At 41.5% G+C, this 72,089-nt stretch overlaps 1 protein-coding gene across 1 annotated transcript; it reads right to left on the reverse strand.

The window, feature by feature from the left end:
- Positions 1–277: 277 nt before the first annotated feature.
- On the reverse strand, positions 278–29,146 carry LTA4H (leukotriene A4 hydrolase). Its single transcript, XM_082850698.1, has 19 exons — positions 28,945–29,146; positions 24,445–24,575; positions 22,887–23,007; positions 20,515–20,583; positions 18,117–18,221; positions 16,411–16,463; positions 13,428–13,500; positions 13,017–13,157; positions 11,909–11,932; positions 11,343–11,413; positions 10,777–10,888; positions 10,078–10,222; positions 9,014–9,117; positions 8,518–8,588; positions 6,465–6,519; positions 4,334–4,429; positions 2,201–2,283; positions 1,443–1,547; positions 278–766 (listed from the first exon to the last, which is right to left on the reverse strand). The coding sequence occupies exons 1-19, from the start codon at positions 29,101–29,103 to the stop codon at positions 649–651; spliced, it is 1,836 nt and encodes a 611-aa protein (XP_082706824.1). The 5' UTR covers positions 29,104–29,146; the 3' UTR covers positions 278–648.
- Positions 29,147–72,089: the final 42,943 nt, after the last annotated feature.

Consider the following 72,089-nt stretch of genomic DNA (forward strand, 5'->3'; position numbering starts at 1 on the left):
TGCTGTTTATGGATGGAGAAAGTTTGCTGACCACTAAGGAGATGAGGCTGGTTGAATAGACTGTCAGGTAGAACTGAGGGGAGAAGCAGTGGTATTCAGGTTGGCCATCTGACCCTAACGGTCAGGAAAACAGGACAGCAGGTGGATCCGGGTATGAGAAGCAGAGCGCTCCCTCTAGTTTATACATTTTGGTAAGGGAATTCATCCTATGTCCACCAGCTGGGTGATGAGCAAATCTAACCAAGTATTTATCTTTAAGGTTATTTAAAAAGCAAAATCCTAATTATGTTGAATTTTTGGTGTGCGACGGATGCAAATTAAAGAGCTTAAAATAAGAGGTAAATAATATGTTGACATATCTTGTGACCACAGTGGGAGAAAATGAATATGAAATTAATGAAAAAATCAACATTTATAAATCAAAAGGTTAAACTTTGCTAAAATTCTCTTTACAAAGAACATGCCACCAGGGGTGGGAGGGGAGATAGATCAGCTTTATTTATGAAAAAAAAAAAAAATCACTGACCAAACAATAAAAAGCCAAAACTAAAAAGACATTTTTAGTTACAATGTGAGCTGAAATTTTGTATTTCTTTATGAATTCAATTTTAAAAAGAGAAATGTCTGAAATCAGCAATGGATAGGTCCTTAATCCACTTTTAAATCTTTCCCCACAAGCATGGCAGTCACGGGGTGCATACACGCCTTGTGCTCTTGGTAGGTACGGATGGCTTGATCGTGGGATTTGTCAAAGGCAGCAAGGTCCCTGCATTAAAAAAAAAAAAAAAAAAAGAAAGATGGATAATGACTTGACTTATTTCGGCAAATTTTATTATACTTGCAAACAGATTAATAATAGATATTTATGTCTTGGTTATATTTTTTTCAGAATTCCTGCCAAATTCATAGTCAAAACAACTTCACTGAGATATTCTTAAATTGTATCTTGTTGCCAAGATACAACTTTTTTCACTTTTATCAAGCATTCCTTTAATATATGTCAAGCAACCTAGTCTACCTTATTGCAACATTTGAATCAAAAAGGTTTGGCTTTACCTGTTTGATCCTTCTTGCATTTAACTTCAGACACTTTTTTCTTGTCCTTCCCTACTCATCTTCTACTTGCTTTTAAAGATCTTTTTGTGTATATAAGATTATCTTCGATTTATTTCCTTTTCACCAGGGTCTAACCCTATTTGGCCCATAATAGGTAATCCATATATAATCCTTCTAAAAAACTAATGAAGTCATCTCAAACTTTAAATATTTAGAAGTGTTAATTCCTATTCCAAAATTGTATCTATAATCCTTAACGAATTTAAAAATATTATTTTTAGTTTGCATTTTTTCAAAGTATTTTAGCAACATCAAAAACATCTGTTTAAGATTTTTCTTCCCCATTCCTTATATAAAGTCAAAGCATAGTGTGACTTGGTTCTTACTTGAATAAGGGTCGTGTAAACTTCATTCTTCCTTGTTCAGTCGCCATTTTTAGAGCCAAAGGAATTGCTTCCTCCCATTTCGATTGAATGCAGAGTCGTAACCATCTAAAAGGAGGGTTTTTAGGGGGTATGGGGTAGGAAATGAGGAGAAAGAAGCAGGATATGACAGGTATATCTGAAAATTACTTTTGTAATGATGAATAATCCCATTATACTTACACTGTACACCACTTTATGTTATGTCTTTATTCTGAGAATCTCAAATCCTTATACATACCATTCAATAATTGGAGAAGAGAAAGAAGAATAGTTGGTTCTTGAAAAAGATCATACGTTTTAAAGGGTTTGGATTATGTAGGTGCCTGTAGACCTTACATATGCAATTTCGGAAGGAATAAAACTGTGATTTAAGCTCACGCTACAAATTTGAATTAAAAAAGATGAACAGAATCAAAGATTTCTAACTATTCCCATTTCAGAGCCCAAGAGGAAGAATGCCTATTTACCAATGAATCTTTAATTCTAATTTTTTTAAAGGCAAGAGAAGCTTAGAATAAATTCTAACAAAAAAATTAGTACTATCATCTTACAGATATTGCAACTACTCCTTAAAGACCATTATAATTATGTATATAGATGCAGTAAATTTGAAAAGGATTTTTCAAGACTCATGTATGTCTCATACGCTGCTTTCCCTTTCTCCACTTTTTAAACTAGTTTTCCACTTTCTTCCACAGAGACAAGTTAAAATGATGTACCTGAATCGTATTTCAGAATTGTTAATGGCATTGAAGTTGTACACCTCTTGCATTCGCTTTATGTGCCCCAATGGAAGAGGTGCCTAGAGCAAAATAAAGAAGTATAACGTATCATTTCAACAGGATTCCTTGGAAGAAAGGAGCTGGAGAGAAATTCTTAGCCAGATTAAAATCCTCAATATTTTATAAAATAGAAATAAGTTAGATAAAAATAAAAGAAACAAATGCACACTAAAATAAATTTTGTGCAAATTTATTCTGAATAAGGATATTCTACTAGGAGCCAAGGGATAATTTAATTTGCGAGGTACATGGAGAGGTAAATGAGAAGTACTCTCTTCAGACTTTCTGGTATATGTAAGCACTAACTTTCCGAACCTCTCCAGAGGCTTTCAAGTTCTTCCTTATACCTGAAATATCTTAAATTTATTCTGTTCTCCAGATTCAATCACAGTTAATTTTTTCCCTCACTGATTCCCCCCAGCTTTATCTTTGTATGTTTCCTCCGAAATCCCTTTTGAATGATCTATACCCCTACAAAATAGCAGTTTTTAAACTTTTATATTACAGACCCTTTTCAGAATCTGATGACTAATACGGACCCTTTCCTGAGGCGGGTGGGATACATTTACCGTATAAACACCAAGTTGTATGTACAGTTTCAGGGGGTTCATAAACTCCCGTGCCCAGGTTGACCCGCGCTAAAGGGAGCACAAGCTTGGGTGAAGGAGAGAAAGCAGCGCTCAGTTTGGGCAGGCGGAGCGTCGGCGGTGCCCGTGGGATGCAGGTGGAGGAATCGGAGGTAGATGGAAACCTCCCGCTCCAGCCGCTTCCGCGTCTTACAGGACGCTCACCCACACTCGGCTCTCACTGACTGCTTGGACCCTTCCCAGATTGTTTCGTTTCAACCAATCTCCAAGTCCAGCCGGGTAGGCCGGCTGGTTAAGGTCACCTCCTAGGTCACCTCGTCACTTTCCCCTGTTTGCTGTGCCTGCTCGCCAGTCGGCGCATCATGCTTTCTCTCTTCGTGGCTCCAGGCCACACGGCAGGCGGGGCTACAGAAATGTGTGAAACCGTGGTGATGGCTTCATGCACTAATGGGTTCTCTAAGACTCCCGTTGCTTTAAATTCCTGTTCCTCATTTTGCATCAGTTCCATAGGAAATTCTGTTCAAAGTCTTCTTCCATCCCTCTCAAGGTCTTTAGACCTAAGAGCTCCCTGTCATGTACTAGTAAAGACCCCATCACTATCTCCCTCTCAACATACAGCATCTCCTCTCAGCTTCGCATATTCTTTTAGTCACCTGGCTTTGAAACCTTCAAATCTGCTTGGACTCCTTCCTGTTAACCCCCAACCCAGTCAGTCCCCAAACCCCATGCTCCATCCTATGTGTTCTCCCTCTCACTGTCCTGCTCTTTCCCTTCCCGCCAGCTCCCTCCAGCCTGTCCTGTACTCCTCTGAGTCTCCCAACTAACTTCACCCCCAGCGTTCCTCGTGTCAATCCAGCCTCCCCAACACCAGAGGAATGGTCTTCATAATCCACCATTTCATCAGATGACTCTCTTGTTAAAAATGTTAAATCCTCTGCGACTGCCTGGAATCACATCTAACATTCTTAGCTTGGCATTCAAGACACAGCACATCAGATCCCAGCAGTGTTTCTAGAGTTCTCTTCATTAACCTCTTTCCCAGGGCCACGATTTCCTCCTCCTGCCACGCTCTGTCACTTGCTGCTCCTTCTATCTCCCTGCTGACTCTGCTCTTCTCAAATCAAGCCCCACTCCTCCGAAATTCTTCCTGATTACCCCAGTTGGAAGGGAGTCCTTCTTCGCTTTTTTCTCAAATGACACCTAAAATTCCTCCTTTTAGTGCTAAATTTTGCACTTGAGACCTTTCCTACTAGATTATAAACTTTTTGAGGACCCGGCATATTTCTTTCTTACGTATTTTTATATTCAGCACAATGCTAAACATAGCAGGCATTCAACAAATGTTTTTAAGTAAACGAATGGATTTTACCAAACCATTTTTTCTGTTAGTTTCCACATGGATATTTTTTCCAAGTGGGGTTCAACCATAAATGCTGTGCCTTTATGCCCATTTTAATTTCTAATATTTTGAGCTAGTACTTACTTTCTGGAGCATCTGTGCTAAAAATTCATTCACCTGATGAGAAGAGAAGTCTTTTAGGTCTGCTGAGCTGAATGAATTTAAATCATCTTCTTTGCCCTGAAATAAATGTTGCCTGATTACTGCCATTCGTGTACGATTCAATAATATGTATTGGTTTATCTGACATAAAAGTAAAAGTTAAGAAATAGAAATACAAGGATGTATAAGATTATAAAAAATAAATTTGAACGTTAGCTATTTTAATCATTCTGAGATGGCGTAACTATAACTTAAAGAGCTGATATGACTCCTAAATCTATATTACTTAAGACAAATTAGACTATTAATAGTAACAGTGGAGGAAACTTTTGACGTCTGTACAATTCACGATATATAGATTTCCAAAGCAAAGAAATGCTACAAAAAAGCATGTCAACTGTTTATAGGCCAATTTGAAAATGTGGGTAAATAATCAAATTGCATATTCTTTTAAATATCACACTAATGAACTCGTAAGGCCACAAACAGATCTTTCCCTTCATCTTCACACATTCTATTTTCCCCACTTAATCTTGGAAATCATTTAAGGAAAAAAAAAGTGGGTCTGTACTTTTCAATTTAGGATTCACTGCGAATTATCTTTGAGGAAATGATTGAGGAGCATTAAAAAAAGCTTATCAAAATAAGTATTTTAAAAATCTTTTAGAATAGTTTTAAACTAGGGTTTCTTTTAACTTTAAAAGAAATACATGCAAAGGTTAAAAAAAAATCAAATAGGACCAAATGAAAAATTCCTTTGCTTTTGCTCCCTGTCTCCAAGTCCCACTTCTCAGGAACCTGTATTAATATGTATATCCTTCCAGAAAATTTAATGTATGCCTATACATCCTTGTAAAGAATCATTATTTTACATCTTCCTCCCCCTTCAAAACACCCTTAATATCAGAACTTCCTCCCTCTTTAGAACCTCACCTAAATATTAGAACTTACAGATCTCATTCTCTGCTCAAAAACATGCAAATTTAAACTACCTATTGAGGATATATTTATTAGTGGTAAAAACAAAGAGCAGGGGAATGATAAACCAAAATTCATGGTCATGGTTACATGGCAGGGCAAGGTGGGTAGAGAGAAGGATGAGATGGGGAGGGCAAAGTATTGACAGAGGAGGTACATATGTGTACAACCAGCCTACTGCTCTGATAAGAAGTTGTTAGAATTTTTTTTTTTTAGATGTTGGGGGTAGGAGTTTATTAATTTATTAATTTATTTTTGCTGTGTTGGGTCTTTGTTTCTGTGCGAGGGCTTTCTCTAGTTGTGGCAAGCGGGGGCCACTCTTCATCGCGGTACGCGGGCCTCTCACTATCGCGGACTCTCTTGTTGCGGAGCACAGGCTCCAGACGCGCAGGCTCAGTAGTTGTGGCTCACGGGCCTAGTTGCTCCGCGGCATGTGGGATCTTCCCAGACCAGGGCTCGAACCCGTGTCCCCTGCATTGGCAGGCAGATTCTCAACTGCTGCTCCACCAGGGAAGCCCAGAAGTTGTTAGATTTTATATTTGCTTACAAAAAAATCTTGAACTTAGATCTAAAAAGTCAGTAATGCTCTAACTTTGTTATGATATGAGAATCTCCAAAAAGATGTTTATATTTTATTTAAAATTAGGGTATTTTTTGCCATGGTTCCTTGTTCCATTTTCCCGATTTGCCTTACTCCTGAGTTGGTTTCTCTTCCTTCCTCTGACCCTTAATGTGTCTCCCAATACCTGGAGCTTTCTACTCCTCTCTCTTATTCTCCACACCCAGACAAACTTTGGTGCAAACTATCATACCTCCCTATCTATTCTTCTAAGAGCCCATTCATCTTTCCTAAAAATCACTTACTCTCCTCTAAGAGGCCTATATTCCCCCACCCCTTTCCCTTTTAAGAGCAAGAAAAATCAGAACTAATACCATCAACATCCATTTGTTTTCCCTCTCAAACTTAACTTTGCACGTTGAGGGCTGGTATAATATCATCTTGGATAAACTTGACTTAGGAATAGTAACTCCAAATACATGAGTTCACAAGTAAAGCACCACTCCCCCACTTCATTGAGTAGAGACACATTTGTACAATTCAAAAAGGAGTCAAAAATCATACATTACTACTCACAGTAATCCATCTTTGACTTAAGGCAATACAAGCATTTGTCAGAGTCATATCATAACTGCAAAGATTCAGAATATTAGAGGTTACATTTTATAAAAGCACATGCTTTTGCATCAATGCCATTTTGAACTTACAGAACATACTTAAATTTCAAAGTTCTTTGAAAATAAAGATAAACAACTCCAGAGTGATGGAAATAGGAAATCTTCTACCTGACTTAAAGATTACTGGTCTCCTCTAAGAACACAGAAATCCAACTGGATATCAAATTAATGAAACCCTGGATTACTCTTTGGAGAGAATGCCAAAACATCTCAGCAGAGACCGTCACATGCTTCTGCAGTGTATGCTGAAGGGGCTGGGGCTGAGTTGAGCGTATTGTTTCCCGGATGGTAGGAACAGTTCCAGGCACTCAGGACAACGTGGTAAACACCGCAAAGTCCTTGCTCTCGTGCCTTTTCCTTTCTGTCGTTCCAACCATCTAAACATCCAACAGATCTGCGAGCAACTGCTGTGTGACAAGGCACTGTTCTAGACAATGCGGAAATAAGGGTGACACCCTTGGGAGACTCCGAAATCATGTGATTTTGATCCTCTCTTTTCAGAAGAAAGCAGAATTCACGAACTCTGACCATTAAGCAAAGCAAGCTGTGCTAAGGTTTACGTGTTCTCAACTTGGAAAACAAGTCATACATTTTGCAGCGATGGAAGAGACCATGTAATGTGTGCAAAATTCTTGTAAAACATCCTTCTTTGTCCATAAGTCATGCTTACTTGCTGTGAAACGTTACTGTTAGAGAACAGAGGGGTACCTGCCCTGCAGGGCCTAAATGAGGTAAGTTTTGATTAGAAGTGACCACTGAACTTGCCTTCAGAGAGTTTGTGCCCTGGGGGAGATAATAAAGGGGTCAAAGCAGTGACCTTCTTTGAATCAGCTTCCAGTTTATCTTCATGAAGTGGGCTGTGGACAGTAGGCAAGCCCTTTTGTTTGCCCTCAAGACCAAGTGGGACCAGAGGCCCTTGACTGTGCAGGCAGTTCCTCACCTTCAATTAGAACATGACAGCACTGATCTCATAAGGAACACCAGGAGAGTAAAAAGAAGACCTTTGGCTGGTCTGTTTCTTCGTGCCTGAAACTTCCTTCTCATTGTAATGAAAACAGTTAAATAAGGATTAGCCCAGGGAAGGGGAAGCAACCCTTACTTAGGGCAGGGTCCTAAGAAAAGTTATGAGTGAATCAGGTATGAGCCCTGTTTCTCATAGTGCTTCAATGTAGTGAAGGAGAAAGACTTAATACTCACTCACACAAATCTCAGATTACGACTGTGGAGCTGTGAAGAGGCGACACACAGCACCGAGAAACCCGAAACGGGAGACTTGGCCTAGTTAGAGAGGTCAAGGAATGCTTTCGTGAGGAAGTGGTTCTTGAGTTGTGATTGGAATTAAGTGGGTAAAGAGTACTCAGGGTGGAGGGAACAGCAAGTCCCTGGCTGCAACATGGAGTAGTTAGCATCTCCTAATATGATTCTTGGAAGACCAGGGTTCAGGTCCCTGATTTGAGGAAGGTGTTTCGTTTAAAAGACAGTGTAATGGAGCGTTTACGATGACGAGGATTTGAATCTCAACTCTCATGACTTGCCGCGCAGCGTTCAGCAAGACACGTTACCCTAGCTAAGCCTCGTGTGCCTCCTCTGGAAGTGAGGGTGGTAACTTATGACACTGTTGTAATGAGGGACATGATGCTTCTATGTTATTTTTCTTACTGCAAACGTTTTCAAGGAAAGGGCAATATCTTTTTCTTTTCTGTATCTCTCACCATCCTTGTGCAGAAAGGAGGCACTCAATAATTACCTGCAATGAACTGAACTAATTTATATTTATAATATCATGGAAATGACTTTTTGGACCTCAGCGTTAAGGTTCTAACTCCTATGAACTCAACTCTCATCACAAACTAGTAATAGCTTAAGGAAGGCATAAAACCCTTTCAGATATTTTGAGGAGCTCTAGGATTTAGGAGAATGAGAAGGAAAAGCATTAGTAGGTAAGTACTGACTTGGGCTTCACAGGGGGCAGTCCAGGAGAGTACAGCCAGGCGTTCCAATCAACTTGATTTAGAATATCAACCTGGGAACAGAAGGAACACCCAGTTTGCTACAGAACAATCTTTTCTCTTGAAAAAAAAAAAAATCTAAAACTGACTTTTAGGACCTCAAATCTATAATTTTGTCTACACTGACATGTCAAGATAATTTCTAAGTCTCTTTTCTAAAATAAATTTATGTTAATCAGTAATGTTCTTTTAAATAGGAAAATTAAGTACACACACAAATTTCTGAAACATACCACTGTAGATTGCTCTGAAATAGGAAAATTCTACACATTAGTTCATACTGTTGAGATCACATTTTAAACAGGAAAACACTGAATGAAAGATTGAATCTTAAATTCTAAACTAATACTACTATTAAGTAATTCAAATCAACCTAACAAATAGCCATTAAATAAAGATATATTGAACATGCACAATAAGAAAGGTTTTAGAATCCAACCTTATCCTTAAAGTGGGAATACAGGAAATCCTTCCAGTCATCAGTGGTTATGCTCTTGTAGGAAAATTTCTCAACATAAGCCTTTAAGAATCCTAGGAAAACCTCTAAGAGTTTTTCAAAAAGAAGAAAAGAAAAAAGAAGTCAATTAATAGAAAGGTAATTAACACATTTTTTGGTGCCTTGCATTGTACCAAACCACGGAGAACAGAGAACATTCAGAAAATAGGGAAACCAATGAGGACTTTAAGAGTAAAAGAATGTTCAAAAACAGAGGTAGGACTTAAGTTGTACCTTGAAGAACATACGTAATTTGTTGGAAGGCAGAAGAGAAATCCTAATTAGAGGTACGGGGATGACACAAGACACAAAAAAGGAATACACAACACAAGTTCCAAGACCAACGATCTTTGTATAACTTGAAAAGAGGAAAATAAGATTGGACAGACAGAATGGATCCAGACGAGGGAGGGCATTCAAAGTCCATTGACTAAGGAGAGTACTTTTAAATGCCCATCAATGGGGACGGTTACGTAAACTCAGCACACATATATAATGAAATACTATGATGGCATTAAAAAGCACAAGATAGATTTGTAAGTTCTGACATGGAAGGATGTATGTAAAATATTGTTGAATTAAAAAATAAATGTAGAAGAAATATATAGTATGATCCATTTTCTGTAATTAAAGTAACTATATGTATATATATCTATATATGTCTGTCCACTTCCACTTTGAAAAAGATCTGGAGCCATACACACCAAACTGAAGGACTCTCACTTATGACTCTTACAAATTTCTGTACCACACAAAATTTTTTTCAATGAGCACATACTAGTTTCCTAATTTTTAAAATACTGACGAGCTTTTTATAAGTCAAGCAGCATAATTTAGAATGCAGAGGTTAGTCAAGGTTTTAAGTAGAGAGGTGACATTAGAAAACGATACAGATTTCTCTAGCAGCTACATAAAAAATGAACGGGAAGAATAAAATGGAGCAAAAGCAACAGTTAAATTCTTTGTTACCCTCAAAACAAAAAAATCAGAAAATGCCAACTGCTTGCCTGGTCCTCCAAGAAGCTGTTCAAGGTAAAAGAGTAAAGCAAAGCCCTTCTCATAGGGAACCGAAGAATAAGCCACATCAGGGTCTACGTTCGTCAGATCAACCACAAGTTTGGTGAAAGGATGTGTCTCTCCAAAAGTCTTTATCTGTGAGACGCAAAGTTAGAGGAATGTTCAAATATGAAGTCTGGTTACCACCATGTACACAAGCTACTAAGAAGTGTTACTACACTCCATGGCATAACTTTAGGGGAATTGAGAACTTAAACTAGAGACTGGAAACTGTAGGATATGTTAGTATACATTTCTGGAAGTCTATTAATGGAATGCCTACTAGCGCAAGGTTCCGTGATATTTCTTGCTCAATAAAAGACTAGAAAAATGTTTTAATGCCTGGTTAGCAAATTCAGCTCTCAGGAGAGAGCATTTAAAAATGACGTAAATACACCAAATAAAATTCAAACAGAGTCACCAACTATATTATTGCAAAGCCCCAGTGAGGTCCTACTGGTCATGAACATGACCCTACACAGGATAATGACTAACAGGTAACAACAGAACATCATACCAGTATCTGCTTGATTTCCCACACTGGTAAAAATGACTTTCTTACTGCTACTTAGTAAAGCTGCTTTACAAACTGAATTTTTGAACACCTACACAACTTGGGATGAATGCTTTTAAAAGTATGACTCATTTACCGAATTCTGGAGTTCTCCCCATCCTCCCAGAGCATGAAAATGTCTGAACTTTTCACCAAACAACCGTCCACAAATGTGGCGTTCCAAGTATACAGTATGTCCTTCATTTAACCTGAAAATAATTGAAAAATAAAAACACTGACACAGCTGAGAGAAAAAGGCACTGCAATCAACAAGATATTTTCTTTTTGGTGTTTCTACAGAGCAAAGCAATTGTAAAGTATGAATACTCAAGTCTAAGCAGACTGCTCTGCGTGGCTTCCTTGCATTCAGTTCAGAACAATGGGAAGCCCAGCCCAGAAGATGGAAGCAGGGGAAATGAAGCCAGGGCTCTGGTTTTATGTGTCCATGTATTAAAATGTGACCATACCCAGAACTAAACAGCATTAACTGAAAACCTCTATTCTACCTGACATTGTGATAAGTATTACAGAAGTTTTTAAAAATCCCTGTCTACCAAAGAGATGATAACAAAGGTATACAAACAAAACAATTCAAGGTGGTGGAAGGCAGGGAAAGAAATAAATAACAAGAACCAATAAAGAAATAATAATAATAAATCTTACCAAAAGTGATCCCAAGTTTTGTTGGTCACTAGATTTCCTGTCCAACTATGAGATATTTCATGTGCAATAACCTAAAGGAAATAGAAGTGATTAATGGTGAAATTGATTATCTTAACCTAAAATAACTCATTATGTAAGCATTCTAGTCCTTCCAATTCCATGTTCAATTTATTTTTTTCCACATTGTTCAAGTTTTTTTAACATTAGCTGAGATAGTCAAGGAATTATTCAGTTCAGCCAAAAAAAAAAAAAAAATCACAATTTAGCCAAAGATTAAAAAAAAGTATAGTATAGTTTACAAAATTAGAAACAAAATATTATTTAGAAAATAATAAATGGATACATCACTCCATTAAAAAATATTTCATAAACATATGAAGAGATCAAACCATAAAATGTTCTTCAATCTGTTAAATCCTACTGATTATGTAGTAATGTCTTGCAACTAGAATCCCCAAGTTATCTTTTTTAATCATGTCTTCAATATAATGACACAATGGATATTTTAAAATCACTTGACTTAATACTTCTTGAGGATAAGACCATGATAATAAATTTTAACTTACGTTGGAGAGTGACTTGTCACCTGCCTAAAAAAGAAGAAGATTACCTTAATATTTCAGAAATCAGATTACAGACTATATCTAAAAGACTGCCTATGTCAAGACATAGTATTCCAGCATTTATGGTCCACTGTACTTCTGCTGTGGCACTCCAAAGAGTTCAAAAGCAACATGTACTGAAGAAATTTTTTAAAATGCAGGATTAAAACATAGCATTATTCTTTCTCTCCTTAATCTTGGGAATTTTTCCGGTACCACAGGAGCCAGTATACCTGTCTCTAATTAACTTGCAGGAAACATTTCTTCTCTTCTATTTTTTTTTTTTTTTTTTTTTTTTTGCGGTACGCGGGCCTCTCAGTGTTGTGGCCTCTCCCGTTGCGGAGCACAGGCTCCGGACGCGCAGGCTCAGCAGCCATGGCTCACGGGCCCAGCCGCTCCGCGGCATGTGGGATCTTCCCGGACCGGGGCATGAACCCGTGTCACCTGCATCAGCAGGCGGACTCTCAACCACTGCGCCACCAGGGAAGCCTTCCTCTTCTACTTTTTTATATCCGCTCTTATTCACTCTTAGGTACCTTCATTCACTCCTTATTACCTGCAGTATATTTAAGAAAAGTCTGTAGTGTCCTATAGTGTGTTTTACTTATTTAGTTGCTAATCCATTACTCACTTGGTTCTAGGAAGGGTTTAAAGTAGCGAACAAAGGCATATAAAATATAGCTATATACTGTGGGCTAATTCTTTCCTAGTTATGGTAAACTGAGTTTTGCTTTGTTTTTTAACCAGTACCTATATGCCAAGTGTAAATGGTAGAGTTTCTTTGGACACACAATTCATCAATAGACTGTTGTTACATAGCCCTCCTCCCCCAGCATCCTAAAGCACCTTGAACACTATGTTCTTTTCTCCCAAATGGCCAAATTATTTTCTTTAGAAAGTTGAGGTGATGATAATAACCACAATAAGCGTCAAATAAGAAACAAGGGTTACATAAATAAAAGACTTTTATTATTTAAAAAAGTCTTTTTATTATTAGGAGTCTAAGGCTCTTCATATCTAGGTTTATGTTTGAGGAAAAGTCAACTTCAAATGAAGAAAACTTTACACTTACCAGCAGAGTAGGAGTTACAAAAGTGAGGCAAGGATGTTCCATGCCGCCGTAAGGGAAGGATGGCGGCAGGACCAATAGGTCATACTGCCCCCAAATATATGGGCCTCCCAGATCTTCTGCAATTTTAAGCATAGATTCAGTCTGGAAAATTAATGTATATATATTTGTATGTCTTACAAATTGCCATAATAAATTTCTTTAAAGTGTACATTGCTTTCTGTGAAGGCTATGAATTAATGATGCTTATTTTAAATGAAAATGATACCCAAAAATGCATCAACTGCAAACACCTAAAATAAGATATACTATTTGATTCTTTCAGCACATTACTTAAAAGCATCGCATTTCATACTCAAAATCTTAAATCTACCATCTACCACAGTTATTAAAAAGGGTAACTTTATGACGAACCTCAGAAAATTCGTAAGCAGACTTTTCCACCTGCTCTTTCTCAGACCACACCAATGTCCTTGGGCCAATCTGCCTGCAAAATGGAAAAGCTTAATAAAAATGAAATTCAAAGCAAATTACTCACCTGGTTCTAGGAACGATCTAAACTGTTGTACACAAATCCTTACAGAAGCAGTGTGATGTACTACGTGCTTATGGGGAGGAGGTGAGGCTAAGCGGCTTCTCTGAGGTGCAAACCTCCTGTTGTAAATGCGGTAATAAGTCTGCATGTCTATAAGGGGGTGCAGTCTGGGCCACATGAAAACTTGACGTGAAGTGCCCCCAAAGGTTAGCTTACTGGCTCTGGTAAGACCTGTAGGGATCTAGTGTCTTCCCTCAATCTTACAACTATAGAAACCCAGTCACGGCTCAGTAAGAGATTATTCCAGAAGGGGGTGGATGTAAACTCTGTTATGCACTTAAAGGTTGAACACTTTTAAATAAGAAGAAAGAAACAGAGAGAGACGGAAATCCTGTCACATGCTGTAACATGGAAGAAACTCAAGGACATTATGCTAAGTGAAATAAGGCAGTTACAGAAGAACAAGTACTCTACGATTCCACTTACGAGGTATATAAAGTAGTCAAACCCAGAGAGACAGAAAATAGAACAATGGTTACCAGGGACTGGAGGGAGGTGGAAATGGGAGTTGTTGTTTAAAGGGTACAGAGTTTCAGTTTTCCAGGATGAAAAAGTTCTGGAGATCTGTTTCACAACAACATGAATATACTTAACACTAGTGACTACTGAACTATACATTTAAAACTGGTTGAGACAGTAAATTTTGTGGGGTTTTTTAAACCACAATAAAAAAAGAAGAGGGCTTCCCTGGTGGAGCAGTGGTTGAGAGTCCGCCTGCCGATGCAGGGGACACGGGTTCGTGCCCCGGTCCGGGAGGATCCCACATGCCGTGAAGCGGCTGGGCCTGTGAGCCATGGCCACTGAGCCTGCGCGTCCGGAGCCCGTGCTCCGCAACGGGAGAGGCCACAACAGTGAGAGGCCCGTGTATCGTAAAAAAAAAAAAAACAAAAACAACAAAAAAAGAAGAAACAAATAGAACTATATATCACTTGTATAGGACTAGAACTCAAAAATATTTTTTTCATGTAAATTTCATCTTAAAACTGTTATGCAGTGCCAAACTCCAAACAATAAGTCTTTGCCTTGATATCCTGGCCCAGAGAGGCAGTGGCTTCTAGGGCAGGGCCTCTCAGACTTCAGTGTGCATACAAACTACCTGGGGAGGTTGTTCAGATACAAATTTTGATTCAGTAGGTCTGGGGTAGGACCCAAGGACTTTCATTTCTAACCAGCTCCCAAGTGATGCCAAAGCTATTGGTTTGTAGACCACAGTGAGTAGCAGTGGTAGCCAGTGCTAGCCAATATAAATGACTGAGAGCCACAAATGTGAGCCACGTGTGTAATTATAAATTGTCCAGTAGCCACATTTTTTAAAAAAGGCAAAGTGCAGCAGATGAAATTAATTTTAATAATATATTTTGTTTAAACCAATATATCCAAAATAGTATCATTTTGACATGTAATCAGCATGAAAGATTATTAATGCAATATTTTGCATTTTTTTTTTCATATGAAGTCTTTAGAAATCCGGTGTGTATTTTACACTTCCAGCACATCTCAAGCCTCATGTGGTTAGTGGCTGCCACTCCAGACAGCAGAGTTCTATGCTGCATGGGCTCTAAAGTCAGATGGTCTAGGACGGGTCCCGGCTCTGACATTTCCTAGCTCTGTGACTCTGAGCCAATTATTTAAACTCACCGAACATCAGTTTCTTTATTGGTAAAATGAGAAAGAGTAATTGTATCCATTCCACAGAGTTGTGAGAATTCAAGGGCATAATGCCTTGGAGTTGGTACCTAATGAGACCTGATAACTGTCAGCTGCTGTGACAATGATTATAATTATCATTTTTGAGTGCCTCCTATAGGCCAGGACCTTTACATATGTTAGGTCTGTTAATCCTCACAAAAATCCCTTGAAGTAAACATGATTATTTCCAGTTTTTAGGCGAAGAAGGTTAAACTCAGAGAGGTGAGTTGCCCAAGGATGTAGATAGTTAACTGCTACAGCTGGAACTGGAATCTCTATCTATCTCTATCTATCTATCTATCTACATATATATATATATATATATATATATATTTTTTTTTTTTTTTGCGGTACACAGGCCTCTCACTGTTGTGCCTCTCCCGTTGCGGAGCACAGGCTCCGGACGCGCAGGCTCAGCGGCCATGGCTCACGGGCCCAGCCGCTCCGCGGCATGTGGGATCTTCCTGGACCGGGGCACGAACCCGTGTCCCCTGCAACGGCAGGCGGACTCTCAACCATTGTGCCACCAGGGAAGCCCTGGAATCTATATTTGCCTGATTTGTCCACTGTGTCCACATCCCTGGCAATTTAAAGAATGTGATTACTATAGCCATTCTTAATTTTCAGTTGTTTAGAAATAAGAACAAACAAGAAATTAAGAAAGAAGGGCACTCTAGCTGCTGGTAAAATTTTAACAAAATATCTTATATTTCTGTAATATTTATAGGTTTCCAAGTGCTTTAAAATAATTTATCTCATTTATTGCACATAACCACCCAATGAAGTAGGAAAGGGGATATTATTATTTTAAGGATGAGGAAATGGAGGTTATGAGAAGTGACTTGTTCAAACTTAGATTCCAGATCTATAAAGGTAGGTAAGACCATGCTCATTCTATAATACTTGGAAAGTCTAAGGGGTGAGTGGTAAAGATTTTTTTGATTTAAAATTAATTTGTTGCTTACATTTCATGATTAGATTTGAATGTTTCTAGAGCTGTTGGCTTGATATCTTGAGAAATACAAAAATGATCTACCAATTAATCCTGACAGAGGTTCAAGACACCTAAGGTTTAATCTTTTCATAAACTTCAAAATGTGTTCAAAGGCTCACCTGCTTTCTAAAGCTCCAACAACCAAAGCAATCAAGTAGCAGGGGATCGGAACCTAAAGGTGGAAAAAAAACACACCAAATGCTCGAGTTAGTGTTTAAAAATATTACAGAATAAGACAGTTCGTATTCAGAAGTCAGTAAATTTCCTTTCAAATCTCCAAACATTAGTGTGGATTACTTTCCTTTTGTACTTCTCAAATGGTTCTCATTTTTGAGGGGGTCAAATAGTTCAAAACTGCGATATAAAGACATTTCAAAACGTCTATTTCCCTTTTATCCCATTAGCAAGGGAAGACTCTGAAATGTGAAAAACATGGTTGCACATAGTATTACAAGGTACATTTTAAGCATTTCACAAAAATTAACATATAAAAAGGCAACTATGCTTTTAAGTTTCTTGTCATTTTCTCTTGAATTAAAAAACTTTGTTTTAAATTCCTTCTTAAAACCACTCCTGGTATATTTGAGAGACATACAAAGCAATCCAGCAACGAGAGGGTGCTGAAGGTTTTGGAATCCCAGAAGCTGGGCTAGGGGCAAAATTGTCCACTGTGGCTTAGTTACCTGTTCTGCTAAGGAGGACAAAAGAAAACCATAATTCAAGAAGAGTCATGCACCCCAATGTTCACCGCAGCTCTATTTACAATAGCCAGGACATGGAAGCAACCTAGATGTCCATCAACAGATGAATGGATAAAGAAGATGTGGCACATATATACAATGGAATATTACTCAGCCATAAAAAGGAACGAAATTAAGTTATTTGTAGTGAGGTGGATGGACCTAGAGTCTGTCATACAGAGTAAAGTAAGTCAGAAAGAGAAAAACAAATACGGTATGCTAACACATATATATGGAATCTAAAAAAAAAAAAAAAAAAGGTCCTGAAGAACCTAGGGGCAAGATTGGAATAAAGATGCAGACCTACTAGAGAATGGACTTGAGGACACGGGGAGGGGGAAGGGTAAGCTGGGACGAAGTGAGAGAGTAGCATGGACATATATACACTACCAAATGTCAAATAGATAGTGGGAAGCAGCTGCATAGCACAGGGAGATCAGCTCGGTGCTTTGTGACGACCTAGAGGGGTGGGATAGGGAGGGTGTGAGGAACGCTCAAGAGGGAGGTGATATGGGGATATATGTATTCATATAGCTGATTCACTTTGTTGTACAGTAGAAACTAATACAACATTGTAAAGCAATTACACTCCAATACAAATATATAAAAAAATAAAAAGCATCAGTAAACACACACACACACACAATTCATTAAAGGTCAAAGATACAAGTCAAACTACCAGCTACTTAGGAATTTTAACTTAAAAGTACTGTAACAGAGTGCTTTCTGGTCTAAGACAGCTCTTCCATCTGTAAACAATACACCACCACACGCCCGAGCTCTGGTACCAGGGCAGGTCAAAGTGTAACTTAGAAACAGGAAACCTGCTACTGACTGGGATGTAGGGAAATGGGATCAGGCACGCCCCCTGCCGTGCCTATCCAGCACCCTCCGACTTCAGTACAACGCTGCGAGCAGAACCAAATATTTTAAAAGCACAAAAGAAAAAGAAATGAAGAAAACAAAAAGCAGGAGCCGCTTTCTAAATTCTGAAATATTTCAAAAGCCATTTTGCTCCCTGGATGGGTAAAAGCTATTTGTAGTTCACCACCAACTAAAACAAAATCTAGACCCTAAGATCTTACTTTTTGGCTGAATCTGTATATCTTCCTGCTCGCGTCTTCTGGGTCAGGTGCTTCTCCATCACGAATGGCACTCATAAGTGCAACCAGTTCTTTAGGGACAGACACCTAATTGAGAAGGAAAAGATATAAATAAAGATATACATGAAAAGTTCTATGTAAAATAACCTTTCCCCCCGCTTTTTGACTATCGATACAATAGACTATGAACCCAATACCTTCCTCTGTATCACTTTCATAAATAAAATTGGCAATATGTAAAACTGGCTTCTTTAAAAATGTTGGTGACATATCTACCTATCCATTCATCCATCCATATTAAGAGCATTTGGTAGAAACTAGGTTAAAATCCCAGCTCTGCACTTACTAACTTCATGCACTTGGGCAAATAACTTCCCCGAGCCTCAGTTTCCCCCATCAAATGAGAGTAATACTTCATAGGACTGTTGAAAGGAATAAATAATATAAATGAAGAGCTCAGTACCATGCCTGGCAATGGTAGCCACCGGCCCTGCTCCCCTCCACACCCTCAGAAGAGATTCAAAAGGATGCTATACTCACTTTAGATCAGAGAATACAATTCTGAAAAATTTAATATTTAAAACATAAACTTGGAGTTACAAATTCTACTTTTTAAGGGTCATGAGTGTGAGAAGCTTTTAAACTTATTGCTGAGAAATGTGAAATAATTTTCTCTGGAAGTTTGTGTGGAAAAGGTCCTTACGGGGCAAACTGTATGGTCACTTAAGTATGTACCGTGTCTCCATGATTCTCCAAGTCTTACTTCTAATGAATGCCAGAATAAAGGACCATCACCTGAGTATTAATGATCTAGCAAACATCCATTCCAACAAGGCTAGGCTTTCATGTTCTTCCTGCATGGCCCAGTCCTCAAGGCTATTACTGAGGCAGGCACAGAATCAGGACCTCCAGAATCAGTGCTGCAACAACCATAGATCCTAGAGCTAAAAACTATTCAGGAAGTACCTTGCTTCTGCTTCCTCCCTTCATTTAGGCAGTGATAGGTTATACAGATGAGACAACTGAGGTTGTGAGGTTATAAGACTTGCCCAAGGTCATGCAGTTATTAAGTGGTGGAGAAGAGTCCAGGGATTCTTTTTAAAAAAAAATTTTTTTAACTTCTTTATTGGTGTATAATTGCTTTACAATGGTGTGTTAGTTTCTGCTCTATAACAAAGTGAATCAGCTATACATATACATATATCCCCATATCCCCTCCCTCTTGCATCTCCCTCCCACCCTCCCTATCCCACCCCTCTAGGTGGTCACAAAGCACCAGAGTCCAGGGATTCTTGGCCTCCAAGTAAAGTTTTCTGCAGCACTATGCTAGGGGTGGTTTGGTTGTGGAACGATTATGGGAATCAAGAAGGCCCCATAAATACAGGTTGGTCCTCAATTCTATTTGCCTGGTCTAAGTAAGTCTAGCCTCTGGGATAGTATTTATTTATTAATTATAGTCTACCTTTTCCTAAAAGGATTTAGCAGTACCTACAACAAGAATAAGTTGGAAATGTATACAGATAAGTCTGCAATATATGCCCATTAGGATACCCAGATAGATATTTACAAGGCTGTAAAGTACATTTATAGAAACTTTAATCCTACAAATGTCAATTTTTTTAAGTTAAAAAGAGTTGCTCCCAAATTCTTGTTCTTAGGTCCGGAATTCTGAATTCCTTTTAAAATCAGAATGATTTATTTTACTTCATTTCATTTTTTGGCTGCGCCATACACCATGTGGGATCTCAGTTCCCCGACCAGGGATCAAACCTGCACCCCCGGCTGTGGAGTCCTAACCATTGGACCGCCAGGGAAGTCCCTGACACCCCTTTTTTTTATACTTATGTTTGCAACTGCCTTTAAAACAGAGATTCAAAATGGGATCCATAGCCTTTTTCCAAAATATTTCAGGTAGAATTTAATTAAGTAAAGTATTTCTAGCTATAAAAATTCAATTCTGGGCTTCCCTGGTGGCGCAGTGGTTGAGAGTCCGCCTGCCGATGCAGGGCACGCGGGTTTGTGCCCCGGTCCGGGAAGATCCCACATGCCGCGGAGCGGCTGGGCCCGTGAGCCATGGCTGCTGAGCCTGCGCGTCCGAAGCCTGTGTTCCGCATGGGAGAGGCCACAACAGTGAGAGGCCCGCGTACCGCAAAAAAAAAAAAAAAAAAAAAAAAAAATTCAATTCTTATCTCTGCTTATCATTTATACCACATTTACTTATATGGATCATTTTGGAAAGATATCCCGTGTTCATGGATTGGAAGAATTAATATTGTTAAAATGTCCATACTACCCAAAGAAATCCACAGATTTAATGTAATCCCTATTAAAATAATTGTATGGATCATTGAATTCAGTGAATAATTTCAGTGATGTTTACCTCTGAGCTGTAGGTTAATTTCACAGAAGGAGTGTCCTGGCAGGGAAGAACTGCTCTACAATGGATTGCCTGGGAGAGGGAGGAAAGAAAAGAAACAGCTATTTCTCTGTCTCATAAATCAAGTCATTAAGAAATCATTACAATTGCAGCATTGTTCTTAGACACATTCTTTTTAAAGATCAAAATGTCTCACATTTCCTCAGCTCTTTTAAAGTAGCAAAAGTAGATCTGTGGATTAAAAAAATCTGGTTTTCCCTTTTAATGTAACGGTCAACCTTCACATTTCAGCTGACGCATGAAGCAATGTTAGGCAGTGATTCCTGAGTAATGGTAGTGCCCAGTGAGAAGCTGTTAGGAACCCTGACGAAAAAGGGCTCTTCGGTGAAGTAAATTTGAGAACCATGGCATATTGCATGCCTGGGAGAGTCACTAGGAACATTAGCCTCCTGAAGGTTCTGAAAAGACCGATAATAAGGAAACCTGTTCGAATTCTCATACTTATTTCAACACAAAACCCATTTTCCTCTGGTTAATTATTAACGTCTAATGGGGCGCCAGTGTTCTAAGGAACTCTGCTTGGGAAATGTGGTTAGAGTCTTGACATTTTGATCTTGCAGCAAACTTTGAAAGTAAACACTAGGAAGACAAGGAAGGAGAAAGAAAAGTCTCTTTCAATACCATCTAGACATATTCATTCACATAATATGTAGAGTGTTTCTTTGCTTCCGTCTCAATCTGTCATAAAGATCAGTTCCATTAAGAATGACCAGAGTACCTATGATTTTATACCCTGGCCTGTTTACAGATAAGTCCGCATCTATTGCTGGTGAGCAAAGGAATCCCAGCCTCACTGAGATGGTCTACTGAGCTTAAAGGAACACTGGTACTAACATCTCTCTCTGAAGTTGTTATAAATCCCAGACCTACTTCACGCCTTTGCAAACTTCCTTCTATCCTCAAACTCCAGCCCGTTTCACTTCAAATCTAATAGATTCTTCATAGATAGGAAATCCCAAATGACCTCTAGATGGATTAAGTAGAACTAGAAGAACCACCTGGTTCTCTCTCCCAAAATAAGTTTCGAAGACCATATGCCTTTAGGGTTCCTTAAAGGTCCCTGGTTATGTGGCTCAGCAATGCCAGGGGTGGGGTTTATATGTATTTCACTCGATAAGACCAAGCCCAGAAAAATATGCATAGAGAACGGCTGTAAGCAAACTCATCACACAAAATCATGTCTACCTGCTTCCTGTCAACTATAGTAATTTCTTCATTTAACTGAAATCTCTTTTCTCTGTTTCAAAAACTGTGTCCAACAAGAAATGGAATAGTATGTTCAAAATTCACATTCTTCTGACTCACAAATCTTGCATTTCTTGCCAACGGACATTCCATACGAATTGCTGATGAAAATCAGATAAGAGACAGAGACTACATAATTGGTACATTCTTGCCTAGAACATGATATCTCTTCCAGATTAGTGAACTATGAGTTTCTTAGAAAAAAAAAAAAATTTCAATTGGCAATAGAAAGTAAACACGTCTATACAGGTGTCAACATTGCTTCCTTTTTGATAGACTTGTTTTCAAATGTGAGCCTACCATAGTATCTATCACAGAGGAATAGTAAAAGGATTAAATATGTGAAGTACCTTACACAGTGCTTGGAAATACAGTCAACGTTTAATGAAGCGAGTTCCTTTAATTGTAAACTATTTGATTACTAAAAGAATTAGTCTTTTTTTTCAGAAGAAAGTTTGATACTTATTATCCTTGTGACAGATTGTCTCTATGTGGTTCTTTATTCTTAGTTGTTAAACAGAAAACAGATGTAGTCTAAATCATATCATATTTTAAAGGTACATTCAATATATTTACATAATATGTACACTTGTAAATGTATAAGAAAAATCTGGAAAGGCTACACACCAACTCAGTGGTTACCTCTGGGCAATGGTGTCTGGAGAGGAATGGGAAATCTGATCTTTCCCTTTCCCCTTTATTGTTAGCAATTTTCATAACCGGTACCTACTTTGTTTAACAGTGTTTTCCTTTCATTTTATGACCATTTATCGAGTTCTCACTCTATGCCAAGTTCTATGCTAGGTGCTGAGGATGTGAATATAAATATGACCTAGATGGTCCAATCTAGGTAGACATGTTTTCAAATGTGAAGGAAGTTTCTTTTTAAAAGTAATATATGAATGTGTCAATAATGACAGGTATAAATGAAAATATATGTAGTTTTAATAATATAAGATAAAATAAAGTACTATCTTAGGTAAGACCCATGTATCCATAAGACCACTGTCTACTTTGCTTCATTCAACTGCATGAACTGGGGATAATGAATCATTCCAAGTCCATTTTACCTGGCACTGACTAAAGAGATAGGGGTGCTCCTTCCCAGAAGTTTGTTCAGGAGTGAGCCACTGAAGAGCAGAAGATTTTGGAGATGTCTCAAAAGAAATTTCTATAACAATTTCTTGATTTCTGTATGAAAGGAACAAATACATTAGTAGAATACAATTCAATCTAACTAAAATTTGAATTCATGGTACATAAATAACACGAATAATATAAATAATATTTTATGAGGTCTCATCACTGATTGAGAGTAAGTTTTAGGAATGTTTGTCTCACATATTCCTGCCTGAATGCCAGCCTGTGGGTTCTTTTCTTTACATGGTAACTGCTTATGAAGATGTAACAGGAACTAATATTAGTTGAATACCCCAACTTTTTTTCTGTGATATCATGTAATCTTTTATAGTGGTGGGAAGGTAGAAGAAATAATTTTGGAACTTCAGCTACCACCGTGGTGGGTGCCAGAGCATAACATAGGGCAGTGCTAGTCTGAAAACTGTTACTGGACAAGTTAAGTCAAGAACTTGAGAATAAATTCTTATGTCTGTTGAAACTATAATAAGATGTATGTGTTTGTATTTAATCTCTTCTTCCTAGGAATTCATTCTTATTGCATTTCACAAAAGTATCAGCCTGTGTCGGACTGGAACTAACAAAAACTGGTCCTTCACCCCAGATAGATTGGGCAGCACCGTTAACGAGGAAACAGCAAGAGCCCTGGAGACCAGTGGCTGTGCCTGTGCTTGAATCTACCACTAACTGGTGCTGTGAATTTAGACAAATTATTTGACCTCCCTATGCGGTAGTTGCTTCATCTGTACAATATGGTTAATGATAGATCTCACAAATTATGTGTGAGAGTTTCCTTTCGTTTTCTTAAATGGGAAGAGAATGCATGAAAACACTGACCGCTGAAAGATGGGGTAGATTGACCTTGTTCTAGGCCAATGGTTTCCCACCCTTTTTTCCCTCCCCAGTATATCTTGGAGTGGGATATACTCCCAATATGACAGCTCTGGCTACCACTTTCTTAAATAAGTTACCTTCTCTCTCTGAGGTTCCCTTTCCCCGTCTATAAAATGCAGATCATACCACAAAGGGTTACTATAAGGATTAGATGAAAGAATACATTTCCAGCACTTTTTAAGTACATAGAAATGGTTCTATGTTTGCCACTGTTGTTATTCCACTAATAAAAGTGGCTGGCCTCTGGGAGAAGGTGAAAAGTGTGCAGCTTGTAAAGCTTCCCAGGTGATCCTGAAATGCCTCCTTAAGTGGCATGCTCCCACCATCACTCTAGGTATTACTAAAATGATGAGTAAAGAAGTTAACAGTTATCAAAAGTCCTATTCTGGAGTATCTTATACAATGAATTTCTTTAATATCTTAAGAACATATAATTTTCACTATAAGCTTCAATCGGAACAGCAGATTGGTAGGAGTGGTGTATCAGTTACTACATACACACAAACTGAAAATAGGAAATGAAAAAAAATCTAAATTAAATAAAAATATGTATCCCCCGTATTTAGCTATAAAAGAGAAAGATGAGAACATTCGTACTTGCACAGAGCAATAGGAAGAGAGATTTCCATTGGTGATCCTTTGTAACTTTGTCTTTCTCCAAGAGCATATTTGACTTCTTGTCCATTGATGACCACTTTTTCTATTGTAAGGTCCTTTGTATCCAGAGTCTAGAATTAAATTAATATTTTTATATGATAAGAATATAGTTTTAGGCACCAGAGAAAACTAATATAGCATATAGGCTAATACAAAGACTACAGAGTAGAACTAGTTGCTTAGGGAGGGTAAGATAGTGAAAGACAGGAATTAAAGGAGTTGAAAGTTAGCATAGGTCCCAATTCATGGGACTTTAAACTTCCTTAAATTTTTTGGAGGCTCTAAGATTTGCATATATATCGTTAGGTCATTCTGGGACAGTCACACATTTCCAGCTTTAAGTAAAAGTCAGATCTAAATTAAAACGCCTTTGCTTCTGTCTCCTAAAACTTAACTTCTCTACTAGGAAAAAATCCATCTATAACTTGTTTCTTTCATCATGACTCCTCAATATATCTTACCGTATATTTCTACCTGGAATTCATATAGTCCTACTGCTCTGTACTACTTTCATATATCCCCAAATTAAAACAAACGTTGGAACCTGTTAGGCAAATAAGTAGACTGTACCTCACTGCTGTTGTGTATCTAGAAAAAGCCCAACTTGGTATGGCAACTCTAACCAAATGACCCTATAGAGGAGTGGGAGAGCATATCTACTTGCTATGGCCAATTAAAGACAACTGCTCTGGGCAGGAAGGGGGGGTCAGCAAGTGTCTGAGGATTTTCCATCCCAATAATCCTCTATCTGTGCCCTAGAAACCATACCCTTTCATTATCTCTCAACTGCTTTTCTAGAATCTTCAATCTTCCTACACCACAAGACTGTTTCCAATCAACCTAAACCAGCCTTCCATATTATTTTTAAAACTTCACTCGATCCTTCTGTCACTCTAATTATTCTATTTTTCTCCTTCCTTTCTTAATCTTCAAGGGCAATCTATGGCTGCTTTTTCCAATTCCTCATCAATCTCTCCTCCCTCCCCCCTCTTCAATCTGTCTTCTGGCTCCTCTGCCACAGAAAGGGAAGTCCTCCTGAACAACAGGTCTTTTCTGTTCAGTAACCTTGACCTCTGCCGCTCATAGCCCTAATGGACCGCAGCATCTGTTTGAAGCACTCTCCTTGGCTGCTTTGACTTTACACATCAATGGTTCTCCTCCTTGTCTAATGCTTTTTTCCTCCCCCTCCTTTCTAACTCCTAAATATGGATATGTCCCTATGCGCTAGCCTTGGCCTTTTGGTTTTCTTACCGTATTCTTCATTCCCTAGTTCTCACTCATGCCCACATCTTCACCTAGAACCTCTGTGCAGATGACTACCCTTCTATTTCATAGCTTCATCCCCTGCCCAGGACTTCAGCAGATATCTCTAACTGCCTGCTTGACATTTCCATGGGAAATGTCATCTCATATTCAATAGGCTTCTAGAAATTCTAAAAACAAAGCCACCACTGTGTCCCCTAAGTTTGCTCTCTCTGCTGATTTCTCTGTTTTGTTGATGGAACTCCTCAACTTACCTGAGGTTTGAAACATTCAACTAATCCACAACTGATCCCACTTCCCAATCTTGCATAGCCAGTTAACAAGTTTTTTACACTGTCCTCATGCTTTTTCTTTTCTTATATCACCACCCTAGGTCAGGCCCCGGACTATTAGAACTGCTCACTAACCTTCCTACCTCTGGCATCTTTCCCTTGAAATCTGGCCTGGAATAGCATGAGGAGTTAGACTGCCAAGAAACAGCCACTTTCCAGTCACCTTTCTTTTGTATCAGTTAACTGTGGCGATAAGCTCAGGAAATTTTAACAATTTTATTATCTCTCTAGAGTCAACAATTTTTGGTTGGGAAGAAATTTCCATCCTGCTTGTATTATTCTTTCCCTTTCTTTCTTTTAAGAGCAGCCAAATTTGTTATGAGTATCATCTGTTTCCCTCCCGATGGGCAATTATTTCTTTTGGGGTACTCTCTTTTTTGGGGGTCCCTCAACTGTTGCCCTTACTCTACATTAGACTGATATATCTTCCTGCATTTGCATATTCAGAAATATTAGATTTTATCGCTTAAGAATAAGTTACTCCTTTGTTATATTTTGGCACCTATTTCTGAATATCTGATTTGTTGTAAAAACTTGGAGTATCTTATGTATATAAACTACTTACGTTTATACTACTCATAACCATAAGGGTGAATTATTTGGGTCATTTCCCAGTGGAACACATTCTATTTTCTGTATTTCCTAAACTTTTTAAATCTGTTCTGAATCAGAAGACTACTATACCTGTTTTTTGTGAAACCATTTTCATATTCTCTGTGTTTGTTATAGCAGTTGGCCCGACCCTCTCCAGTAGCACTTACTGTACCACATTATAATGATTTATTTCTCCATTAGACTGAGGGTTCTTAAAAAGAAAAAGTTACTTAGGCTTGCATTCCCAGGGTTTAACACGGTGCCAGAGAAACAGCACGTGCCAAGTAATGCATGAAGCAAGTCCTGGACCCAGAGAAAATAGAAAATGCAATGTTTAAGCTGTATATCTCAAGTCCTGACCTCAGCTATCACTCCCAAATTACTTAAGAAATTTCCCTTCAAATTTCACTGATAAATGTTATTAAGCAATTGATCAATAATAGTAATAAGAAAGAAAAACAAAGGAAACTGGATAGTTGACAAGTTGGAATTAGTAATTTAAAAATCTTCTCTTGAGATTTGGGGAATGCAAAAACAGGCAGGTTTTTAGACTGGGACACTGAAGGGACATTCTTTTCAAAATTTAAGCGCCCTGACTCTTGCTTACTCATGGAACAGAGGTAAAGGTTTTACTTTTATAAATAAGTGAGAGTGCAAGGTCATATTAAGCAGTGATAAACTATCAAAATTCACTTTCTTGTAATAAAAAGAAATATTGCATTGAAACAGGACTTCAGTTCAGCTGATCCTGCCTGGGCAAAGCTGTCTGCAATAAACGATAGCCTGGCACTTGAAGCAGACCAAAGTACAGCCTATAGGGAAATAGTTATCATCTTGCTTATAATGCTTTAATTATTTATTTTCCTTATAGTACTTGTGGTGACTGCAAATCAGTACACAGAGGAGTCAACCTATTTTTCAAGTCATAATTAGTCTAGCAAATTGCTAAATCACAAAGTAAGAAAGTTACATGCTATATTAGTTCATATTAATGAACTCAAAATACAGGCCTATTACTCAAGCAGGAATAAATCATGAAAACCACCAACTCTTATCTAAACTTATTACGCCCAATTAACTGACTCTATTCATTTCCCTCCATCAAGTCTACAACATACCTTATCTGATTGCTTATTGCTGGGCTTTGGTAGCTATCGCCATACTACTCTATGCAAAATACACTGTGACTGGCCTTTTCTTGTTCCTCTTATTTCTAAAATACTTATCTATGAAATTCTTCAGGTGATAGGTACAATCCAAATACTATCAGACAATTTGAGTAAGAACACTGAAAACAGGTTATGTTGTACAGATAAAATAATTTAATAACATTCCACAAATCTAAACAAGTCTTTCGTCATTCAAGTGGCTACAGAGCTTGTAGAAGTCATTTTCTAAGAAGCGCAATATTATTTGCTTCTGGGAACCAACTATTAATAAATTGTATTGAGACATCCTTAGGAAGCTTGAAGAGCTTAAATTATTAGAAGAGAAGAGTGATAAGAATCAAAGGTAGGAAGGACCATGAACCCGGAGAGAGGTGCATCTGGAGTTAGAAAGTAGAGACTGCAAGTATCAAAGCAGGGCTGGGAATTCTCTAGGGCGGTTGAGAACTGGCAGGGAGACGGTGATCGGTCGTATCGGCAGACCTGAGGGTTGAAATAAAGGGGCCTGGGAGGGAAAGGTGGGACTGAGAATCGGCAGGATATAGGGCCCGAGACTTAGCTGAGACTGTGGACTGAGGAAGGTGCACTGGGGACTGGAAGAATTCTGGGGCCTGAGGAGGGAGTTCTGGGCTGCAGGCCGAGGATATGGGGAGACCACAGGGGGTTAGCGCTGGGAACTAGGATTAGCGGGGGAAGAGGGATTCATGCTAAAATGAAACTTGAGCACTGGGTGAGAAGCGGGGCGTGGAATGGGCCCTGGGATGTGTCCAGGGACTGGGAAGGAGGCTTTGGGGGAAGGGGTGGAGGAGAAGGCAGGTATACGTAGTGGGTGAGGAAGGACTGCAGAGACTCAAGTTGGGTTGGGAGGGATCGATATGGGGTGCGTGGGGGCTGAAGAAGGGGACGCTGAGAAATGAGTGTGGGCTGAAGAGGAGGTGCAGAACACGGGTTGCGGGCTGCGGAGGAGCACCGAGTGATGCGCAAAGCAGGCGGGGGTGTGGGACCAGGAAGGGGCCGAAGCGGGGTGAGAGACGAGAGGCAGGTGGCCGGGGAGAGGCGGGCACTGGGAGCCTGTCCCACCGTACCAGGCTGCGCAGATTGTCCTCCTGGGACTGGACGGTGAGTGCGGCGGTCCCGGTCAGTACCCGGCGAGTAAAATCGACGCTGCAGCGCAGGTGCAGGTGCTTGGTCCGGCAGACGGACGCCGGGGAGGCCAAGGAGCACGTATCCACTACCTCGGGCATGGCTGTGCGGAGTCCCGCTGCACGCGATCAGCACCCCAACACTCAGCTGCCAGACTGACTACTCGACTGAGAGCGAGAGAAGGCGGGAGGGAGGTAAAGCAGAGGAGGAGGGGTTCGCGGCGCCCGCCGGGAAAGGAAGTTCCTTAAAGTCGGAGGAGAGTGCGGTACGGCATGGATGGAACTACAAGTCCCGTGGTGCAGCGCGACAAGGCGTGCGCTTTGCTCTCTGGGAGTGTGTGTGTTGAGGGGTCCAGAGGTGGGTTGATATTGCTCCCGAAGGGGGAGGAAGAGGAGCGGGAGGAAAAGGAAGGGAGTAGAAGTTAGAGGAAGGGTAAGCCGATGGAATTAAGTGCGGCGGGGAGATCAAACTGAACGCTTCCATTTTAGTTCCATTCAACTTCTCTGGAAATTGTAATAGCAGTAGAAGGATATCAGGCCTACTGGTAGTTGCAAATGGCAAGGAAGGGGCGGGGTAAAAAGAGATAAGAGGCCTCCCAGAAAACTAGCGTTCGTGCAGTTCCTCGTTAGTATAGTGGTGAGTATCCCCGCCTGTCACGCGGGAGACCGGGGTTCGATTCCCCGACGGGGAGGCACGGCGGTGTTTTTTTTCCCCCCTCGCTAATAAAACGAAAATGTTCATACAAACATTTCAAAAGCAATTGTGAAAGAAAGAGTCAACGTCAAGCTTTAGATTTTAAAGCTGTTTTGTTACTGCTTCCATGTTGGCAATCCAGTACAAGTGAGCTCAGTTCTGTCATTCAACAAGTATTTATTTAGTGCTCATTATGTACCTTTCCAGGCCCTGGAGATCTAAAATGGAAATCAGCCACATTCCCGCCTTAGAAACTTAGAAGGATTACCTCAGTATACTGTAATGAGAGAATTCTATGATATGAGTGTGCAGTGGCCGCAAGGGGAGTGCAGAGCTGGGACATCCTGGAAGTGAGGAAGGGTTGAAGGACGACTTGCCTAAAAAATGGGGCCTCAGAGTTGAAACTGGCAAAATTGGAAAAGCACGCGTGTCAAAGAACCTTAAACCGCTGGACCTTTAATCTTGAATGCATGAATGGGGGACTCATTGAAGAATTTTAAGCAGGGGAGTGACATGGTCAGATTCATGTTATCAAAGGAACGGTGGTAGTGTTCAGAGAATGGGTATGAGGTATCAAAACCAGAGTCAGGAGAGTTGGGAAACCACTGTTAAAATAGTCCAGGAAGAAGATGCTGGGGTCCTGACATAGGTAATATGTAGTATGTAATAAGTACAGATAGAGAGGAAGGAATGGAGGGAATACTTAAGAGATAAGTGATTTCACATTAAGAAGGAGCCTAAGATGATTTCTCAGATTCTTGGCTTCAGTGGCTGGATAATCGTTAAACAAAGGAAGAGACTACGTGAAGAGGACAGATTTAGGTGGGAAAGCTCTAAGTTTAATTTGGGACAAATGGAGTTTGAGAATGTATGGGAGTCAGAGTGGAGATGTCCTTGAGACACTTGGGTATTTAAGTCAGTAGCTCTGGGGAAGTTTCAGGTAGATATGAGAGTATCACATAATGTGGTGGGTGAAACTATGACAGTGGGTAAACTCAGCCCAAGGACAGTGTGTAAAAAGAGCAGTGAAAACAGGTGGGAAGCTGGGAGAACACCAGAATTTAAGAAAAAAAGGCTAGAGGATGGGAAAAATCCTTTCACAATGTACACGTATAACAAGTCACCACGACGCGCACTTTAAATATCTTAACATTTTATTTGTCATTTATACCGCAATAAAGCTGAAATTTTATTTAAAAGGGGGGTGGGTGGTGCTAGAGTAAGAGGAACTCATGAAATAAACTAGAAAGAACCAAGCAGCAATGTCAAATACAGCCTAGAGGGCTATTACAATAAGAAGTAAAAAGTCTTCCTTGGATTTGGCAGTGGGATGGAGGTGGGAAGATGGTGGTTTTGTTGACTTTTGCGGTTTAGTTGAAGGTGGGCGCCACAGAACAGTGACTGAGCAATAAAAGAGCAGAGAGGAAATAGGGCAGAGGCTGTTGTCTCAAGACGTGTGGCCAGTGTGAGAAGGGAAGAAAAAAAGAGGAATAGGGAGGAGTATGGTGCTGAGAAAGCATTTTTTATGTTTTTAGGGAGAGGGAAACTTGAACATATTTAGAGGTGAAAGATTTCTAGAGAAGATGAATTGAGCAGATGGAAAGTGCTGCGTCACTCCATTCCGTATCAAAGTGATCTAACAATTAAATTTGACCTCAGCAACAGAAAGAGAGGCTATACATTTGGGTATCCTTGTGGTAGCCCCTGTAAGCCAGAGGAAAACAAAATAAAAACATCCTAAATTATGACATGGAATACCTTACACGTGTATAAATCCTAATTCCATAGGACCTAAGAATCCGTGGCATCGTTGATGTTAGCAAACACTTTTTGAGGCCTAAAAGTGTTCCTGGTGTCACCAAATCTAGGGTGACAAATATGATGCAGTAGAATTGATTTAGTAGAAGAATACACAATCAAATTGTCTTCCTACTGGAGAAAGTATAGTTTGTTTGTTTTAATAAAAGAATGTCAATATCATCATCTTCCATTATTGATTACCAGTAACCCACGGAGTTTACGCCTCTGTGTTCCAGAAGAGATATCCACAGACAACCACAAATGAATTCCTCAAATTGATTAATAGATGAATCAAAAGATAGATATGCAATAGGAATTGTTTTCTAAGATGCCACTGACTCCCAAATATAGAGTGTACAAAATTGACAATTCACACACAATAGGAGGGTTATTCATATCCAATGGTGGGTTGAGTTTTTAAAATGAAGCTTTCCATGCTTCTATAAAATAAAGATAATATCAGGGTGTATATACAAAAGGAGATTTTAACTTTATAGAAGTATAGTTGATTTACAATGTTGTGTTAATTTCTTCTGTACAGCAAAGTGACTTAGTTTTATATATATATTCTTTTTCATATTCTTTTCCATTACGGTTTGTCACAGGGTACTGAATATAGTTCCCTGTGCTATACAGTAGGACTTTGTTGTTTATCCATCCTGTATATAATAGTTTGCCTCTGCTAATCCCAAACTCCCATCAAAAGGAGATTTTATTAAGGATGAAAAAGATGAGTTACATAAAGTTTTATGACAAGAAATGCACATGTATTTACAGAGCCATATGAGCAGGAGGTATTTCAGCTCTATTGCCCTGCGACTCTACCTTGAAAAGTTACTTAATCCCTCTAGGCCTCAGTCCCCTCAGGACAATTGAGATACCTCTGCCTTATGGGGTTGTTGAAAGGATGAAATGAGATCATGTCTGTGAAATGCTCAGCACTGTGCTTGGCCTAGAATAATCCTTTGTTATGTGTTAGCTAGTACCATTATTTCGGCTGGCTTTTATTTTGTCTATTTTGATAATTTTAATACGTATTTTCCCCTTGTTTTGTTAGCATGAGTTTTTAGGAAGACCTGGGAAATGAGAAGCAAATCAAACTAAATTAGGCCTCTAAAAAGAGTCTGCAACATTAGCAATGATCATATGTTTTGAAATGCGTTTACATTCAGGAAATTCAGGGAATTGCAATTGGTGCATTAACACTTTCCTTAAAAGGGTATAAAGACTTCTCATTTCTTTTCCCCCTTACTTCACATAGACCTTTCCCTTCTTTAAATAGTACAGTTTGCAGATATTAAGTGTGTTCTACTACACTGTGTTACCTAGAATAGAGTGAGGGGAGTTTCTGTCCTACCTGCTGGATAATTTACACTCTGTTATAAGCTATGCCAATGACCTGAGATAGCATGATGTTGAGATGAAGGCCAAGGCCCAAGGAGAACTATAAATGAAGTTCTAGAGGGACAGGTTCTTTCCCTTTAGGGAAGGTCAAGAATAACAACATGGATGGTGTAGCATTTGAGATGAGGCTTGAAGGACAAGTAGGATTTTAATAGGAAAAGTGGTAAGGGCTGTAGGATTGAGCATGGGGAATGGGAGGTGGGCAGCTTTCCAGGTAGAAATAGTAGCAAGAATCAAGGCATGGCCCTCGCACCTCAACTACCGAAGCCCACACTCTTAGAGCCCGTGCTCCGCAACAAGAGGAGACATGGCAATGAGAAGCCTGCGCACCGCAACGAAGAATAGCCCCCTCTCGCCGCAACTAGAGAAAGCCCGCACGCAACAACGAAGACCCAACGCAGCCAAAAATTAATTAATTAATTAAAGAAAAGAATCAAGTCATGGGGCAAAAAGCAGAGATGTGTTTGGGAAAGAACAATTCTGGGGGAAGAGAATCTAAAATCCAGGTAATACATCTGACATGGTAGAGACCATTAGCTGTTCCCCAATGGATATATTCCTTTCCATTTTTAGTAGTAAAACCTTCAATGTTTAGCTGGATACGTGGCCTCCCAGAAGACTACGTTTCCCAGACTTCTTTGAAGTTATGGCCATATAACTAAGTTCTGGCCAATGGAAGGTAAGCAGAATTGTCAGTTATGACTTTTAGGGAGTGTCCTTAACAGGGATTTCTTTAATAAACGCTTTGCCTATTCTGCTATCTGGAATGCAGACTTGATGGCTAAAGCTCTAACTATCCCGTTGTATCATGAGGTTGGAACCATTGCGAGGATGGTGAAGTAGCAGCATAGAAGGAGCTATGGGCTGGAGGTAGCCAGGTCTCTGGTGATCGTGGAAGGCCCCTGTGGACTGGATTTCCTCTCCTTAAGAGAGAAATAACTTCCACTCGGTTTAAGACAGTTATTTTGGGTTTTCTATCATCTCCTGGGAACTCAGTCTTTACCAGGACACCTGGTCTCTCTGTTGGATGGGTTTATCAGTTTTGCCCCAGATACTTACTTTTGTCCATCCATTTGTCACCACTTTATTGTGGACTATTGCATAAGTTTGAAAAAAGTTATCAGATCGGCTTTCTTCCCCCTGTCTTGTGTTTTCTGCTAGAGCATTCTTTCTAATCTAATCTGCACTAGATATTCTCTACCTTTTGGGTAGACGTGGCTGCCTAGGGGTGGTTTAGTGAAGCGTGGCAAGGTGCAGACACCAGAGGTGTGAGAGACCATGAAGAGGTAGAGGCAGCGGATTAGAGTTCCTGGCGGGCCAGAGGACGGTTGGAATCAGGGTCCATAACTGGAAAGATAAGGCTTGTGTGTGGTCAGGGAGTCCGACAGAATAAGATTATGGATGACTGCCTATTTTTATATAAAGGGAGAAGGAGAATATATGTAAAGTTTGCTTATACCTATGTAAAATATTCCGGAAGGAAACTCAAAAAACTCTGGGCTTCCCTGGTGGCGCAGTGGTTGAGAGTCCGCCTGCCGATGCAGGGGACGCAGGTTCGTGCCCCGGTCCGGGAAGATCCCACATGCCACAGAGCGGCTGGGCCCGTGGGCCATAGCAGCTGAGCCTGCGCGTCCGGAGCCTGTGGTCCGCAACGGGAGAGGCCACAACAGTGAGAGGTCCGCGTACCGAAAAAAAAAAAAAAAAAAAAACCTCAAAAAACTCATGGTATGGTTTGCCTGTGGGGAGGGGAAGTGATGTGGCTAAGAAGCAGAGGTGAGTGGGAGATATTTCAACCAAGTAACCTGTTAAGCCTTTTGAATTTTGATGTATGTGAACATATTACCTATTCAAAAAAAGTGATTTGTGGATATTTAAAAAAAATAATGTCACCAGACCCCAAACCTGCAAGCAGAACCCAAAACAGCCATCTGTGACTTCTTATTTACGTGAAGCTCCCTGGCTCTGGAGCCCTGCAGTCAGCTCCACCTGCCGCGCTTCAGCCGTGCTGAACACAACTTGCCGGAGATCTCCGCTCTCCCTTGCTCTCCCTTGATCTGGAAGCCTCTTCACGCTGCCCGGCACCCCGCTGCTCCACGGCAGGGCCCTCCCCTGCCTTCTCAGGACGATTCCTCCCTTCCCTCCAGCCTGGGTCTGGGTGGGAGTCTAGTAGGATCTCTTTCCCTAATGGAACGAGGTATATGTGATGCCCTTCACAACCTCCTTCCAGTGGGTGAGAAAACAGAAGGTTTCAGCCACCTCTTTTTATATTTAGCTCCCCAAAGGGTTGAGGCAGCCCTGACTCGTTTCTGCATTTTTCTGTCAAATCTGGTTTTGCTTGCGCAGCCTTCTGTAAGAATTTTAGATTTACATTCACATCTCCAGTCTGTTCTTCCTGTCAAGAAAAGGTTTGGGCAGCTGGGGAGGCAGAAATGAAAGGAACACGAGGCAAAGTCCTTCCAGTTTCGTAAAACACCTGCCCCTGCACCTGCCCCTTCTCCTTGCACTGCCTCTCTCTCTCCCTCCCTCACACGGTTGGAAGCAGGCAGGGTCCGGAGAGCCTCACCGGTTACCTGGTCTCCCACCACGGCCTGTCTTGTTTCTCTGCCTGTGCCCTCGGGAGAGACCAGCCTGAACAAGAGAGATTGTCAAGCTGTCCTGGGTTCGAGCCCAAGAATCACTCTGGTCACGTGACAGTCTCTGGTAACCCACACAGAGTGGTTCCAGCACCAGCAGCTGTCAGCCCCGCCCCCATCCCGGACCTAGGGGATCACAGTCTGCATTCTAACAAGATCCCCAGGTGATTCATGGGCACATTAAATTAAACCACTGCCTTATAGGCTCAAAAGATACTTTGGAAGTTGGAGGAAATTCAGTTCCAGAGTTAATCAGACTTGGCAGGACTCCTTCTCTTGGAGTTCACAGCCCTGGACCCTCAAATCAGTACTCCCATAACACCTTAATGGCATCCCCAGCACAGCACTCGACCGCACTGTGCATAACTGTCAGTAAATATAAGTCCCAGACATGTATTTTCTCTCTCACAGCATGTTTGTAGTATGAATGAACAAATGTGTAAATGAATGAATGAGATTTCATATCAGGTTCCAGGCTTCCTTGTACTCGGTGCGTTGCTCTGTGTTGACTATGGGGCAGAGAGAAAACTGCCCTCTGAGCACTTCCTTGTCCTCTGATGTCACCAGGCGATACGTTTGCTTGCAACAGGGAATGCGCTTACCACCCTCTTGCTAATGGTATACACTTTAAAAACATTTTTCTTGAAGCAAACTATCCATTCATAAAATTGCACCTAACATAAGTGTATAACTCTCTGAACTTTATGAATTGAACACACCGGTGCAAGCAGTAGCCAGAGGAGACACAGAACATGACCACCACCCCAGTAGATGCCCCGTCCAATTCCCTTCCAGTCTCTATAAATCTCTCCCTAGGGGTAACTGCTGCCTGACTTGCAGTAACTTATTACTACTACCTGTCCTGCTCTTTATATTTCCTTTATATAAATGGAAACGTGCAGGAGGTCCACTCGTGCCTGACTTCTTTAGCTCGTGACGTTTGTGGACCCTCCATACTGTTGTGTGCAGTTCCAGGTTGTGCATTCTCATTGCTGTGTAGTATGACACGTGTGGACAGACCACAATTTATTTATCCATTCTACTGTGGATGGACATCAGAGTGATTTTCAGTTCTGGGAATAACCCTGCTATGGACATTCCAGAACATGTCTTTGGTGAACATATTGTAGCCAGGTTTTGATGTGCTGCTTTGAAGTTTGGACAGCGTTTTTCCAGGAAATTTCCCGTGGGACCCCTGCACCAAGCGAAAAATCAGTCACTGGGGCAACACAGGATCTCTAGTCATGGACGCAAACCCAACAACCCTCCAACTTGTGAAGGTGGATCAGGCAGGGAGGGAAGTTGTTTTCAAGTTATAAGAATAAAATTCTTCGCAAGTACTGGTTTAGATCATACTTTATTTCCCCCTCAGTCACTTGTTTCTTTTCTAGGTGCGACTGATTTCAAGGTTTAGCTCTACCGGGTTTTTTCCTGACTCAGAGATTCCAGCTCTACTTACATTTTTCCTACAAAGAGGCCAGTGGTACTTCATCAGAACAGGTACTTCCACCTTTTGTTCTAAAGCATGAGTTGGATTTGACAAGTGTCTACAAGGTTGCGTTTTCAAAAGCAAAATTTCTGTCTGACATTGGATGGCTTTGAGCCCAATTTCTCTTGTTTTGCCAACAGAGCCTGTTATTACTACTTGCTGGTGAAATATGTTTTCAGCAAACCCCCCCCCCCCCCCGCCCCAATGGCTTTCCTCCTAAACAGTCTTCTCATCTACAAATCCGTGTTTGAGGAACTAACTATTATTCTGTCATTTCTTATCAAAGGCCCCTCTTACTTAGTATTTGGAGTTGAGCAAATCGTGTAAGAAGCTCACAATTTTGACAGTCTTCACCTTCTCCCGCAGACGTGTCTCGGTATTTCTCAAGCTGAGGCACATTCTTCCTCTTCCACCTGGTTCCCACCACCCTTCCAAGCTGCTTCCTCTTGGCTCCCAAGCGCAGCCAACTTCTCCAGTCAAACCCCACTTCCTTTCCCACAGACACACCTCACCATGCTCAGCTGTACTCGTCCAGGTCCCTGCTAGAAGACCCCCTTCTCTCACCTCTGTTCACCGCCCCCTTTCTCCATGAATATTTTCCTAATGTATTTTCCTTTCCCTTTGGGTCCTTAAATTTTCTCAGTGCAAATGTTACACATACATACACACACCCACACACGTCAACCCTCATTGGTCGCAGACTTCGTATTTGTGAGTTTGCCTACTTGCTAAAATTTCTTTTCTGCCCCCAAATCAATACTTGCGGTCATCTGTGCACACAAACAGAGCTGTAAAAATTTCGACTTGCACAGCTGAGGTTGAGCTCAGCTTTCTTGTTTCTGCTTCTTATACTGTGAATACTTGTCATTTTTGTGGTTTATTTAGTCTCACGTTTTTCACATTTTCGTGCTTATTGTTGGTGATTTCGCTTTTTAAAATATCCTCCAAGCCAATGCTGGAGTGCTGTCTCGTGTTCCTAAGCGCCAGAAGGCTGTGATGTGCCCCATGGGGAACGCACGTGTGTTATAGATGAACTTTGTTCAGGTGTGAGTTCAAGTGCTGTTGGCCGTGAGTTCAATGTTAATGAATCAACTGTATAGTAGTGACTTTAGACAGAAACACACATGAAACAAGGTTATATATTCACTGGCTGATGAAAATGTTATGATCAGAGGCTCTCAGAAACCTGCTGTATTTCCCCAGGGAGCCATGGTTCAGAATTCACTAATCCAGTGTTCAAGGAGACTTTATGAGACGTAATTGCTGCAGATAAGGAGAATCAATCAACTGTATATACTTCTCGTAGTTCGGTTAGTTTGTATTTGTTTTGTTTTGTTTTGTTTTTGCGGTGCGCGGGCCTCTCACTGCTGTGGCCTCTCTCGTTGCGAAGCACGGGCTCCAGACGCGCAGGCTCAGCGGCCATGACTCACGGGCCCAGCCGCTCCGCGGCATGTGGGATCTTCCCGGACCGGGGCACGAACCTGTGTCCCTCTCATCGACAGGCTGACTCTCAGCCACTGCGCCACCAGGGAAGCCCTAGTTTGCCTTTGTTTGTTTCAACTTCTCTTCCTCTGTTCCCAGAGCGGTTAGCTGGTAGGCTTCTTCCAAGTCTACCTTAACTGTCTCACAGCACCCAGCTCAGTACAAACAACGTGGTGGGTCCTCAGTGGATGTGGAAGGAGAAACAGAAGGGAGGGGAGGGGGGGAGGAACAAAGGAAGGAGAAGGATGGAAAGAAAAGCCCTAATCAAGGAAGCTGAAGTTATTGCTTTGTCTAAGACGCTTTGGGTCCCCAGAATTTCTCAGTCTCTCAGTCCTCAAATGCTTCCTCTTTATTTCTGAGCAGAGTCATTAAACTAGAATAATATAAAATTGGAAATTAAGTGATATTTTGTGATAGATTTGACTTTTATTTCTGTTCTTGAAGGAATCAAACAGAGCAAATCTTCCAGATTCTTTTGAGTTTTTCTATTTTCCTTCTCCTCACCTCCCTGCCCCCCCGCGCTGCCCCCCAACCTTGGTCTTCACTTGGAGAGAGAGAACCACAGAACTTCCAAACTTAGGTACTCACGGCAGGCATAACCACAACTTGGCAGCAACATAAGACACCTTTCGTGGGCACCAGGCAGCATGGATGCCTGCTTGTCCCTGGGAAGTTCATAAACCTATTGGGAAAATGGAGACCATAAAGTGAAACCGCTAAAGACCAGTGTGGGAGACTGAATAATTAACGGGCATGCGGGTGGACCAGTCTGCAAATGCTGTAGGAATTCAACAGAGAGATCAGTGGGCATCTTCCTGGAAGCAGTGAGGCTTGCATGGAACCATAACGCAGGGGTCTCTAAATTTTTTAATTGCTAACTAATATCAGTAAAAATTTGGGGCACACCCTCAATACATGTTTGCTCATTTATAACTTCTCTACATGTGTTAATATAATTAATGACTAAGGCACAAAATACACTGAGGGCAAAGTTCATTGTCAGAGATCATGAATATCAACATTTATTTTAAATAACCATCTTGATTTGGCATGGGGGGTTGGATACCTTCTTGTCAGATCTGATTTTGATCATCATTGTTTTGTTTTGTTCCTTAAGTCAATGTGCCTACTTCATCTTGGAGTAGGAGAATCTTTAGTTCTGTCATTTTCTTTTGGCTCATTTATGCTACATTCTACCTTCTGCTTTGAGTCTGCAATTTGTGAAACGTGACCTTAGAACTTGGAGTGACCTGAGTGTCCAGAAGAGTCAGGAGTCTGCAGGAGGTTTTAACCAGGGGCAGGGGAGACATTACCCACTGAGAGAAGTTAAAGAAACAGTAGAAGAACAGAATGTTGTTGCATATGATTACATCTCAGAAGTCATGCTTATGAAACAGAGCAGAGACATAAATAATATTAGAGATTTAATATTTTCTGCCCACACCCAAATGATTGCCGTGTGTATGTGTTCAGCCCACTCTGGAAACCCTTTCTGGATGAATGTGTAAAGTTTGGATGGGTAATTGAAAGGGAAAGTACTCCCAGTGAGGTTGATGATTAAGAGGAAAGTCAGATACCAAAGGCAAATTCAGAAAAATAACACACTTCTTGAACCTCCAGATGTATTTCCAAAGGATAGCTCCACTGCATTTTACACGAGATGACTATGTGCCCTGGGACTGTCCACTCCACCCTGTCTTGGTGATCAGGGCAGGGATTCATTGAGGTTTCCTGTGTCCTAGAAGAGGAGAAGTTAGCGGCCACTGGAAAGCTATCTTTCCCGCTTTAAGCTAGCGTCGTTGAGCCTTGAAAGTGACATACCACCACTTTGCAATGTTCTGTTGGTCACATAGAAAACCCCTGATACAATAGGAAGGAACTACAGAAAGCCACAAATACTAGGAGGTGGGGATTGTTGCGGGCCTTTTTGGGGGCTGGCTACTACCATGAGGTTGGCATTATTATCACCCTCAGTTTATGGAGGAGGAAACTGAGGCTCTGATAAATAATTTGCTCGAGTCACTCAGTTTGCAACAGGCAGAGCTGGGGTTCAAACCCAGGCAGTGTGACCCCAGAGCACATCCTTTTTTGAGCACAACCCAATACTCTGGCCTCACCACAAGCCTTTTTCTAACTTCCTTTCTTTCCCCCACTGCATCAAACCTTGGGAATAAGGTATATTTCCTTTTGCTTAGACCATTTTGAAAGTCATTGTTTCTTCAGGGTGGAGGTTGGAGGGTTTCCAAAGAATGAAATATAATGAAAACATCTGGCCAAAGTCACTAATGTGTACACATTTATTAATTAATTAAGAAGATGTAACACACAGACGACAAATAAAAAGATCATTGGCCCAATTTCAGAGACTATCATTTACAAAACGTATACAGGCAGAAAGTCGGTTGTGTGTACATTCTGTTAAACTCCTTTTCTTCATGGTTGTTTGGGTTAGATTGTTGTCTCATGTGGCTGGGTGGGCTCAAGTGAGCAACATTTTGCTAAAAAAAGTCTGCAAGATTAGACCTTAGGAAACAAAAGCCGGAAAGAGAAACTACATTTCCTATAAAATGCGGAACCGTGGGATAACAGCTTTGACAAACAGTATGACTGGATAGAGGCCAATTCTTATATGAGAAGGAATGGGATTATATACAATATATAATGTCACCTGCATAAAGGATCACGTGAAAGATAACGTTTTGTCGTTCTTTTGTTGTGATCTTTTTTAAACCAAATTTGTGCTGCATTACACATTCCCACCGTAAGCCTGAGGCTGCTGGCCGCCTTCTTGTCCTCATGCTGTGCTTGAGAATGACACCAAAATAAAGACAGTGAGAAAGAAATGAGAGAGTGGGAGGCTACTGAGCCAGTGAATTCCCCTTTTCAGCTTATGCCAGTTGGAGTTTTCTGTCATTTGCAACCAAAGGAATACTAACCAACAGATATATTCCACTATATATCTATATGTCCATATCTATTTCATTATATCAATATGTCTCCCTACTTGACCATAATTCTTTGAGGACAGTAGATGCTCAATGAGTATTTGTTGAATGAATTTAGTTGAAGAGTGTTTTGAAGGGGACTGAGCCTAGAGCAGGGACATCTTTTTTTCTCTTAAGTGAAGTGTAGTTGATTTACAATGTTTCAGGTGTACAGCAAAGTGATTCAATTATATACATATAACTGAATATATATATTCTTTTTCAGATTCCTTTCCGTTATAGGCTCTTACAAGATACTGAATATAGTTCTAGAGCAGGGACATCGTTTTTTAAAAAATTAATTAATCGATTTTTGGCTATATTGGGTCTTTGTTGCTGCGTGCAGGCTTTCTCTAGTTGCGGCGAGCGGGGGCTACTCTTCACTGCAGTGTGTGGGCTTCTCGTTGCGTTGGCTTCTCTTGTTGTGGAGCGCGGGCTTAGTTGCTCCACGGCACGTGGGATCTTCCCGGCTCAGGGCTCTAACCCGTGTCCCCTGCATTGGCAGGCGTATTCTTAACCACTACGCCACCAGGGAAGCCCAAGAGCATGGACGTCTTTAGGGAGGATAAGGAACTTGGTGCAAGATGTGCTCAAGGGACTCAGTCAGGTTGGAGTGGGATTGTAAGGGAAGGGACAGATACTAGACAAGGAATTCTCAAGGCAATGATACAGAGTGGGGTGGAACAATAGTTAGCTTAGGTGCTACCCCATTTGGTGTGTTTGTGTCTGTGTTGTTTTAGTAAGCTTTTTCCTGGCCTAAATTAACATTGAGTTTTACTAGCCTGTCTAAAGCACGCATCTCTGCCAGTTTATCGCAAGTGGAAAAATAAATGTTGGAGAATCAGAGGCTCGCTTATGAGCAAATAAGCCTGATGGTCACAAAAAAAGAGCTTTTACTAAACAGACACCTTCAGGTCTTCATAAAGGCAGGGCCAGGAGCTCAGAGGCCTGCAGAACTCAGTTTGCAGTGACAGGCAGCTCCTGGACAATTTAATGGAGCATCAACTACAAGCAAAGGCCCTGAGTGAAATGGAGATTGGGAGGTGAGGTTGCCCTTGCTTTCTCTATCCACCAGCCAAGAAGGAGACCCATGAAAGGTATGAATAACAACACCCTCCAACCACCTCCAGGATCCAGTGGAAAGGAGGAACAAGGCCCCTCTTTCTTCTATCCCATCACCTTAAAAAGGAGCTGAATATACCCTGAGAAAACCATAATTCAAAAAGATACATGTACTGCAATGTTCATTGCAGCACTATTTACAATAGCCAGGACATGGAAGCAACCTAAATGTCCATCAACAGATGAATGGATAAAGAAGATGTGGCACATATATACAATGGAATATTACTCAGCCATAAAAAGGAATGAAACTGAGTTACTTGTAATGAGGTGGATGGACCTAGAGTCTGTCATACAGAGTGAAGTAAGTCAGAAAGAGAAAAACATACCGTATGCTAATGTACATATATGGAATCTAAAAAAACAGTACTGATAAATGTAGCGGCAGGGCAGGAATAAAGACGCAGACATAGAGAACGGACTTGAGGACACAGGGGTGGGGGGAGAGGAAGCTGGGACGAAGGGAGAGAGTAGCATGGACATATATACACTACCAAATGTAAAATGGATGGCTAGTGGGAAGCCGCTGCATAGCACCGGGAGATCAGCTCGGTGTTTTGTGACCACCTAGAGGGGTGGGATAGGGAAGGTGAGAGGGAGGCTCAAGAGGGAGTGGATAGGGGGATATATGTGTACATATAGCTGATTCACTTTGTTATACAGCAGAAACTAATACACCATAGTAAAGCAATTATACTCCAATAAAGATATTGGGGGAAAAAAAAAAGGGATCCGAATCCTGTTGAGACTCAACATCTTCACTTTCAGCCCAACCCTGGGACAGGTCAGCAGGATGCAGAGGCACTGTCTATTTTGCTTTGGGATTATTGCACTTCTGCTCTCCGACTTTGTCACTGATCTGCAGACTCCCAGCTGTGAGGTCTTTTTGTGACCCATGCATGGATCGGCCATGGGGACGACCCCACTCTCCAGGACGAGGGAGCTACAGCAGAATTGTCCAATGGGAACTTTCTGTGATGATGGAAATGCTCTATATTTATGCAGTTCATTATGGCAGCGTCAGCCCCATGTGTCTACTGGGCACCTGAGACGTGATTAGCGCAGGTGAAGAACTGAATTTTTAATTCAGTCTAATTAGTTAAAATTTAAGCAGTGACTAGTGGCTGCCCTATTGGATAATTCAGCTCTCTAGTTTCTTTCTCTCTATCTCTCCCTTCTACTTATATTCCGGCCCATCCGTCTCCCTCTTGCTAAAATAGCTCCTGTGGAATGTGGACTTTCTATTTTTTAAAACCCTTCCAGTCTGGGCCAGTGCCCTAAACCAGTGGATGTACAATGCGTCAGTTAAATGTCACCTCTTTTAGTGAAGAGGATTCTTATTTTCTTATTTTTTTTAGTGAAGAGGATTCTTGATGGTGAATCAAAACCAGAATCTGTAATAAAACAATATGCTGACATTTAAAATTATTAGTATATTACACAACTCCTTTAAACTGGTTGTTTATCTCTTACTAAGAAGAAACTGTACGGGCAGAGAACATGTCTGTAAAGAGGTCTGGAGCCAGACTCCCTTGTTCAAGATGACTGTCTCACTTATTAGCTGTAGGTTCTTGGGCAAGTTACCGAATTTCTCAGTACTTCAGTTTCCTCCTCTGTGAAACAGAGATAACAATACCCTGAGGGTTGTAATGAAGTTTAAATCATTTTTCTGTGTAAAGCAATGAGACAGAGCTTGGCACATAATAGGTGTTAATCAGTATTTACTAATATTCCCTTTGCTTATCACTCTTCCTTGCACGGAGCAGGTGTTCAATAGATATTTGCTGAGTGAATGAATGACTGGATTAAGTATGTTGCCACCAGGTGGCAGTAGTACCTCACTAATAGGGATTGAACCAAAACCCAGGAACTGTGCTTGGAGAGATTTCATTGAAACTCCCTCCGGAAGTCCCAGATGCACAGTATGAAGAAAAGAACTGAACTTCTTCTTTCTCCTGCCCCTCCTTTTTCTCTAATCTCTGCTCTCTCTCTACTGTGATGAACCTTTTCTCTTTTTCCTACTGTATTACTCCGCTCGGGCTACCATAACAAAAGACTAGGTAGCTTAAGTGACAGACGTCTATTTTCTCATGGTTCTAGAGGATACAAGTTCAATATCAAGGTGTCTACAGGGTTGGTTTCCAGTGGGGCCTCCTTCTTGGCTTGTAGATGGTCTCTTCTCTGTGCATGCACACAGGGAGAGATCCTTGGTATCTTTCCTCTTCTTATAAAGTCAACAGTCATATTAGATTTGGCCCCTACCTTTATGACCTGATTTAACTTTAATTACCTCTCTAAAGGCCATATCTCCTTATGTCCCCAAATACAGTCAACATGTGAATTTTGGGGGGACACAGTTCAGTCCATAACATCATGTTTATTTCTAATCTCTATTTTTGTACTTCTTACCAATGTGACTTTTCTTTCTTATTTCCTATCCTCATCCCCATCCCTCAACCTTTGTATGGCTTTTCTAGGACTGGTTGTACATGTTGTAAACTGAAAAACTCTGGGGGGCACCATTCATATCATACTCAGCATATATTCGTATATTATGACCGTGCTGAGACAAATGGCAGTAACATGTCTTGACGAAGGGAAGTCTTTTTCTTTTTTCTTTTTTTTTTTTTTTTTTGCGGTACGCGGGCCTCTTCACTGTTGTGGCCTCTCCCGTTGTGGAACACAGGCTCCAGACGCGCAGGCTCAGCGGCCATGGCTCACGGGCCCAGCCGCTCCGCGGCATGTAGGATCTTCTCGGACCGGGGCTCGAACCCACGTCCCCTGCATCGGCAGGCGGACTTTCAACCACTGCGCCACCAGGGAAGCCCGGGAAGTGTTTTTTAAATTCACATAAAGTGTTGGCCTCCTTCATTTCCCTCCATTGTCTTCCTTCCCTTCCTCCCCATCACTTTCTTTCTTTGGTTTCTCTCCTCCTTTACTCTCCTCTTCAGGCTGAACCTGCTCCATGTTCATAAAGAGATGATGTAATTCATGACACCATATGTTGGCTCAGTACCTTGGGGGAGCTAGGCTCTGTGTGAGCGCCAGAGGGTGCACCCTATCCTTGCATCTTTAAACCAGCCAGTCCTTCCACATCCAAGAGACCGATACCCAATGGAATGAGCCTCCAACATCCTTGGATCATTCATGGTCTACACTTACCTTGGAGCAGACATTAGAACGCAAGCATGGAAGGGGAGAAGGGAGGCGTATAGTATTATGATATAAGCTAGCATTTACTAAACACCTACTATGTGCTGCACACAGTTCTAGACCCTCTCTCCGTATTACATTTACGCATTAAAACCACGCTCTCATTTTGTAGTTGAGAAAACTAAGCTGCAGAGAATGTGGGAGAGACTCCTAACTGTTACCTAATTTTCATTTTCTCTTCCTTTCTTTAAATAATAGAAGCCCATGAATTTCGACCAGGTCCAGGGCTGCCCAAGAACAGTCACATTTCTCAGCCTCCCTTGCAGTTTGATGTGGCCACGTGACTAAATTCTGGCCAATTGGATGTGAGTAGCAATGACATTTACGAGTTTAGGGTTCCATTCTTCAAAGGAAGCTGGTTGCTCTCTGCGTCCTCTTTTCTTTGTCCCCAGGCTTGGACAAGGATGGGGCAGTAGTGAGCCAGCTTTGCCCATGAGAGCAAGGCTGGGAAGAGCATAAAAGGAACCTGGTCCCTGGGTGAGTTTATGGGACAAAGCCACATGCCTACCCTAAAGCTACCTTTAGATTATTATGTGAATGAGAAATAACCTTCTATCTTACTTGAACCAATGTATTTGGGGTGTCTTCGTTACAGCAGCTTAGCCTATATTGTTACTAATATGGAGAGGTTAAGAAACATGCCCAAGACCACACAGCTAGTAAGTGGCAATAAAAGGATTTAAACTCAGGTAGGATTTGAATACAGAGCCCAAACTCCTAACCAGTAACTGGACAATAATGTCATATTCCTGCAAAAGTTCATAATCTCCAGAGCCCAAACTCCTAACCAGTAACTGGACAATAATGTCATATTCCTGCAAAAGTTCATAATCTCCAGGAAGACAACATCCTATGTTGGGCTTTGAAGGACAGTCAAGTGGGCTCTAAAACACCATTTGTATAATCTCCTCGCTGACTACCTGAAAGCCCCATTATTGTTCTCTTCATTGAGGCATTAAGACACGGGACAGATAAAATTTGGTGGAATGCTGTGAGGGAGATAGGTAAAATAGAGTATGGGGGAACAGATTACTGGGAAAGAAAACAGAGAGAACCTTTGCCTTGAAGGAAGGTGTGGTAGATAGAATCATATTGCTCCCACCTCAAAGATGGCAATGTCCTAATCCCCAGACTGTGAATATGTTACTTGACATGACAAAAGGGACTTTGCAGATTAAAGATCTTGAGATGGGGTGACTATCCTGGATTATTTGGACAGACTCAACCTAATCTCAGGGAGCCTTATTGTCACCAGCAGAACGGCGATTCCTTGGTTCTTGTCCTCTCAAAGAGAAAGAATTCAGTAGAGAGACATAGAGCAGTTTTAAGTAGCAAGAGTTTTATTAAGCAGAGCAGAAGTACATTCCTGAGAAAGGATGAGAGTGAGCTGTCTGGAAACCAGAAGTAGCCCTGCAATGGGGTAGAGTTGGGTTTTTCAGAGTGGTGGTCCCTCCCTGTATCCTGCGTCATTTGACTGACAAGTTGATTGACAGCTTTAAGTTACGTAACTTTTCTCCTAGTGCACGGGCGCTCACCCATAAGCATCCAAGTGAAACCCACGGGGGTGGGAGGCACATAACTGCAATGCTAATTTATTATAATTGGGGCATAATGAACCCCGGGTCACTCTGAGTCACGTTTTAGGTCTTGATGCGCCTGCACCAGCCTGTGCTGGCGGTTTTATCTTGCTTGGTGCTGACACGGCTGGAAACCTAGCGGTGGTCCTTGACCACAAGAGGCTCTCTGGGCATGTTCTGATCACCAGTGTCCAGGTGGGGGAGGGAAAGATGATCCCATCCAGGATGGGGCGGGCAGGACACACACATGTCGGACTAGCTACCTAACATTATAAGGGAAAGAGGAAAGCAAAAGAATGGGAGTCAGGGAAGGCAATATGACAACAGAAGCAGACGTCAAGAGAGAGAGGGAGAGAGATTTGAAGATGCTACACTGCTGTTTGAAAAGGGAGGAACGGGCCGTGAGGTGAGGATGTAGGCAGTCTCTGGAAGCTGAAAAAGGCAAGGAAATAGATTCTCCCTTAGATCCTCCAGAGGAATAAAACACCTTGATTTTAACCCAGTCAAACCCATTTTGGATTTATGACCTCCAGAACTGTAAGATAATAAATACCACCAACTTTATGGTTGTGATATTGAGATTTACAAGAAAAATGTATATTTGGTCATTCAGATCAGCAAAATATATTTCTCACATACTTGTGGTCTTCCTCCACAGTTCCTGGCTCACAGCTCCCCAAACCCTAGGAATTTCCCAAGTGTTGCGATCAAGGTGTCTTTTGTTGTGTTAATGAGCGGCTTTCTACCTGTGGATGAGCCAGTGGTGCCAATCCTGTGATCAGAGGGTGAGAACTTTCAGTCCCACCCTACCTCTGGGGAGGGGAGAGGAGCTGGAGGGTGAATGAATCACCAACAGCAAAGGGTTTAATCAATCACAGCTATGTAATGAAGCCTCCATAAAAATCCAAAAGGGTGTGATTCAGAGAGCTTCTGGGTTGGTGAACACGTGGGAGACTGGGGAGGGCGGTGTGCTTGCAGAGGGCATGGAAGTTCCACACCCTTTCCCCATGCCTGACCCCATGCATCTCTTCCATCTAGCTTTTCCTATGTTATATCTTTTTATAATAAACCTGTGATGTAGTAAGAAAAATGTTTCTCTGAGTTCTGTGAGCCTCTCTAGCAAATTAATCAAATCCAAGAAGGGAGCCGTTGGAATCTCTAATTTGTAGCCGGTGGGTCAGAAGCACAGGTGATAACCTGAGCTTGCCACTGGTATCTGAAGAGAGGTGGTCAGTATTGTGGGACTGAGCCCTTAACCTGTGGGACCTGATTCTATTTCTGGGTAGATAGTGTCAGAATTGAGTTGAATTGTAGGACACCCAGCAGGTGTCTGGAGAATTGCTTGTTGGTGTGGGAGAATGACCCTCCCTCCGGTATACACACATTGAAATTGGGTCCAGGAACCCAAAAGAGTGGGAATTTGTTAGAACAGCAGTAGGAAATACTACAAGGAATGTGGTTGTCAGAGTCCCTGCTGGAAACAAGTGGCATACATATAGGGCTTAAGTAACAAAAGTTTAAAGATTATATTTTATGTTGGTATGGGCAGGGATAAGAGCACAAAAAAGGGATGAGGACACTTTAAGGGATTAATAATAACAGGAAGCTGGTACCATCGTGAGGCCTGAAGGACAAGGTGTCACTGGAGACCACTGAGAGCTGGGGTCACAAAGAGGCCGCCCAACAGAAGCTGTGGCCACAAAGGTGGGGCTATGGGTGGCAAATCCTCCAAAGGTTTCTGTTAGATATAATAATCTCTGATGGTGAAGAATTCTTCATAAAAGACTTCTGTCCCAGAGATTCACAATGAATTCCTAACTCATCCTCTGAGGCCCAACCAGATAATGTTAACAGTTGACTTAATGAGGAAGGAACTCCATCGGACTTGTTTATTTGTGTGACTTTAACCCTTGATCTAGTTTTACTTTGTTTTGAATATGTAAAAAACTCTTAGTGATTGCGATTTATGCTTCTTCTTTCAACAGATCTTTTTAATGGAAAAAAAAACATATAAATGGAGCATAGGGCAAAAAAAGAAATGCAGTTATCCATGCATGCAAAAACCCATCTAATTGGCAGAAGCTATAAACTGAGCACTGCCGTACACCTCGGGACAGTGACCCATATTTCAGGCAAAGTAGCAAGGGGAAAATTCAAAGTTCCTCTAGTTTTAATATAGTCGTGGTTACCCTAATCTCACAAATCATACCCAGAATCAACTGGGAGAATGTGCAAGGGGGCATGGGTGCTTTGATCTTTTCGTAGTTTCCTTCTCGGTAAATAAACTTATATTTTCAAGCCAAATCTCATCTTGCAATTTCCTGCCAACTTTAGTTCTCTGTATAGCTTCCCTTTGCTTTTTCCACTTCTGGCCTTGGGCATTCAACAACACTTTACTTTTTTATTTTCCCAGATTTAAATTAAACATTTTAGAGAAACAAGTCATGTGATAATAGTCCCTGCAGCCCTCCCCTACAGCATGACATTAATTTGGGCCTCTGTTTTCTCTCAAACTTTCAATTGCCCCCTGATTTATATTAAATGCAGCTACATTTGAAGATTTAGAGGTAACTTAAGTGGAAACAGCTTGATTCTCTAAAAAAAATATATAGTAAAAGTCAGAATAACATAATTACAAGGAAATTGGGAGAACAGACTCAATTTTGTCACCAATAATTTTTAGAATTTGTTAGACTGTCATTTGTTATTACTCTGCTTCCACTTCTTCAGCCAAAACAAGTTCTAACAAATTTGACTCTGTTTTTGTAGATGAAATCAATGAATTTAACATAACTTTAAAGAAATTTAAAACACAGAAAAATTACCTAGTGGAATCCTGTTCATTTGGAGCCTACCTATATCTGCCATGATTTGGATATTAATTGGTTTAAAGTTTTCTTTTCCAGTCCATGGGGGAATGAGTTTAGTAGGAAAATAATGTAAATAAGATTTCAATCTATTTAAGAAGTCAAACGGCGTCCAAGCACTTGAAGAAACTTTGATAGTGTTAATTTGCATATAAAGCAATTATTTTGATAATGACAAATGATTATCAGTGTTCCTGACTTCACTGACATTTACATAGGATTTTGTAGTTCAAAACATTTTTGTGAGTCAGAATTTTTATTCTCACTATATAGAGACATTCATTCAACAAATATTTTATTGAGCATCTACTATGTGCCAGGCATCGATCCAAAAGCTGAAAAGAAAACTGTAGGCTTAAACCAGGACTTGTACCCAGGTTATATTCATCTTCCCACTCCCCCCCACTGCACCCCAGGGCCACCCCTTTGAACTTGTCCCTTTAAGGACAGAGTGTATGTCTTAGTTATCTGACTCTCCAGAATGCCCAGTATCTAGAACTGAGCTTGGCACATAGTATATGCGCAACGAATGTTTCTTGAATGAAAAACTTCTGACTCGCTGTCCAGCGCTTTTTGCTCTAACACAGCTAACACTTATTTAGAGACAATTATGTGTTTGGTGCGTAGCTAAGGAGTATACCTCATTTAATCCTCAAAATAACCCTAAGAGGTGGATAGTATTAATAGCTTCACTTAATAGATAAGAAAAATGAAACTCAGAGGGTTGAAAGTAACTTGCCCAGGGTTACATACGTAGTAAGTGGCATAACAAGAATTTGGGTCATCCCAGATTAGAGGGTGCCCACACAGCGTCTAAAACCAGTTATTTCCATTTACTTTGCTGCCACTAAAGCCTCACCCATAGCCCTTCATTTGCACTGCCTGGACACTCCCTGAAGCCACTAAGTTTATACTAACAGGTTTGCGAGGTGGGCAAACTCCTTTGATGATCTTGAAAGGAGAGCAAAGTCTGTTCCCTGGAGGGGAAGGCAAATCCCTTTGCTCCCCTCTGGACAGATGATTTAGAGAAAGGCCTCTGCTCTCTCCCCAGGGCTTCTGCTTTTCACCGTCTGTGCACCAACCACTGAAGGGCAAGTGCGGAGGTGAAGTTCCATTCACTTCCTGCCAGCTGCTGGCTCCTCCTTTTGGACTCATCTCGAATTGTTTGCCAGACCAGCCAATTAGTCTCCTCACTCTTCCTGAAACTTTTCAGGGAAGCAATGTCACAACCAGTGACCCCCTCATTATCCCACTTCTTCTAAACTCTGTGATTCTAAGTGCCCGCCTGGGGGAGAAACTAATTTGCACATGACTCTTTAACCCTTCCTTGAAAGACTTCCATTACACACACACACACACACACACTCACTCATACACACACACCCCATTTACAACCTGATCCAAGAGAGGAAACAAGGTGAGAGGATGCAGTATTCAAGAATGCACTTAAAAGTGAGACATAATTTCAGATAGATTCTAATTTAAAGAGAACACAATTCTATTTAAGTACAGCATGAAAGGAAAAACACAGTACCTATATTTCCTCATCCTCACTGCAGGACACAATAAAGACTTTTTTATAATTTATGGATTTGTTAGGATGAAAGAAATCTCATGAGCATAAAATCAAATTGTTAAGTTAACCAATTGTTAATTTAACAAATTATCTTTATTAGAAAGGAGTATAATTACATTGTGAGATCCTTCATCCCCCAAACCCAGGATGAATGATTACCTTCCAGGCGGGGCCAGTTCTGTTTATGGAAACACAACCTTGTGATTTGTACTAGGGTTTTTCACCTTTACATCTGCCTGACGGCCGAAGTAGATGTATTTGTTCAGGATATCCATTTGAATGCTGTGTCTTCTCTGATACCTGAGCAAAATGTCCATAGCATAGGCTGGGCCGAGTGGACAGATGCTCCAACTCCGTGGACCCTGTGGGCAATGGAGAGGTGTTTGGAGGGTGAAGGTTTCTGTGGGGCGGGCTCTGTGCACAGAGAGGTGAGTGTATTTGTGTTCCACCACTTCTCTGCTGTCACGACCACAACTTCTTTGCATTCTATGATTAGTGTTTATGGGGAAGAGTGAAGGGAGGTTGAATTCCCCTTGATGGTTATGTTACCAAGCAGAGCAGCGGCTCGTGTGCCGAGACTCAGAAAGCCAAACTCTGACAGCGGGTGTTTGCAGCAAAGTTAAGGTTCATTTGCAGGGCACCAAACGGAGAATGGGCAGCTCATGCTTAAAAGACCTGAACTTCCTGATGGCTTTCAGGCAAGGGTTTTCAAAGACCGTTTTAGGATGAGTGATCAATTCGTGGACCTTCTTCTGATGGGCTGGTGGGGAGGTAACAGGGTGATGTTTCCGGGAATCTCAATCATCAACCTTCTGGTTCCAACCAGTCTGGGGTCTACAGGCTTGTGGTCAGCATGTCGTCACCATCCTCCACCTGAGGGGCGGTGGTGGTGGTGGGGTCTTAGTTTCTGCAGAACAACTCAGAGATGTGCGTCCAATTGTCATCTATAGCGCCGCAGGAGGAATTAGGAGTCCCGTGACTCTATTGTCCTAATCATTAACTGCTTGAACCTGCTCTTTGCAACTCAGGCAAGGCCTAGGAGACTAAAGCCTTTTTTTTCTGAAAACAAGAAATGGGGAACACGGAGGTGCTTTTGTCCCCAGGAAGGCCCCATAGGGTCCTGTTGGGCTTCAAACCCCCGTTTTCTTTGATACTTCTCAATCCTGAGGGGAACAGGGGTGGGGCAAGAAAGGGAATAAAGTTTGGGATAGAGAGATTAATCATAAACTCAGTAAGGGAACTTGGTTCTGGGGGGACTCGGCTTCAGTTGGGGTGGTGGATTAGACCTGGACCCAGGATGAACCACACCGTAGACAAGTCCACCCTGAGGCAAGCCCATTTTCACACAAATAAAATCTCAGGACTGTTGTACTTCAGTGAGTTAGTAAACGTGAGGCCATTAAAACAGTGCCTGGTACATAGGATGCGATGCCCAAAGCTCAGCGGTTACCACCTGCATTCTAGTGCAGTGCCTCCTTGCAAACACGCACTCAATGCACATTTGCTGAATGAGTGACTGTTAAACTCTGTGCCACCCTGGCAGCTCCAACAGTCTCAGGAGGATCTTCCTTATTCATTCTTTTTCTTGCATCCTTTACTGTAAGGGGCATTAGCTCAACACCTGACCCCCAAATCTTGAACAAAGGGGCCAACCCTCCCACCTCCGTTCAAAGCTGGGAAGCTTCTAGTTTAGCGGTGAGCTGGGGACCCCTGTTGGCAGCAAAAGAATAAAGGAAGCGGGAACCAGCTGGAAAATAAAACTGCCGCAAGTCACTGCAGGAAATAGCAGCTGTCTCCAAAAATGCAGTTGCACCAGATTTTCTAAACAATAAAGAGGGTCAGTCCCTCTAGAGAGGAGAGTCAAGGGTTCCTTTGAGAAGGAACTAACTCCCTCTGTAAATCAGGAAACCTCAAAGCAGTCACTGGCCAAGGGGAGGCCCAGTACCTCCCCAGAGTGATTTATTTGCTCCCACTGAACCCGGAAGGTGGGCACCTTCCTGGGAGGCCTTCCCTTCCCCTTGTCCCCAAGAAGCACGTCTACACCTTTCGCAAGACACCCTTTGGTGCCCGGTGACTCCTTTCCCGACTGATTCACAGCCTGGCAGCTCCTGCCTCCTACCTGGTGAGCCCTGGCCTAATGTGCAGCCTCTTCCATCACCTGGAGACACATTCATCCTCACACCTGTCTCTCTAGAGCCCTTTAATTGTGAAGCCTTCCATTGCGCAAGCCAATTAAAAGCGTGCGAGGAGGCTTGTAAGCCGGTTCTGTGCACGGCTCTCGAATTTCCCTCCTTCCCCTCACGCAAGCCTCACGGGGGAAGCGCACCATTTTTGAAGAGACCAAAAGTAAGTTGCCAAGGTTGTTTAATGGGTTTGGGGTTTTCTTTGGGGGTGATGAAAATGCTTTGGAACCAGATAGAGGTGGTGGTTGCAGAGTATTGTGAATATGCTAAATACCACTGAGTTGTACAACTTTAAAAAGTTGTACACTAAAAAAACTAGTTGTACACTAGTTTTGGGCTTCCCTGGTGGCGCAGTGGTTGAGAGTCCGCCTGCCGATGCAGGGGACACGGGTTCGTGCCCCGGTCTGGGAAGATCCCACATGCCGCGGAGCGGCTGGGCCCGTGAGCCATGGCCGCTGAGCCTGTGCGTCAGGAGCCTGTGCTCCGCGACGGGAGAGGCCACAACAGTGAGAGGCCCGCGTACCGCAAAAACAAACAAACAAAAAAGACTAGTTTTATGTTATGTGAATTTCACCTCAATAAAAAATTAAATTGCTTTTCCCACCAAATATTGGCCCAGATTCTCAGGCAAACAGGTTCAGGGAAATACTGTAAATGGAGGAACGGGGAGCTAGAGGGGCTTGCCCGTCTCAGGCTCCCAGGCAGAGGCTAAGAGGGCAAGGAAAGCAGAGAAAACACAGCCGGCTGCCTGCCAGGCATACGTATAGCCCCGTGGCGTAGAAAGGGCTGGGCTGAGCTGCGTGTTTCATCACTCAGGCATCAGCTTGCTGTTGAGATAATGCTACCTGAAGGTTTCATCATTATAGAATGACAACAGCATTTCTTTTTTGTGAAGAGTCCCTTTGGGTTGGTGATAACCAGCCATTAGGGTTCCCTACATTAAATCGTTCATCCCATAAACAAACACTTCTGGAGTCTGAGAACCAGCCCCTAGAAGAGTTTAAAGAAGGCAGAATTCACAGAGGATTGCCTTCCACTTCTGCCTTCAGTGGAAGCTTCTGGAGGTATCCTGCATCTGGTTCAAGTTGCCAGAGAAGATACAGGGTGTCCGTCAAATTTGAATTTCAGGTCAAGAAAAAATACTTTTTAAGTGTAAGTATCTCCAGTTCAGTATTTGGGACATAATTATACTAAAAAAAAAAAAAAAAAGGTGCTCATTATTTATTTGAATTTCAAATTTAATGGGACGTTCTGCAGTTTTATTTGCTAAATCTGCTAAGTCCAACTGATGGGATTACAGGCGACCCAGGCTGTGTGTTCAGAAAATGGACAGTCTCCTCCAGGGACACGCAATCTCCCCACCAGCTTAGGCTCCCCAGTGATTATGCAGCTTCAAGTACCACAAGCCTCAAATTTGTAACAAATGGCTGGCGGCAATAGCCCCTAGGATTTGCACCAGGTGGAAGCCGCCTGCACCAACGAACCTTCCAAATGGAAATAAGCTGTGATCAGGTGGAATGTGAAGGGGGTCAAGCTCAACCCACTTCTAAGCAGCAGCGCAGCTCCTAAGAAGAGCTCTGTGCTAGCCCAACCAGTTTCTGGTGGAAAACTTCCCAGAAAGTTGCTGCAACTTGGGCACCCTGGATTTTGACACTCTCCTCCTGCTTTTGTCCTCCTTGGTTATGCTTAGGCCATGAGTGCTAGGTGATGTCAGGAAGAAGTCTAACCACGCTGGAAAGTTCTTATAAATAGTTAGGAACTCAGCACAGCCTGGTGACGCTCCCCTGACTGCAAGCTGGACAGCCATTATGAAGGCCCAGTTGCCTCGGCTCAGACCTAGACCCCAGTACTGGACACTAGCAAGAGAAGAAATCTCTGTCGGCTTCTAACCCCTGCAAATGGCTGGCAAGACTGGTAATAAACAGCACCCTCCCACTTCATCAAGTCCACCATTCAGCCCTGGTGTTTCATTTGCTTGAAGATTGAAGGAGAAAAAAAAAAAAAAAGGCTTGGCTCTCATGATGGAGCTCACACCCGTGCCCAGCCTCCAAGCAGCAGCCTGGGGCAGTAGTCTTGTCATGGATGTCTCCCTCATGGAGGCAGTTGGCCAGACCCCCTGAAACACACAATGCTTTGGCCCTGGCTCAAAAAAAACCCACCAACATTCGCTGCCGACAATGTCCCCACCTACCACCCATCCCCACCCGCCCCTTCCTGGAAAGTGTGACGCAGGAGGGGTGGTGGGCGAACTCCAACACCACCTGGGCCTCAGGAGCAGACCTGGACGCTGGCCCGGAAGCGGCCCCGGCCAGGTGCACAGACAGCTCCTCCGGTCCGTGCACGGGGGCGGCCCAGCCTTACGCTCTCAGCTTTCGCTTCCTGTGAGGCTGTGCAGTCATGTCTGTTGGCTGGGGTCTCTCTGACCTCAGATGATATGGAAAACGGGGGCCAGTGGGTGAAATTGGGAGGCCGAGTTGTGATATGCCACCATCCGGCTTAGGGTGGGACACTTTGTCCCCAAAGAGGGAGGGTGACTTCCCACCACACCCAGGCCCAGTACAGCATTTCCAGGGCCAACAGCCGTGCCTTCTCTCCACGTAGCTCTGAAAATACAGGCCACAGACTGTGACCCAGTCGCCGTCGTAGGTAATCCGAACCTGGCCTAGCGGTTCCTAACACTCAATGCTTTGTCTCCTGCTTCAGGAAGTCTTAACTCCCTTTAGGATAGCTGAGTTTTGGAGACTTTGGAGGGGGGTGGTGGAAAGTATAAAAGCATACTTTCAGAGGTTTGCTCACAGAACGGTGTTATGCTGAAAACTCAGTGATTCCAACAGCACCGACTGAAATCCTACTCTTGCATCGATTTCCACTAAGCCAGAAATCTCTTCAATACAACATGTTTTTCTCAAATGTTTCAAACTGGAAGTGACTCTATCACATCTGCCCAGTCAGACACAACACCCGTCGGCCTCAGCCAGATCCCGAGGGGAGAAGAGTGTAAGTGAAATTTGACTCACTCAACATGGTCCTTAAAACGACTACACAAAACAACCCCTTAAATAGTAGGAGAACCTGATGATAAGACAGACCTTCCTTCTTTCAGAGGCTCCGCTGGACTAACTGAATTTCCTACTCAACACAATTCAGATTTCTGAAGTGATACAAGAGAGACTATTTCTTCTCAGGTTTTCTCTAGCCAGCCTTTGTGGAGGGTGTTTTATGTGCCTCTTGTCAAGTTTCTCCTCAGCCTGGGGCGCCCTATCTGGCATTCCCCTGCCCAGGAAGGCTCCAGCCTGGAGGATTTTCAGGCTTCAGTTTAAGTGTTCCTTCCTCAGAAATTTTTGCTGACCACCTCCTTCAACCTTAGCTCAGCCTCTCCTGTTAGAATTTCTTTTTTTTCCTTAGGAGTTGATCTCTTTCTTTCTTTAAAATTAATTAATTAATTAATTAACTTATTTATTTATTCTCGGCTGCATTGGGTCTTCCTTACTGCGCGTAGGCTGTCTCTGGTTGCGGCGAGCGGGGGCTGCTCTTCGTTGCAGTGTGGGGGCTTCTCAGTGTGGTGGCTTCTCTTGTTGTGGAGCACGGGCTCTAGGCGCGCCGGCTTCAGTAGTTGTGGCACGTGGACTCAGTAGCTGTGGCTCACGGGCTCTACAGCGCAGGTTCAGTAGTTGTGACACACGGGCTTAGTTGCTCCGCGGCATGTGGGATCTTCCCAGACCAGGGCTTGAACCTGTGTCCCCTGCATTGACAGGCGGATTCTTAACCACTGCCCCACCAGGGAAGCCCTAGAATTTCTTATTCTTCTTGTTACCATTAGAACATTTACCACAAATGGTATTTTCATACTTAATTGTATGATGATACATTTACCATACAGCTCCTTCCTAAGCGATAATCTCCATAAAAGCAATGTTATGGGTTGAATTATGTTGTTGTTATTTTTATGGGTTGAGCGATGGCCCCCCAAATATGTTCCATCTGAATTCTTTTTTTAAGATATTTATTTATTTAACATCTTTATTGGAGTATAATTGCTTTACAATGGTGTATTAGTTTCTGCTTTATAACAAAGTGAATCAGCTATACATATACATATATCCCCATATCTCCTCCCTCTTGCATCTCCCTCCCACCCTCCCTATCCTAACCCTCTAGGTGGTCACAAAGCACCGGGCTGATCTCCCTGTGCTATGCGGCTGCTTCCCACTAGCTTTCTGTTTTACATTTGGTAGTGTATATATGTCCATGCCACTCCCTCACTTCATCCCAGCTTACCCTTACCCCTCCCCGTGTCCTCAAGTCCATTCTCTATGTCTGAGTCTTTATTCCTGTCCTCCCTGTAGGTTCTTCAGAACCTTTTTTTTTTTTTTAGCTTCCATATATATGTGTTAGCATACAGTATTTGTTTTTCTCTTTCTGACTTACTTCACTTTGTATGACAGACTCTAGGTCCATCCACCTCACTACAAATAACTCAGTTTTGTTTCTTGTTATGGCTGAGTAATATTCTATTGTATATATGTGCCACATCTTCTTTATCCATTCATCTGTCAGTGGACACTTAGGTTGCTTCCATGTCCTAGCTATTGTAAATAGAGCTGCAATGAACATTGTGGTACATGACTCTTTTTGAATTATGGTTTTCTTGGGGTATATGCCCAGTAGTGGGATTGCTGGGTTGTACAGTAGTTCCATTTTTAGTTTTTTAAGGAACCTCCATACTGTTCTCCACAGTGGCTGTATCAATTTACATTCCCACCAGCAGTGCAAGAGGGTTCCCTTTTCTCCACACCCTCTCCAGCATTTATTGTTTGTAGATTTTTTGATGATGGCCATTCTGACCAGTGTGAGGTGATACCTCATTGTAGTTCTGATTTGCATTTCTCTAATGATTAGTGATGCTGAGCATCCTTTCATGTGTTTGTTGGCAATCTGTATGTCTTCTTTGGAGAAATGTCTATTTAGGTCTTCTGGCCATTTTTGGATTGGGTTGTTTGTTTTTTGTTGTTGTTGTTTGTTTTTTTGACATTGAGCTGCATGAGCTGCTTGTAAATTTTGGAGATTAATCCTTTGTCAGTTGCTTCATTTGCAAATATTTTCTCCCATTGTGAGGGTTTTCTTTTCATCTTGTTTATGGTTTCCTTTGCTGTGCAAAAGCTTTTAAGTTTCGTTAGGTCCCATTTGTTTATTTTTTAATTTATTTGCATTACACTAGGAGGTGGGTCAAAAAGGATCTTGCTGTGATTTATGTCATAGAGTGTTCTGCCTATGTTTTCCTCTAAGTTTTATAGTGTCTGGCCTATAAAACTTTAATTTTAGGTCTTTAATCCATTTTGAGTTTATTTTTGTGTATGGTGTTAGGGAGTGTTCTCATTTCATTCTTTTACGTGTAGCTGGTCCAGTTTTCCCAGCACCACTTACTGAAGAGGGTATCTTTTCTCCATTGTATATTCTTTCCTCCTTTATCAAAAATAAGGTGACCATATGTGTGTGGGTTTACCTCTGGGCTTTCTATCCTATTCCATTGATCTATATTTCTGTTTTTGTGCCAGTACCATCCTGTCTTGATTACTATAGCTTTGTAGTACAGTCTGAAGTCAGGGAGGCTGATTCCTCCAGCTCTGTTCTTTTTCTCAAGATTGCTTTGGCTATTCAGGGTCTTTTGTGTTTCCATACAAATTGTGAAAATTTTTGTTGTAGTTCTGTGAAAAATGCCATTGGCAGTTTGATAGGGATTGCATTGAATATGTAGATTACTTTGGGTAGTATAGTCATTTTCACAATGTTGATTCTTCCAATCTTAGAACATAGTATATCTCTCCATCTATTTGTATCATCTTTAATTTCCTTCATCAGTGTCTTATAGTTTTCTGCATACAGGTCTTTTGTCTCCTTAGGTAGGTTTATTCCTAGGTATTTTATTCTTTTTGTTGCAATGGTAAATGGGAGTGTTTCCTTAATTTCTCTTTCAGATTTTTCATCCTTAGTGTATAGGAATGCAAGAGATTTCTGTGCCTTAATTTTGTATCCTGCTACTTTACCAAATCATTGATTAGCTCTAGTAGTTTTCTGGTAGCATCTTTAGGATTCTCTATGTATGGCATCATGTCATCTGTAAACAGTGACAGCTTTACTTCTTCTTTTCTGATTTGGATTCCTTTTATTTCTTTTTCTTCTCTGATTGCCATGGCTAAAACTTCCAAAACTATGTTGAATAATAGTGGTGAGAGTGGGCGACCTTGTCTTCTTCCTGATCTTAGTGGAAATGGTTTCAGTTTTTCACCATTGAGAACGATGTTGGTTGTGGGTTTGTCATATATGGTCTTTATTATGTTGAAGTAAGTTCCCTCTATGCCTACTTTCTGGAGGGTTTTTATCATAAATGGTGTTGAATTTTGTCAAAAGCTTTTTCTGCATCTACTGAGATGATCATATGGCCATCTGAATTCTTGCAACATGTGAACACTACATGGCAAAAGGGACTTTGCAGGTGTGATTAAGGTCTTACAATGAGGACATTTTCCTGGATTATCCAGTTTGGCTCAGTGTTATCATAAGGGTTCATATAAGTGAAAGAGGGAAGCAGAGGCAGAGGCAGATGTGATGATGGAAACAGAGGTTGGAATGCCGGGATCACTGGCTTTGAAGGTGGAGAAAAGGGCCATGAGCCAGGGAATGCAGGCGACCTCTAGACACTGGAAAAGGACAGGCAAGAGATTCTCCTCTGGAGCCTCCAGAGGGAACAGAGCCCCATTAAACTTTTATTTTAGCCCAGTGAGACTCGTGTCTGATTTCTGACCTACAGTACTGCAAGAGAATAAATCTGGGTTGTTTTACACCACTAATTTGACTTATATGGTACTTTGTTATGGCTGCAATAGGAGACCAATACAGTTATTATTATTATTTAATATTTGTATGCTGTCGATTGCAAAACTCGACCTGAGGAGGTTGCAGACTCCATCAGTCTTGTCTGCCCACCCAACTTCATCACCTGACCTTTTCCTTTCACTTACTTTGGGTCTTCTTTCTTCCTTAAACTTCTTCAGGCTTTTGATTTGCCGTTCCCTCTGCCCGAAATGCTCTTTGCCCCACTCTTCACATAGCCAGCTTATCTGAAGCATTTGGGTCTTGGCATAAATGTTACCTCCTTAGAGATTTTCTTGGACCATCCTTCTAAAGTCGCCCTCCTACCCTCCTCTCTCCCATTACCTTATTTTATTTACGTATAGCCTTTATTACTTTAAAAGAAAACTTTATTTTTTAGGATAGTTTTAGATTTACAGAAAAATTCCAAAGATAGTACAAAGAGTTCCCCTTACTCCTGCTCCTGTCCCCAATTTCCCATATTATTAACATCTTTCATGTAGAACATTTGTCATGATAAATGGACCAGTATTGATACATCTTAAAGTAATGTCCTTTTTCTGTTCCAGGATTCAGTCCAGGATACCACAGTACATTTAGTTCTCTTCTTGGCTGTGATAATGTTTTTGATGACCTTGACAGTTGTTTTTTTTTGTTCTGTTTTTTTACCTTGACAGTTTTGAGGAGTACACATCAGGTATTATGCAGAATGTTCCTCAATTGAGATTTGTCTGGTGTTTTTCTCATGATCATTCTGGGGTTCTGGACTTTGGGGAGAAAGACCATGGAGGTAAGTGTCATTTTCATCACATTATGACTTATGATCTGATTTGATTTATTGATGTTGACTTTGATCACCTGCCTGAGGTAGTGCTTGTCAGGTTCTCTGTAAAATTACTCGTTTCCCCTCATTTTGATAGGAATGGAAGGAAGTCATCGTGCACAGCCCACACTTAAGGAGTGGGACGTCATGCCCTTGTTGTTTTTTAAGTTGTTGTATTTATTTATTCAATTTTGCATTTTGGATGACACCATTCTGGGCTATCCCACAGCCACTCTCAGCCTCTTTCTTACTTGCTGCTTCCAGGCAGATGCAGGAATGTCAGAGGCCTATTTTCCTGTCTCCCTCCTAGCAATGAAACAGAAGGAAGTCTGGTATGTTTGGGGGAAGGCGTTTGCTTTCCTCACAAGAGAGATAGACACTATTGTTCTATTGTTTCCTTCTTCTTTCTACCTTGAAAGTGGAATCCTGGAGCTGCTGTGGCCTCTCGTGACTATGAGTGACAAGCACAGTATTAAAAAGTCAACATGCTAAAGATGCCAGAGCAGAAAAATAGAAAGAGCTTGGGTCCTTGGTGGCAACTGATGCCAACACCTGCCTGTCTTTAGACTTCCTGTCATGTGAGAAGAGCTTAAGCCATACCTAGTGGGGTTTCCAGTGCTTGCAGCTCAAAATATTCTTAACTGATAAGGTAATTCTTTCGTATCTTCTTCTAAAGATGATTTTCTGTAAGGACAGAGGCCTTGTCTGTCTTGTTCATGATTATGTTTCCAGGGGTTGAATACTGCGTAGATACTCAGTATGTTCTTATTGTATGAAGAGATGGAGGATAGTTTAAGGGAGAGGTAGGATCTCAGGGGGATTTTTTTAAGAATTAGGGACACTAGAGAATAGTTGTAGGATAATGAGACGGCACCAGAAGAAAGAAAGAGGGTATAAAGGGGAGAGAGAGGAGAGAGAGAAGATAATTCATGAAGGATGGTTTCAGAAAAGGGAGAGGGGATGAGATGCCATGGCTTGGTGGAAGTGTGTGTTGGATTATGAAAGGTGAAAAAATCAGATAGAGGCTCTTAATCTCTTCAATCTGGGTGCGTCTGAGAATCAGCCAGGAAGCTATGGAGACTCTCCCCAGAAAAAAGCATGTAGCTACACAACCATCATTTTACATTTACTTTCATGAGGTTCACAGATACTGACCCCCTGTATTCATCCATGGCTCCCTAACTTTTGAATTTCAGTACCAGTGCAATTAAAAATAGAATGGAAAGAATTGACATCAGGTTATCAACTTTTAATTGTCCTGACTAAAGATATTAAAAGATGAAAGTTACTATTTATAATCTCCATCTTTTCATTAAAGAATGGTTATTTTAATCTCAAAAAGTCAGGAAGGAGCTGATCTCAAATAGTGTAGTACTTATTATTTATATTGAATAAGTTTAGTAATCACAGATATCTCACTGCATCTTCCTTCATACAACAATAATGCAGGTTTTAGGGTCAAACAATCTGAGCTTAGCTCTGCCTCTTACATGCTGTGTGATCTTGGGGAAGTTTCTAAACCTCTCTTTGGTTTCCTTAACAGCAAAAGAGGAGAACATAGAACCTAGCTCATAGAGTTGTAGTGAGAATTAAATAAGGTAATATCAATGAGCCTATCCTAACACCCAAGGATAACCAGTTAACTTTTGGGGAACATCCTTCTAAATATGGATATGAAGATTATTAAGATATAGCTAGAAACACACACACAATCACACATACAAAGCAGACACTTACGTGCATCTCTTTTTACTCTGCTTTCTCCCTCTCTCAGTAATGTACCATGAACATCTTCCTGGTCACTGCATATTCTGCTACAACATTATTCTGAGTGGTTGCATGGTAGTCTGTAAAATGACATAGCTTCATTTATTTATTTGATCTTGTTGGACATTTAATTTAGAGGGATACCTTGTTTTATTGTGCTTTGTTTCATTGAGCTTCACAGATACTTCTTTTTTTATTTTTATAAATTAATAGTTTTTGGCAACCCTGCATCAAACAAGTTTATCAATGTCATTTGCTCATGTCTCGTCTCTGTGTCACATTTTGGTAATCCTCACAATATTTCAAACTTTTTCATTATTGTATTTGTTATGGTCATCTGTGATCAGTGATCTTTGATATTACTATTGCAAGAAGATTATAACTCGCTAAAGGCTCAGATGATGGTTAGAATTTTTTAGCAATAAAGTATTTTTTAATTAAGGTATGTACATTTTTTAAAACAGTGCTGTTGCATACATAATAGACTACAATATAGTGTAAACATAACTTTTATATGCACTGAGAAACCAAAAAATTCATGTGACTCACTTTATTGCGATATTTGCTTTATTGTGGTGGTCTGGAACTGAACCTGCAGTATTTCTGAGGTGTACCTATATTTCCAACTTTTAACAAAGATAAACAACTCTGCAATAACCCTCTTTCTAACTAAAGTTTTCTCATAGCCATGACTGTTCCCTAGAAAAAAATTCTTAGGTGAAGAAAAGTTATGTCATAGACATGTGCTATTTAAATTCATTTGCTTTATATAGCCACACTGACCTCTAAAAATTTTGTGCTGATTTATATTTCTTCCGCAATCTATAGAAGTGCCCATTTCTGAACTCCCTCATAGTACTATATATTTTCCTCTTCTAAATTTTTTCTTTTTGAGAGGAGAAAGATCATATCTGTTATTTTAACTTTAATATGATTACCAGTAAAGGCAATTTTTTTCAAATGTTTATTCACTAATTGTGTTAATATTGTTTTGTGAATTTGCTGTTTGTGTCTTTTACTTATTTTAGGAATATTTTCATTTTCTTATTGATTAGTAGGAATTCTTTAGTAAGGCTAGTAATCTTTTGTCATTCAATTATGTTGCAAAGGACTAGGTCATTTATATTTCTGAAACCTAAACAGGAGAAGAGGGCAATGAATGACTTTGACTGTTACTTGAATTGGGAAGGGGAGTGTGGTAGGAAGTCAAGGGGTCATGATGTTTTGAAGTGGTGCTCATCTCTGACCTTGAAATCCTAACTGGAAAGGGCAGTAAATAAACCAGATCAGAGCTGATGGCTGGGTGAATTGGGAGAGGCCTACAGAAGGCCTTGGATGCTGACAATAATCTTGTCCTTTCATAGAACTGGAGTCTTTAAGTTAATACCTTGGGGTCTGATTATTCAAATAATTTTAGATCCACAAATAGCTGTCATTGGTTGATAAGACCACAGGACTTTAACATTGTTCTTGTTTCTTATGCCAGTAGTTTCTTTTGTAATGGTTCCCTTTCTGCTTATTCACATGGTACAACATTCCTTATAGCACTTGTAAGCATATTGTATATTAAAAACAATATATTCTGTAATTATCATGACATTTTGCAGAAATGCATAAGAACAGCCATGCACATACTAGACCCTTAATAAGTAAGTATCTGTCAAACTGAATGAAATGGAACTTCTCAAAATATCACAAAGCTACAAATTCTGATATGAAATAGCAAGTTTTACCTTAAAAACTTGTTTCAGAATGTAAGCAAAATGTGTCAATAATTGACTTTCCTTTTAGAATGTGTTCAAAATAATTATAGCACGCCTTACCTTTTTTCTTAGATTGGTAAGGGACCAAACTCAGCAAGTTCGGCAGCTACAGGTAGAAATGGATTTCCATTTTCTGCTGCAGTGGCAGGCAGTATTGAAAGTGTTCACCTTTCTTTTAGTTCTATGAAGTTAAGTGCTTTAACTTACCTGGATATTTGCATAACACACATTGTCCTGGGTTTGTTTGAGGGATTCTAAAGTAAATAGATTTTTGGCTTTCAAACTTACATGGCACTACAGGAGTGGAAATTAGGGTTGGCGCAGGAGATGGATTAGACTAGGTATTATAAATACCCGAATGTGCCCCCAGATTAGGGTCTGGCTCTCGTAGACTCCAGGACTTTCCACTTAAAGCTGGAATACTATGCTGAATTATGTCGCTTTCCATTGCTGCTGCTGCTCTTTGCCAAGCCATAGTCCATGACAAATGTTTGCCTGTTCTCAAGTGAATGGGAGTAGCCAAGACTTATATAGCACCCTTTTTCATATGTTTGGCACCAGGCACCATTTTTCATATTAACTCACTCAATCCTGATAACAAATCTATAAGTTGTATGAGGACAATGATAGTTTCTGTAACAAAGAAACCCTAACATGTTACTTGCTTAATCCAAGAGATGGTTATTTCTCATCCCATATAACTCCTCTGCAGGTGTTTGGTAGGAGGTTCAGGGACCCAAACTCCTTTCATCTTGCAGCTTTCCGATACCCTAGGAGCCCCAAAGTCCTTCTGTTCCAGCCAGCAACTGGAAAACAAAAAAAGGAGGATTTTCCATTTTCCGTTGGTGAGGCCGGAAAGCAGTGCACATCTTCTGCCATGACATTTGGCAGAGTTCAGACACATGGCCTCATCTAACTGCAAGTGTTTAAGAAATACGGTCTGGCTGTATTTCCAGGTAAAACAGGAAATAGTTTTGGTGAACTGTATATCTGCCACAGTTTGCCCTTCGGTTACCAAATAACCTCACTCACCTAACACTTCTTCCCACAAAGATGAAACACTCATCCCCTCCCCAAAGGAGACAACCCAATGTCCTTTACAGTTATCACATTCAGCTAAAAATCCAGGATTTCTGGGCGATACGGGGCTTTTTCCATCAAGATTGGGGTGTTCGTCTCATTGTCCACTGACCTCTGAATTGAAAGGACAAGCTGCCATCTCTACTCCATTCATACCCAATATAAGGTATTGGGCGAGGATGGGATAAAGTGATTCACACGCCCATTCGGAAAGGGAAGAATGGAGACACACAGCACACACACCTGGCCGATGGTGGAGTCCTGATGGGACGACGTTACGTGATGACCCTGTCCTAGGAGTAGGAGTAAGTTCCTGGCTGCACCCTTCTTACTGCGCCCTGATTTGTCCCTCCAGGAAGAGCTTCCTGTCCTTTACTGTCTGTGGTCCACCTCTGCACTCTGGAAGGCTCTTCCTTAACTGTTATCCTCCGTGACCACCTATGAGCCTGTGGGGGCACTGGGGAGCCCGTTCTCTTAGAGGGCTGCACGGCTTTTGAAGCCCGCTTCCTCCTTGAGTAAGTCTGGAGACTCAAGGTTTGGTTCCAGGTTCTAACTGTCAAAGGCCTTTAAATCTAGGCTCATGTTTTCTTTGGCAATATAATTCCCTAAAAACTTAGAAAGCTCTACTCTTTGCTTCTCAGCAATTCCATGAGCAGAGGTTCATCCCCAAAGCTGTTCCCTACACATAGTTTTCAAGTTTCGTCTGTTTATTTGCTTTCTCATGCATGCCTCTCTCCTGATTGCCTGTCTCGAGAGCATCCGAAATAATAGGCAAATGGGAAAATCACATTCTTCCTCAGATCTTTGTTAGCAGGTCTGAGTCATAAAGGGCCTTTGCCTCTCAAATAATCTTACCATGTGGGACCCAGGAGTAGTCGTAGGCTCTTATAACCCTCGCGATCCTGTGTTTCTGGATTCTCACGCCTCTTTTACTTCTTTTGAAAACCAGCCAGTATTTTCTGAACTCACCTCTTCCCCGTAATTCCTTGCTGAGAGCAGAGTCGTGCAAGTAGCTGCCTCCTTAATCTTGGGCCTCAGGTGCCTCCCTCAGCTCACCCCAGTCCCCACCCTGGGAAGGGTCGACACACCCTATTGCTCTGACTCTTCCTAACAGCCTCCCCTGAAACTAGAGGCTCAGTGGGCATGCTGTCTGCCACTGAAGACAACAGTTTTACCAGATGGCCACTTTATAGAAACAAGTCTCCTTCTTCCCAGCAGTTTATTATCACTTTCCTCACCAATGCCATATTATTTTCGGTTTTTGTTATGGCAGTATGCCACTTACAGGTGCCAACTGTGCATTGGTTGGCGCAACTAGATGCTATAACAAACCCTGGAATTTCAGTAGCTTAATCCAATGAAAGTTATTTCTTCTCACAGTCAAGCCAGTGTAGGCACCCTCTACATGATGCTTCAGGCTCTCAGGCTAATGCCACTTGGAGGCCTGCCATGCCCTGGGGGCATGGAGTCCTTTGCTTCCAGTCAGTAGATCAGTAAAGACACAGAGGATGGGAGGGTTTTAATGGCCAGTCCTGGAAGTGACACTCATCACTTCTGTTCACATTCCATTGGACATAGCTCAGTCACGTCCACATCTAACACAGCGGTGGCTGAGGGATATAATCTAGCCATGGGCTCAGTGAGAAGGACCGGGCTTTGGTGAACACATGACCGCCTCTTTGACGAACACATACAACGCCAAGAAAACCGAGCCACAAACCAGGAAGTCCTCTGCGTCTTCATAGCATGATAGTCTCCATAAGGTACAGACGTGTCCTTACAGAGGTCTAAGTGCTTGATCACACCTGAGAGTGAGAGTAAGGTGTTTTTTTGTGGGTTTTTTTAATTTTATTTTTTTAATGGTAGGTCACTGCAACCATTTCCTGGGGGCAATTTCTATAAGGATAGAGGCAAACCTGGGGTAAACTCGACATGTACCTCCTGCCTCCACTTTTCGTCTCTGCAGATAACCCAAGGATTCCTTGCTCCCACCCCCCGCCCATTGGTGTGTCTGGCACCAGGGAGCTGGTGCTGATAGACCACAGGGAAGGAGTGTCAGGATGCGAGGCATTTCCGGCTTTGTCCGACTAAGGGGCTGGGCAGCCATTCCTTCAGAAATGTTGAGTGGTGGTGGTTTCCCCCATAGCAGGACTTCAGTGCATATGTAGCTGTGGGGGAGTGATCCAGGAGGCACACTGAAGGAAGTAGGGGAGGTAGGTCAGAGAAGAGAGAAAACCCAGAAGTAGGTTCCTGTCAGGGGCAGCTTAATCCCAGTGGGGACCTTCTGAGAAACAAGGTGGAACATGCTTCAGAACTGTCCCTCTGGAAGTCAAGGAGGCTGGGGCGTCTCCCCAACAACCCCCATCTGTGTTGGTTGATGGTTGGTCCCAGGAGCATCGAGCACCCTCTCCCCAACCTATGGGCTGTATTTACGTATAGCCTAGCAAGCTCCTGTTGACAGGCATAGAAGAAGACATCTGTAGGCACTTGAGATGGGAAGCTGTCAGCTGGCCCAGGAGCTGTCCACAGCTGCCGGGGAACTCGGGTGACCCAGGGAAGCTGGGGTACCTGCTACAGGTGGGAAGAGGCACAAGGAGTGAGAAATAAGGACCCAGACATATCACAGCCTCTCAAAACCCACCTAGTGGACCTCAAATATCGTATCTCTCCTCTGGGTGGGACCAAACTCTGCCTTCCTCATGTACAAACTAGTATTAGCAGCCAGCATTGACTGAACATTCATCCTGTGCCAGGAACTGTAATAAGGGCTTGACATAAATTATCTCACTGAATATTCATTGGCCGTCTACCATGTTCCATGGGAGAAGCAAGAGGCAAGTAAGACTTACTCCCTGCCCTTAATTTAAACTCTGGCAGGAAGGATAAGGTGAATCCAAGATTTTACACAGCACAGGCTATAATGGGGGCAGAAGGGTTACAAATAATGATGAGGTCTCTGGAACATGAAACTAACTTCTGAATGGTGGAAGTTGGAAGGAAGGTGGAGCTTCCTTGAGGAAGAAGGAGGCATTTGAACCTACTCTGGAAGGACGGGCATATTAAGGGAAGTACATTTGTGGACAGAGCTATGGAGTGTTTGGGAAGGTGGAGGGGAGGGAGACAGGACAGAAGGTGAAAGGAGGACAAGATGGGCGTTGCCAGGAAGCTGTCACAATATGATCATACCCAGGAGTGAGACAAATCCGTAACCCAGATGTGATGCCAAGGTTGAAGGAAGCCAGATCAAGCATTAAACTGACGGATGGAGAAAGTACCCAGTGGAAAGCATGTGGGAGAGGAGAAGTTTGGGGGAGGGGTGAGATACAGGGGCGTGGAGGCCAGTCATTCATCCAGGAACAGTGCCGTGATTGCAAAGAGTCTGTAGCAATCCATTCAACTGCTCAATGTATACCCCTCATTCATTGTTTTCATGCCTTCAGCAAATATTTATTAAACACCCACGATGTTTCAGATACCCATTTATATAATGGGGATATAGTAGAGTAAAAATCTCTGACGTCATGGAGAAGACACAGACAATATCATATAAGTAAAATACCTAGTATGTCAGATGATAAGTGGTATGGAGAAAACTACGTGGCGGGGAGGGGGCGGACAGGAGTGCTGTGTGGGGAGAGAGGTTGGTATTTGAAAGAGGGTGGTCAGGGATGGTCTCCGTTGAGAGAGAGACCCTTGAGCAAAGACCTGAAGGAGTGAGGAGTGAGCCACGAGGCTCCCTGAAGAAAGAGTCCAATGGCAAAGACCTCAGATGGAAACATGGCTTGCACGGTCTGGAAACAGTAGGGAGAACAAGCATGGCTGGAGCAGAGCGAGTGAAGTGCGTGCTAGTTGGTGCTGAGGTCAGAGACCAGACGGTGGAGGTCACTGGTTTTCAGTGGGGTGGTACCATCTCATAGTGAATGGTTTTTGGAATTCATGGAGATGTTTTTGACTTCCACTGTAGTTGTGCCTGAATGTTAAAATACATATTTTCTTATGGATTACCTTCTCTTAATTTGTACCTTATTTATTTATTTATTTATATTGAAATATAGTTGACCTACAATATTACGTTAGTTTCAGGTGTACTACTTGGTGATTAGATATTTGCATACATTATGAAATGCTATCTATGATAAGTCTAGTAACCATACGAAGTCTAGTAACCCCATACAAAGCTGTTACAATATTATTGACCATATTCCTTATGCTGTATATTACATTCTGGAGGTTTGTACCTCTTAATCCCCTTTACCTATTTAGCTCTCACTCCTTTCCTCTGGCAACCACCAATTTTTTCTCTGTATCTATGAGTCTGTTTTTGTTTTGTTTTGTTTTTTAGATTCCGCTTATAAGTGAGACCATATGGTATTTGTCTTTTTCTGGCTGCCTTATTTCACTTAGCGTAATACCCTCTAGTTACATCCATGTTATTGCAAATGGCAAGATTTTTTTATGTCTGAGTAATATTTCATTCTGTGTGTGTGTGTGTAAAATGTCAAGTCAAAATGGAATAAAAATTCATCCTTAGGTGTAACCATAACATTATTAGAGTAACTGTTCTGATTTTAGGCAGGGGTTTCTTTTAGTCCACCCTAAATATTCTTATAAGACTGTAGCATCTCCAGGCCAAACAGTATGTATGTTTAATCTCTGAATATATAGAACCTAACATCTAGGAGGTATTTGTAGAATGAATATTTGTTAAATGAATACATTTTACTGTATTTGTTTAGAATATTCTTTATTCGGTATATTTTTATGGTGGTATAATCACATTATCCATTTCATTTATGTCCTAATTTTTACTTACTATTTTATAATAATTATATATATATTCTTCATTAACTATCATTTTTATGACTGCACAATAATCGATTATATGGATGAACCATAGTTCCATTATCTATTTCCTCAGTATTCAACATTTAAGATTCTTTCAATCTATCAAAATAATAAATAAGACATCAATGAACATTTTTTCTTAATGTGGCTCTTTAACTGTTTTAGATTATTCCAGTAGGGTGGTAAGATTTCTTGATCAAAAGTTATGGTAGGGCTTCCCTGGTGGCGCAGTGGTTGAGAGTCCGCCTGCCGATGCAGGGGACACGGGTTCGTGCCCCGGTCCGGGAAGATCCCACATGCCGCGAAGCGGCTGGGCCCGTGAGCCATGGCCGCTGAGCCTGCGCGTCCGGAGCCTGTGCTCCGCAACGGGAGAGGCCACAACAGGGAGACGCCCGCGTACCGCAAAAAAAAAAAAAAAAAAAAAAAGTTATGGTAGATATTAATAATATTTACCAATATCTGTTTCTCTTCTCCTTTTGGGCATGTGGGAAACTTCATTTCTTAGCCTCCTTGCTGTTGGGTAGGGCTGTGTGACTAGTTTTGGCCAATGAAATGTGAAGGGAAGTGACATGTAAATACTACCTCTCTCCCAATCTGGGGTAGGTTTGTTGAGTGGGCAAGATGTCAAATTTGTGATGGTAATCTACTAGGATTGCAGAGTTAATTTGTTACCACAGCTAACCTAGTTTATCCTGACCAATACATAGACTTTGAACCTTATTATGGATTAGAGTATATATTGGAAAATTGCACAATGGTTGGTATATAGTAGGTACCCAATAAATATCTTGTAAATAAATCAGTGAGGCTGGTTGCTGATAATACATGAAAATACCAGTTGCTTTATCAACAGCAGTGAATTTATTATTTGATCTTGCCAATTTAATAGGCAAAAATATTATCTTGGCCAACAAGA

This window comes from Leucopleurus acutus, assembly GCF_964270905.1.
Source record: "Leucopleurus acutus genome assembly, chromosome: 11".
Classification (NCBI taxonomy): Eukaryota; Metazoa; Chordata; class Mammalia; order Artiodactyla; family Delphinidae; genus Leucopleurus; species Leucopleurus acutus.

What these genes read in the sequence shown, in the direction of transcription:
- LTA4H (XM_082850698.1), bottom strand. Translation starts at nt 29,103, where the DNA reads ATGCCCGAGGTAGTGGATACGTGCTCCTTGGCCTCCCCGGCGTCCGTC. An exon ending in AGGACAATCTGCGCAGCCTG is followed by an intron (nt 24,576 to 28,944) that starts GTACGGTGGGAC and finishes ATTTAATTCTAG; the next exon opens with ACTCTGGATACAAAGGACCT. An exon ending in ATCTCTTTAGTCAGTGCCAG is followed by an intron (nt 20,584 to 22,886) that starts GTAAAATGGACT and finishes TCCCTCTCCCAG; the next exon opens with GCAATCCATTGTAGAGCAGT.